The sequence below is a fragment of the Triticum urartu genome, chromosome 3 (genome assembly GCF_003073215.2).
Source record: "Triticum urartu cultivar G1812 chromosome 3, Tu2.1, whole genome shotgun sequence".
In the NCBI taxonomy this organism is placed as follows: domain Eukaryota; kingdom Viridiplantae; phylum Streptophyta; class Magnoliopsida; order Poales; family Poaceae; genus Triticum; species Triticum urartu.
This window is the reverse complement of record NC_053024.1, coordinates 671,832,949-671,905,037: the sequence shown is the minus strand read 5'-3', so window position 1 is coordinate 671,905,037 and position 72,089 is coordinate 671,832,949.

The following is a 72,089-nucleotide window of genomic DNA, read 5'->3' as shown; positions in this document are numbered from 1 at the left end:
TGACATTTGGCTTCTTGCCAGTAAGGAGCTCATAGGATGTCTTGTTGAGAAGCTTGTGAAGATAAACACGGTTGATGATATGGCATGCAGTATCAATGGCTTCAGGCCAGAACTTTCTTGGAGTCTTGTATTCATCGAGCATCGTCTGGGCCATCTCAATAAGTGTTCTGTTCTTGCGTTCCACGACGCCATTCTACTGCGGCGTGTATGGAGCTGAGAATTCATGTGTGATGCCCAAAGTATCAAGATAAGTGTCTAGGCCAGTGTTCTTGAATTCAGTGCCATTGTCACTTCTGATGTGCTTTATCTTGACGCCATAGTTGTTCATGGCTCGATTGGCGAAGCGTCTGAAGACATCCTGCACTTCAGTCTTGTAGAGGATTATATGCACCCAAGTATATCTTGAATAATCATCAACAATGACAAAGCCATAGAGACAAGCAGTAGTAGTAAGAGTTGAGTAATGAGTGGGACCGAAAAGGTCCATGTGGAGCAGTTTGAAGGGTTGAGTCGTTGTCATGATTGTCTTCGAGGGATGCTTGGCCCTCGTCATCTTTCCTGCTTCACAGGCATCGCATAAGTGATCCTTCTTGAACTTGACGCCCTTGATGCCTATGACATGCTTCTTCCTTGCAAGAGTGTGCAGGTTCCTCATGCCAGCATGCCCTAGCCTCCGATGCCAGAGCCAGCATTCAGAAGCTTTTTCTAGAAGACATACGACAAGTTGTGGTCCTGCTGAGAAATCTACCACGTACAAATCATCTTTCCGATACCCTTCAAAGACTAGAGACTTGTCAGATTCCATTAGAACAAGGCAACGATATTTTCCAAATATCACAATCATGTTTAAATCGCAAAGCATTGAGACAGACATTAAGTTGAAACCAAGGGATTCAACAAGCATTACTTTATCCATGTGTTGATCCCTTGAGATTGCAACTCTACCTAGACCCAATACCTTGCTTTTACTAGTGTCAGCAAATGTGATGTGACTTTTGTCAGATGGACGTAAAGTTGAGTCCATGAGAAGACTTCGCTTGCCAGTCATGTGATTAGTACACCCACTATCAATAATCCATTCTGAAGCAGCTGGTGTCGTACCCTACAATGCAGTTAGGGGGATAGGCTTCACGAAGAGAATTGTGAAGCATAAACATTTGACGAGCAAGTGGATTATGAAAGCTTAGATCGAGGTTAGGATTGATAGGGCAAGTAGCAAGCGACTCAGGAACAAAATACATAATAAGACCATTTGGGCATTTGATCTTGCGCCCTACAAGATGTTTAAGGTCCCCAGCAATAGCTTCAGACGAATTTGATTCTCGGCTGGAGACATTTCCCTGCAAAAGAGAGTTAAGCTTTCTTAGCCACCCACATTTTCAAGGGTGGCTTCGAAGCAATGAGTCTAAGTGCAGCATCTGAGAACTTTGGCTTTGGAGCCCTAGCAAAAAGTCTTGCAGGTGGACAATACTACTCATAAGAATAAGCAGAGTAGTTCTTGGTCTTATGAACATGGCGGTTTGATGAAACACGCTCATATTCATAGGCCTGAGTAAGGTTTCCCTGCAAAACATTTGCGTTAGTGCGACTCAGGTGAGTCCTCTGTCTGTATGAAGCCTTTGGACCGTATGAAGCCTGTGGTCTGGGGTTTGTCTTCTTCACTTGTGGTGTCATGACGACATTCACAGGAAGATTCTCCAACAACCTTTTCGGCACCCAGACTTTCTTCATAGGTGGCCCATTCCTGCAGTTAGTACCAATATACCTGGAAAACACTTCACCATTCTGATTCTTAAACATTTTATAGTTTGCATCAAAGGATTCATCAATAACAATGGGATTAGCACAATTGAAGCCTGACAGGGTGGATGGATCCACTGAGGGTTCCTTTGCAGCAACCCATGTGGTTTTGGGGTACTGCTCAGGTTTCCAGTAAGAGCCATCAGCATTCATTTTCCTTTCGAACCCAAGACCCTCTTTCCTAGGGTTTCGGTTCAGGATCTGCCTTTTGAGAACATCACATAGTGTCTGATGCCCTTTGAGACTTTTGTACATCCCTGTTTCAAGCAATGTCTTCAACCTTGCATTTTCATCAGCAATAGCAGTGGTATCCTCAGCAGAGGGGTTAGTTACCACATCAACAGTTGAAGATATTGCAATAGTAGCAGCAGTAGAACACCCAGCAACAGAAGTAGCGTTGTCACGCTCAATGCATTTAAGACATGGTGGTTCAAATCCTTCCTGAGAGGAACTGATCTGTTTGGCGCGAAGTGACTCATTTTCCTTTTGAAGATCTTCATGAGCCACTCTCAATTTCTCAAGATCTTGATTCCTTTGAAGATAATCATAGGAAAGCTTTTCATGAGTTGTTGAGAGCGTTTCATGACGACTTTCAAGTTCCTCATACTTAACATGAAGATTTTTTATGTCTTCAATTAAGGACTGAGATCGAGTCATTTCAGCGTCTAACAGGTCATCGCTTTTGTCTAATAGTTTTTGAATATGTTCCATAGCTTTATGTTGTTCAGTTGCAATTTTAGCAAGTGTTTTGTAGCTGGGTTTGGAACCACAATCAGAGTCATCTTCACTGGATGTTTGATAGTGAGTAGTGCGTGTGTTTACCTTGGCACCGCGTGCCATGAAGCAGTAGGTGGGAGCGGAGTAGTCCTTGTCATTTGCATCGGTGTCGGTGATGAAGTCATTGTCTTCAGTGTTGAAGATGGACTTGGCAACGTAGGCTATAGCCAGACTTGCCATGCCAGAATCGGACTCCTCAGACTCCAATTCAGCCTCCTCAGAAGCGGACTCCTCCTCTGAATTCATTTCCTTGCCAACAAACGTACGAGCCTTGCCAGATGAGCTCTTCTTGTGTGATGAAGACTTTGAGGAAGACTTGGAAGAATACTTTGAGTATTTCTTCTTCTTGTCGTCAGAATCATACTCGTTTCTCTTCTTCTTCTTGTTGTTCTCATTGTCCCACTGCGGACACTCAGAGATGTAGTGGCCAGGTTTCTTGCACTTGTGGCATGTTCTCTTCTTGTAGTCATGAGCAGAAGCTTCATCATTCCTTGAGCTTGATCGTGAAGACTTTCTGAAGCCTTTCTTCTTGGTGAATTTTTGGAACTTCTTCACAAGCATAACAAGCTCCTTTCCAATGTCTTCAGGATCATCAGAACTGCTGTCAGATTCTTCTTCAGATGAGGAGATAGCTTTTGCCTTCAAGGCATGAGTTTGCCCATAGTTGGGACCGTAGATGTCTCTTTTCTCAGAAAGCTAAAACTCATGTGTGTTGAGCCTCTCAAGTATGTCAGACGGATCGAGTGTCTTGAAGTCATGACGTTCTTGAATCATCAGGGCTAGGGTGTCAAACGAGCTGTCAAGTGATCTCAGGAGTGTCTTGACGACTTCATGCTTGGTGATCTCAGTAGCGCCGAGGGCTTGAAGCTCATTTGTGATGTCAGTGAGTCCATCAAACGTGAGCTGGACATTCTCATTGTCATTTCTCTTGAAGCGGTTGAAGAGGTTGCGAAGGACACTGATTCTCTGATCTCTCTGGGTTGAGACGCCTTCGTTGACCTTGGAGAGCCAGTCCCAGACTAGCTTGGATGTTTCCAAAGCACTCACACGGCCATACTGTCCTTTGGTCAGATGACCACAGATGATGTTCTTGGCAGTGGAGTCCAGTTGAACGAACTTCTTGACATCAGCAGCGGTGACACCTTCACCAGCCTTGGGAACTCCATTCTTGACGACATACCATAGGTCGACATCAATGGCTTCAAGATGCATGCGCATCTTATTCTTCCAGTAGGGATATTCAGTTCCATCGAAGACTTGGCACGCAGCGGAGACTTTGATTATCCCTGCAGTCGACATAGCTAAAACTCCAGGTGGTTAAACCGAATCACACAGAACAAGGGAGTACCTTTCTCTGATACCAATTGAAAGTGCTAGTGATCGACTAGAGGGGGGGGGTGAATAGGCAATTTTTATGAAAGTCTTCAAAACATGGAAGTTTCGAAGACAAACGATAGAAATAAACCTATTATCATGCAGCGGAAGGTAGACTACACTAAGCAAGCCATAGTCAAGTATTCAATGAAGTGAAAGCACAACGACTAATAGCAGCTAGGTAGTATAGATCAGGTAGGAAGATAGTGTGAAGCCAATCAGAACAAGCGGTCACTCAGTGAAGACAAAACATAATGCAATCATACAATGACTTCACTAGAGCCAACAGTAAGTAAATGAATGGGAAGGATGAAACCAGTGACTCGTTGAAGACAATGATTTGTTGGACCAGTTCCAGTTGCTGTGACAACTGTACGTCTTGTTAGGGAGGCTGAGATTCAACTCAGAAGACCGCGTCTTCACCTTATTCCCCTTGAGCTAAGGACACCCAGTCCTCGCCCAATCACTCTGGTAAGTCTTCAAGGTAGACTTCCAAACCTTCACAGACTTCGTTCACCGGCGATCCACAATGACTCTTGGATGCTCAGAACGCGACGCCTAACCGGCTGGAGGATTCACAGTCCTCAAGTGTAATAAGTCTTCAGATCACACAGACAGGAAGACTTAAGTGATGCCTAACACTCTTTGGCTCTGGGTGTTTAGGGCTTTATCCTCGCAGGAATTCTCTCTCAAAGGCTTCGAGGTGGGTTTCTCTCAAACGACAAAAGCCGTGCACTAACTCTGAGCAGCCAACCGTTTATGGTTGTAGGGGGTGAGCTATTTATAGCCACTAGGCAACCCGACCTGATTTGTCCAAAATGACCCTGGGTCACTAAGGAACTGACACGTGTTCCAACGGTCAGATTTCAAACACACACGACAACTTTACTTGGGCTACAAGCAAAGCTGACTTATCCAGCTCTGGATAAGATTTGCTCTCATTGTCTTCGCTCGAAGACATAGGATTTTGGTTAAGCATCACTTCAGTCATTCTGACTGGTTCTCTTGGACCCCACTTAATAGTACGGTGGTTCCTATGACTCAACGAAGAAGAAAAAGAACGACGAAACAACTAAGTCTTCACGCTCCATAGTCTTCACATGATGTCTTCTCTTGTCATAGTCTTCAATGTGAATGTCTTCACATCCCACCTTTGACTTCAATGTCTTCATACATTTTTAGGGGTCATCTCTGGTAGGAAAACCGAATCAATGAGGGACTTCTACCTATGTTATCCTGCAATTCTCACAAACACATTAGTCCCTCAACCAGGTTTGTCGTCAATACTCCAAAACCAACTAGGGGTGGCACTAGATGCACTTACAGAACTATGGCATCAAGATCAAGCACATCAGAAGTGACAACGGCACAGAGTTCAAGAACACCGACCTCGACACCTATCTTGATACATTGGGCATCACTCATGAGTTCTCAGCTCCATACACACCTAAGTATAATGGCATCGTGGAGCGCAAGAACATAACCCTCATTGAGTGGCTCGGACGATGCTTGACGAGTACAAGACTCCAAGGAAGTTCTGGCCTGAAGACATTGATACTGCATGCCACGTCATCAACCGTGTTTATCTTCACAAGCTTCTAAAGAAGACATCCTATGAGCTACTGAATGGTAAGAAGCCAAACGTCGGCTACTTCAGAGTGTTTGGTGCTAGGTGCTGGAAGAAGGATGCACATCACACTTCAAAATTTGCACCAAAAGCACATGAAGGTTTTATGCTTGGTTACAGAAAGGACACACACTCCTACAGAGTCTTCAACCTCTTTCACTATGAAGTGGTTGAAACTGTGGATGTGCGGTTCGATGAAACTAACGGCTCGCAAAGAGAGCACCTGCCAAATGTGCTAGATGAAGTCTCACCAAGTGAATCCATCAAGCTTATGGGTACTGGAGAAATCATACCTTCAGAGGCACAGGCTGAAGAAGAACTCATCATTTCTGCACCTAATCAACCTGAAGACACTGCTCAGCCCGAAGTCAATACTGATGATGAAGACAATGATCGGCCAGAGCAAAGTCTTCGTCCAGTATATCCCCGTGTTGCAAATGAAGTACAGATTGAGAAGATAATTGATAGCATCAATGCACCTGGTCCACTCACTTGTTCAAGAGCAACACAGGTAGCAAATTTCTATGGGAACTTTGCATTTGTCTCTATATCTGAACCCAGGAAAGTTACTGAAGCCTTCATGGAACCTGAATGGATTCAAGCGATGCAAGAAGAGCTTCATCACTTTGAGCTGAACAATGTGTGGGAACTGGTCAAGCGTCCTGATCCTCACAAGCACAATATAATTGGCACCAAATGGATCTATCACAACAAACAAGATGAGCATGGTCAAGTTGTCAGAAACAAGGCTTGTCTCGTTGCTCAAGGATACACTCAAGTTGAAGGGATTGACTTCGATGAAACATTTGCTCCTATGGCTAGGCTTGAAGCCATTCGCATACTACTAGCCTATGCCAACCATCACAACATCCTCTTGTACCAAATGGATGTGAAGAGTGCTTTTTCTCAATGGCAAGATTGAAGAAGAAGTGTATGTTGCACAACCACCAGCCTTTGAAGACCCAAAACATCCTGACATGGTATACAAGCTCAATAATTCACTGTATGGCCTAAAACAAGCCCCTCGCGCTTGGTATGACACACTCAAAGACTTCCTGAAGAGCAAAGGCTTCAAACCTGGTTCTCTAGATCCTACTCTCTTCACGAAGACATATGATGGAGAACTGTTTGTATGCCAGATCTATGTGGATGACATTATCTTCGGCTGCACTGACAAGAGATACAGTGATGAGTTTGGACACATGATGCGAGAACAATATCAGATGTCCATGATGGGAGAGCTGAAATTCTTCCTCGGTCTTCAAATCCGTCAACAAAGCAATGGAATCTTCATATCACAAGAGAAATACCTCAAAGATTGCCTGAAGAAGTTTGGAATGCAAGACTACAAAGGATGTACGACGCCAATGCCAACCAAAGGTCACCTGGGTCCTGACGACAATGGTAAAGAGTTCAATCAAAAGGTATACCGCTCCATGATTGGTTGTTTACTCTATTTATGTGCATCCAGGCCAGATATAATGCTTAGCGTTTGCATGTGTGCCCGATTCCAAGCGGCACCAAAGGAGTCTCATCACTTAGCTGTGAAGCGAATTCTTGGATATTTGGCTTACACCCCAACTCTAGGATTATGGTATCCAAAGGGCTCAGAGTTTGATCTAGTTGGATTCTCAGATGCTGATTATGCTGGTGACAAGTTTGATCGCAAGTCCACATCAGGCGCATGTCACTTTCTTGGACGATCTCTTGTCTGCTGGTCTTCGAAGAAGCAGAACTGTGTATCTCTCTCCACTGCTAAATCTAAATACATTGCTGTTGGATCTTGCTGCGCTCAGCTTCTATGGATGAAGCAAACTCTCAAGGACTATGGCATCCATCTGTAGCAAGTGCCACTTTACTGCGACAATGAAAGCGCCATCAAGATTGCCAACAACCCAATCCAGCACTCGAAGCCAAAGCACATTCAGATCCGTCATCACTTTCTCAAAGATCATGTCATGAAGGAAGATATTGATATCATTCACGTCAACACTGAAGAGCAATTGGCAGATGAAAGAACATGCGATTCCCCCATGTTTGGTTTTGGTAATTGATGACAATCTCTATGGACTAATGGTTGCCTTGAGTTATATTTGAAGGTTTTGTCCATAGGCTTTTCTTGGAGTACATGTGTTGGTTTCAAGGAGAGTTTGTGTCGACCAAGGTGCTATTCAAGGAATTATCCAAAGATTGGTCATGTGAGTGTTGAGCTTATTGCAAGCATGTCTTGAAGAAGAAGATTGTGTGATCATTCATGTCTACCTTCAAGACATCATCCAAATGAAGAGAATTGGAAAGATTCAAGGTTGATCAAGATTAAGTCAAGAATGAATCAAGTTGATCAACACACAAAGCATACAAGATGTACTGAGGGATCAAGTGATCCCATGGTCTGGTAAGCATTGTCCATTACGCTTTGTTTGCTAACCCATGGTTTTCGTGAGAGTTCTTTGTGGGGTTAGGTTGCGATGTGCAAGTTCAAGTGGAGCATCATGAAGAGATCAAATGCTTGAAGCTTGCCGTCCATTATGGTAACAATGGATTTATGAAGATGTGCCGAAGAGTGGCTCACCCATGGTGGTGTATGGGGGAGCAATCAACTAGTCTTCATGGAGCCAACACAATCAAGAAAGGTGGTCCAACTTGAGGGAGTCAAGATCATCATCGTCTAGCTCAAGTAAACTATGTGCAAGACAAAGGTTTGCCCTTGATAGGTTTTCTATTTTGCCGGTCTCATAGTGGTAGTTGGGAGACCGGGTTATAGGATCGAATCAAGGGGGGCTCTCGATGAGTAGCTTGATTGTATCGTTCATAGAGAGATCAAACCATTGCATCCTTGAATCATCTTTCTGGTTCTTGTTTGGTTCTCTTTGAGAGTTTTGGAGCTTATGGTCATCTTGATGACAAGCTCGAGTTCATCGAAAACGGAGTTCACTTGCATCTTCTATGATGTTTTCGATGTTGGAGGTTATGCCCGTTCTTCGCTGTTGGAGGTTTCACTCCTCCATTTGTTAGGCATACCTCCCCTGCCTCTTATTTCTATAACATGTCGCTGTTTTGATGCTACTCATCGTCTTGTATCCAACAAGCTTGAGTTTGCTCAATTCGGATCTCTTTTGCAGAAGTTATGGCAGTTCTGGTTTTATGGGATCTGTTTCGGAAAAGTATGGGTGGTTTCTTCATGTTCACATCCCCTTTGCCCCCTCTGAGCTTGTACCCTTCGTTGAAAGCTCCCTTGCGGCCTTCTCCCTGAGTTCTGGTCCCAGCGGTAGTACCGCAAACCCAAGCGGTAGTACCGCTTGGAGCTCTCAGCCGTAGTACCGCCGCGGTTCCGCGCTGGTACCACCTCGACTCGAGACATGGTTTTCTCGTGTCAGGTTCAGCGGCAGTAGTAGCGGTAGTGCCGCTCGTGTGCGGTAGTACTGCGGCTACCACCGCCCCTAGTGCCGCTCAATGGCCCTCCTCTCTGTGCGCGGTCCCATTGGTAGTACCATTGGGCCAAGCGGCAGTACTGCCACTGCCAACGGGAGTACCACTGGCCCCAACAGTAGTGCCGCTCATACGGCTCTGCCTCGCCCTCTGTTTTGCTTCGCTCTTTGTGTTCTGCCGCCCGGGCGGTAGTACCGCTCCCCTGAGCGGTAGTACCGCTCGTGCACGGACCGAGCACATAACGGTTGGATCCAGGAGCTCCTATAAAAGGGGGTCTTCTTCCCATTGAGCCTTATCCTTTAAGCTCATATTCTCCTCCCATTGTTGACCTTCTTCGAGCTTGCTAGCTCTCAATCCCTCCATGGATTCTTGCTAGTTTTTGAGGGAAAAGAGAGAGGAGATCTAGATCCACATTTCCACCAATCACTTTCTCCTCTATGTGAGGGGAACCCCTTGGATCTAGATCTTGGAGTTTTTGGTGTTCTCCTTCTTGTTCTTCCTCTCATTTTCCTCCCTAGCATTAGTTGCTTCGGTGGGATTTGAGAGAGGACTTGGGCACTCCGTGTGCCCTTGCCATTGCATTTGGTGCATCGGTTTGAGTTCTCCACCGTGATACGCGGAAGTTACAAGTTGAGAAGCTTATTACTCTTGGGTGCTTGGTACCCTTGAGCTTGTTCCTCTTGCGTGCTTGGGCACCCTAGACGGTTGGTGGTGTTCGGAGCTCAATCATTGTGGTGTAAAGCTCCAGGTAAGCGTTGGGGTCTCCAATTAGGTTGTGGAGATCGCCCCGAGCAATTTGACAGGTACCGGCGACCGCCCCCAAGGGTTGCCAAAGTGTACGGGTTCGGTGACCGCCCCCAAGGGTTGCCATTTGTACGGGTTCGGTGACCGCCCTCAAGGGTCCCTTAGTGGAATCACGGCATATTTCATTGTGCGAGGGCGTGAGGAGATTACGGTGGCCCTAGTGGCTTCCTGGGGAGCATTGTGCCTCCACACCGCTCCAAATGGAGATTAGCATCCGCAAGGGTGTGAACTTCGGGATACATCATCGTCTCCGCGTGCCTCGGTTATCTCTTACCTGAGCCCTTTACTTATGCACTTTAATTTATGATAGCCATATTGTTTCTTGTCATATATCTTGCTATCACTTTGTTGTTTATCTTCCTTAGCATAAGTTGCTGGTGCACATAGGTGAGCCTAGTTGTTGTAGGTTTTGTGCTTGACAAATTAACCGCTAGGTTTATTCCGCATTTGTTCAAGCCTAAACCGTAATTATTTTAAAATGCCTATTCACCCCCCCTCTAGGCGACATCCACGATCTTTCAGCAGATATCTTCACAAAGCCCTTGGATGAGAAAATGTTTTGCAAGTTGCGGTAGAACCAGTCCCGCGTAAGCATACACGTAATGTCGGTCTGGGCCGCTTCATCCAACAATACCGCCGAATCAAGAAACAACTAGTGACGGCAAGCAATATGTATATACCCACGCCCACAGCTCCCTTGTGGTCTACTCGTGCATATAACATCTACGCATAGACCTGGCTCGGATGCCACTGTTGGGGAACGCAGTAATTTCAAAAAAAAATCCTACGCACACGCAAGATCATGGTGATGCATAGCAACAAGAGGGGAGAGTATTGTCTACGTACCCTCGTAGACTGTAAGTGGAAGCATTATGACAATACGGTTGATGTAGTCATACGTCTTCACGATCGATCGATCCTAGTACCAAAAGTATGGCACCTCCGTGATCTGCACACGTTCGGCTCGGTGACGTCCCACGAACTCACGATCCAGCAGAGTGTCGAGGGAGAGCTTCATCAGCACGACAGCGTGATGATGGTGATGATGATGCTACCGGAACAGGGCTTCGCCTAAGCACCGCTATGATATGACCGAGGTGGATTATGGTGGAGGGGGGCACCGCACACGGCTAATAGACCAATGATCAACTTGTGTGTTCATGGGGTGCCCCCTCCCCCGTATATAAAGGAGTGGAGGAGGGGGAGGTCCGGCCCTCTATGGCGCGCCCTGGAGGAGTCCTACTCCCTCCGGGAGTAGGACCCCCCTTCCCTAGTTGGACTAGGAGAGAAGGAAGGGGGAAAGAGGGAGGAAGGAAAGGGGGGCGCCCCCTTCCTAGTCCAATTCAGACCAGAGGGGGAGGGGGCACGCGGCCTGCCATGGCTGCCTCTCTCTCTCTCTCCACTAAAGCCCATTAGTGCCCACATACTCCTCGGGGGGTTCCGGTAACCCCCCGGTACTCCGGTATATGCCCGAACTCACTCGAAACCTTTCCGATGTCCAAACATAGGCTTCCAATATATCGATCTTTTTGTCTCGACCATTTTGAGACTCCTCGTCATGCCCGTGATCACATTCAGGACTTCGAACAACCTTCGGTTCATCAAAACACATAAACTCATAATACCGATCGTCACCGAACGTTAAGCGTGCGGACCCTACGGGTTCGAGAACTATGTAGATATTACCGAGACACGTCTCCGGTCAATAACCAATAGCGGAACCTGGATGTTCATATTGGCTCCCACATATTCTACGAAGATCTTTATCGGTCAAACCGCATAACGATATACGTTGTTCCCTTTGTCATTGGTATGTTACTTGACCGAGATTCGATCATCGGTATCTCAATACCTAGTTCAATCTCGTTACCGGAAAGTCTCTTTACTCGTTCCATAATGCATCATCCCGCAACTAACTCATTAGTCACATTGCTTGCAAGGCTTATATTGATGTGAATTACCGAGAGGGCCCAAAGATACCTCTCCGACAATCGGAGTGACAAATCCTAATCTCGATCTATGCCAACTCAATAAACACCATCGGAGACACCTGTAGAGCACCTTTATAATCATCCAGTTACATTGTGACGTTTGGTAGCACACAAAGTGTTCCTCTGGTATTCGGGAGTTGCATGATCTCATAGTCATAGGAACATGTATAAGTTATGGAGAAAGCAATAGCAACAAACTAAATGATCATCGTGCTAAGCTAACGGAATGGGTCAATTCAATCACATCATTCTCTAATGATGTGATCCCATTAATCAAATGACAACTCATGTATATGACTAGGAAACTTAACCATCTTTGATTCAACGAGCTAGTCTAGTAGAGGCATAGTAGTGACACTCTGTTTGTCTGTGTATTCACACATGTACTAAGTTTCTGGTTAATACAATTCTAGCATGAATAATAAACATTCATCATGATATATGGAAATATAAATAACAACTTTATTATTGCCTCTAGGGCATATTTCCTTCAATACCTTCTTTGACAGTGCCAAGAATCCTTACTCAAAGCCAAAGATCTCATCTGATCGATTTTGGAGCCATCAGCAGCGCAGCTACTATTCTTGCATTCTGTACAATCAAGGGCGAATCTTTCCCCATATGCGCCTTGATTGTGAAGCTATTGCTGGGCTGCCCTGTCTTGAAGAAGCCCTTGACTGTTTCAGGGAGGTTGGTCTTCTGCCCTTTGTCACTGACAAGGAGCACTGGAATGAAGAACTGCTGCTGCAATTCTATGCCACACTTCATATTCACGGCTACAACAAGGATCCGAAGACATGGGTTCTTGAGTGGATGATAGGAGATGTGCATCATGAAGCCAAAGCTCAAGACATCAGTGAGCTTACTTCCCTGCGCACTCCAGGCGACTTCTATGAGCCTGGTTGTCAGCGTCATTGCAATGAACTGCAGAGTGTATTCCAGAGGCCTGAACTCAATATGAGCGAGATGCTCAGCATGATGAAGCCATTGCCTCAAGATGCTGAATATCCCAAGGAATTCTTCGTCAAGGACCTTGAGTACCTGCCCCACACAGTCTATCACATTCTGAGGTGTACTCTATAGCCAATCAAGGGATATACTATTGGGGAACGTAGTAATTTCAAAAAAATTCCTACGCACACGCAGGATCATGGTGATGCATAGCAACGAGAGGGGAGAGTGTTGTCTACATACCCTTGTAGACCGTTTGCGGAAGCGTTATATCAACGCGGTTGGTGTAGTCATACGTCTTCACGATCCGACCGATCCAAGTACCGAAAGCACGACACCTCCGAGTTCTGCACACGTTCAGCTCGGTGACGTCCTCGCCTTCTTGATCCAGCAAGAGGGGCGAAGTAGTAGATGAGTTCCGGCATCACGACGGCGTGGTGACGGTGTTAGTGAAGAACAATCTCCGTAGGGCTTCGCCTAAGCACTACGAAAACTATGGCGGAGGATAAACTAGAGGGGATGGGGTTGTCGGCACACAGCTTGGTTGTCGGGGGTTTGGTGCGACATATGCCAACGGATGGCTTATCATGGTGGGGGCGAGTAGAACATCGCTGGTGCCTGGAAATGGGATGAGGCGAAGATATGCAAGCCGGCGAATCTTACCCAGCTTCAGGGCTCTCCGGGGAGATAACACCCCTACTGCTGCTCTGCGGGGTCTCCGCATGATCACTATGGCCCAAGTGTTTACACGGTTGCTCCTTGAGCTGTTTTCTGGTGGTAGGAGAGGGCAAGACTAGCTCTCTCCCTTCTATATGATCTGGTCTAGAGCTAATGGGTTCCAACCCTTTGCATGGGTGCCCTGGGGGGTTTATATAGGCCTACCCCCCCAGGGGTACAATGGTAATCCGGCTGGGCGCGAGCCCAGCCATCAGTGTCTCTGGCCTCCGTCTTGTCTGCCGACCGCTGGGGCCCGCCAACTGGCGGGCCCCGCCGACTGGCCGGGTACGGAGCCGACAGGCCGCGTCCACCGCGGGCGGGTCTTGCCGGCTGCTGATTACTGTAGCCGTGCTTCTGATGACGTGGCTTGATCATGGGGTCGTGGCAACAGCCCCGCCACCTGGCGGGCGATCACTGTTGCCTCTCCCCATCACATCTTGATTAATGGCGCGTGGGCCCCGGGGGAGAGCTCGGTCGACTCCCTCGGGCCGACTCCCGACGGGTCCGACTGGTGGTTCTCCTGTCGCCTCCTGAGGTCTTACTGACTGGTGGGGCATGCTGCCTCCAGGCCATACAGACAAGCCGTCATGGGTGCAGGACTCGGCCCTGCGGTGCTGATGTCAGGGCCGGCATGGCAACAGTGCCACGCCGCATGGAGATCTTCCGGGGTACGGCGTGCTGTGTCCATGCCTGCCCTTGGTGAGGGGCGGGGGTGGGCTTCACTGTAGCCACGCCCCTGCCTCGTCCCCTTTGGTGAGGTCATGGGGTTCGTTGGAGTCACAGGCCGACTCCCCAAAGCCGGCTTCTCTTGGAAGTCGTCCCTGGGACTCGGCCGTGAGCGGGCAGCCGACCGCCTTGCCGTCGACTCCCCAGGAGGCGGCTCTTCGTCCTGGGGTCTTGAGGGGCGCAGCCCGCCCCGATGTTTTGAAATGTTCTGGGGCTCGGGTTGGCCTACCCGCGGCCCATTACTCCGACAGTAGTCTCCGAAGCTGGTGAGGCGCCGCGGACGATCGACCGAGAAGCCTCAGCAGTTTCTCTTTCCGGGCGCTCAACGCTTGGTCTTTGATTGACTTCTGCCGGGCCGACTAGAAGGAGTCGGACTTTCTCAACTCGGACTCACTCAATTCCGAATCGCTCAGTATTTCGAACATCGCGGCGGGATTTAAGTGGCGTGCTAGCTAAGCCTCCAGGCCGCCGCCCGTTCTAGGCCTGTCACGCGAGGGCACGTGGCTAGGCTGTCCTGCCAGCCTATGCGCGCGACGGGACAGGCCCATAGGCGGGGCCCGCCACTACCCCGCCTCGGCGCCCGAGCGGATCCGCTGCGGCCCCGGTGGACTGTTGGGATTCTCGTGGAGTTACTACACGCAGTAACTTTATCGTGGATCGCGGGGGTCGTGGGGTCATGGGTGTTGGAAATATGCCCTAGAGGCAATAATAAAAGCATTATTATGATATTTCCTTGTTCATGATAATTGTCTTTATTCATGCTATAATTGTATTATCCGGAAATCGTAATACATGTGTGAATAATAGACACCAACATGTCCCTAGTAAGCCTCTAGTTGACTAGCTCGTTGATCAACAGATAGTCATGGTTTCCTGACTATGGACATTGGATGTCATTGATAACGAGATCACATCATTAGGAGAATGATGTGATGGACAAGACCCAATCCTAAACATAGCTTAAAGATCGTATAGTTCGTTTGCTAGAGTTTTTCCAATGTCAAAGTATCTTTTCCTTAGACCATGAGATCGTGTAACTCCCGGATACCGTAGGAGTGCTTTGGGTATACCAAACGTCACAACGTAACTGGGTGACTATAAAGGTAGACTACGGGTATCTCCGAAAGTGTCTGTTGGGTTGACACGGATCAAGACTGGGATTTGTCACTCCGTATGACGGAGAGGTATCACTGGGCCCACTCGGTAATGCATCATCATAATGAGCTCAAAGTAACCAAGTGTCTGGTCACGGGATCATGCATTACGGTACGAGTAAAGTGACTTGCCAGTAACGAGATTGAACGAGGTATTGGGATACCGACGATCGAATCTCGGGCAAGTAACATATCGATTGACAAAGGGAATTGTATACGGGGTTGCTTGAATCCTCGACATCGTGGTTCATCCGATGAGATCATCGAGGAGCATGTGGGAGCCAACATGGGTATCCAGATCCCGCTGTTGGTTATTGACCAGAGAACGATCTCGGTCATGTCTACATGTCTCCCGAACCCATAGGGTCTACACACTTAAGGTTCGGTGACGCTAGGGTTGTAGGGATATGTATATGCAGTAACCCGAATGTTGTTCGGAGTCCCGGATGAGATCCCGGACGTCACGAGGAGTTCCAGAATTGTCCGGAGGTAAAGATTTATATATGGGAAGTCCTGTTTCGGCCATCGGGACAAGTTTCGGGGTCATCGGTATTGTACCGGGACCACCGGAAGGGTCCCGGGGGTCCACCGGGTGGGGCCACCTGTCTCGGGGGGCCACATGGTCTGTAGGGGGTGCGCCTTGGCCTACATGGGCCAAGGGCACCAGCCCCAAGAGGCCCATGTGCCTAGGGTTTCAAGGGGGAAGAGTCCTAGGAGGGGAAGGCACCTCCTAGGTGCCTTGGGGGGAAGGGAAACCTCCCTTGGCCGCCGCCCCCCCTAGGAGATTGGATCTCCTAGGGCCGCCCCCCCCTAGACCCTCCTATATATAGTGGGGGATGGAGGGCTTTTGATCCACGCCTTTGGTTGCCTCCCTCTCCCTCTCCAACACCTGCTCCTCCTCCATAGCGCTTGGCGAAGCCCTGCCGGAGTACTGCAGCTCCATCATCACCACGCCGTCGTGCTGCTGCTGGAGCCATCTTCCTCAACCTCTCCCTCCCTCTTGCTGGATCAAGAAGAAGGAGACGTTACGCTGACTGTACGTGTGTTGAACGCGGAGGTGCCGTCCGTTCGGTGCTAGGATCTCCGGTGATTTGGATCATGTCGTGTTCGACTACCTCATCCCCGTTCTTTGAACGCTTCCGCTCGTGATCTACAAAGGTATGTAGATGCATCCGATCACTCGTTGCTAGATGAACTCATAGATGGATCTTGGTGAAACCGTAGGAAAATTTTTGTTTTCTGCAACGTTCTCCAACAGTGGCATCATGAGCTAGGTCTATGCGTAGTTCTTCTTGCGCGAGTAGAACACAATTTGTTGTGGGCGTAGATGTTGTCAACTTTCTTGCCGCTACTAGTCTTATCTTGCTTCAACGGTATTGTGGGATGAAGCGGCCCGGACCAACCTTACACGTACGCTTACGTGAGACCGGTTCCACCGACTAACATGCACTAGATGCATAAGGTGGCTGGCGGGTGTCTGTCTCTCCTACTTTAGTTGGAGCGGATTCGATGAAAAGGATCCTTATGAAGGGTAAATAGAAGTTGACAAATCACGTTGTGGCTTTCACGTAGGTAAGAAAACGTTCTTGCTAGTACCCTACTTCAGCCACGTAAAACTTGCAACAACAATTAGAGGACATCTAACTTGTTTTTGCAGCAAGTGCTTTGTGATATGATATGGCCAAAAGTTGTGATGAATGATGAATGATCTATATGTAATGTATGAGATGTTCATGCTATTGTAATAGGAATCACGACTTGCATGTCGATGAGTATGACAACCGGCAGGAGCCATAGGAGTTGTCTATATTTTTTGTATGACCTGCGTGTCATTGAGAAACGCCATGTAAATTACTTTAATTTATTGCTAAACGCGTTAGCCATAGTAGTAGAAGTAATAGTTGGCGAGCAACTTCATGGAGACACAATGATGGAGATCATGATGATGGAGATCATGGTATCATGTCGGTGACAAGATGATCATGGAGCCCCAAGATGGAGATCAAAGGAGCTATGTGATATTGGCCATATCATGTCACTATTATTATTTGATTGCATGTGATGTTTATCATGTTTTTTTTCATCTTGTTTGCTTAGAACGACGATAGTAAATAAGATGATCCCTCATAATAATTTCAAGAAAGTGTTCCCCCTAACTGTGCACCATTGCGACAGTTTGTTGTTTCGAAGCACCAAGTGATGATTGGGTGTGATAGATTCTAACGTTCACATACAACGGGTGTAAGACAGATTTACACATGCAAAACACTTAGGTTGACTTGACGAGCCTAGCATGTACAGACATGGCCTCGGAACATAGAAGACCGAAAGGTCGAGCATGAGTCGTATAGAAGATACGATCAACATGAAGATGTTCACCGACGTTGACTAGTCCGTCTCACGTGATGATCGGACACGGCCTAGTTGACTCGGATCATGTTATACTTAGATGACTAGAAGAGGGATGTCTATCTAAGTGGGAGTTCATTGAATAATTTGATTAGATGAACTTAATTATCATGAACTTAGTCTAAAATATTTACAATATGTCTTGTAGATCAAATGGCCAACGTAGTCCTCAACTTCAACGCGTTCCTAGAGAAAACCAAGCTGAAAGACGATGGCAGCAACTATACGGACTGGGTCCGGAACCTGAGGATCATCCTCATAGCACCGCTTGGTGATCCACCCGTCCCACAGAACCAAGACGTTATGAACGCTTGGCAGACACGTGCTGATGACTACTCCCTCGTTCAGTGCGGCATGCTTTACAGCTTAGAGCCGGGGCTCCAAAAGCGTTTTGAGAGACATGGAGCATATGAGATGTTCGAAGAGCTGAAAATGGTTTTTCAAGCTCATGCCCGGGTCGAGAGATATGAAGTCTCCGACAAATTCTTCAGCTGTAAGATGGAGGAGAATAGTTCTGTCAGTGAGCACATACTCACTATGTCTGGGTTACATAACCGCTTGACTCAGCTGGGAGTTAATCTCCCGGATGACGCGGTCATTGACAGAATCCTTCAGTCGCTTCCACCGAGCTACAAGAGCTTTGTGATGAACTTCAATATGCAGGGGATGGAAAAGACCATTCCTTAAGTATTTGCTATGCTGAAATCAGCAGAGGTAGAAGTCAAGAAGGAACATCAAGTGTTGATGGTCAATAAAACCACTAAGTTCAAGAAGGGCAAGGGTAGAAAGAACTCCAAGAAGGACGGCAAGGAAGTTGCCGCGCCTGGCAAGAAAGCTGCCAGGAAGAAGCCAAAGAATGGACCCAAGCCCGAGACTGACTGCTTTTATTGCAAGGGAAGTGGTCATTGGAAGCGGAACTGCCCCAAATACTTAGCGGACAAGAAGGCCGGCAAAACAAAAGGTATATGTGATATACATGTAATTGATGTGTACCTTACCAGTACTCGTAGTAGCTCTTGGGTATTTGATACCGGTGCAGTTGCTCACATTTGTAACTCAAAGCAGGAGCTGCGGAATAAGCGGAGACTGGCGAAGGACGAGGTGACGATGCGCGTCGGGAATGGTTCCAAGGTCGATGTGATCGCCGTCGGCACGCTGCCTCTACATTTACCTACGGGATTAGTTTTAAACCTCAATAATTGTTATTTAGTACCAGCTTTGAGCATGAACATTGTATCGGGATCTCGTTTAATTCGAGATGGCTACTCATTTAAATCCGAGAATAATGGTTGTTCCATTTATGTGAGAGATATGTTTTATGGTCATGCTCCTATGGTGAATGGTTTATTCTTAATGAATCTCGAGCGTAATGCTACACATATTCATAGTGTGAGTACCAAAAGATGTAAGGTTGATAATGATAGTCCCACATACTTGTGGCACTGCCGCCTTGGTCACATAGGTGTCAAACGCATGAAGAAGCTCCATGCAGATGGACTTTTAGAGTCTCTTGATTATGAATCATTTGACACGTGCGAACCATGCCTCATGGGTAAAATGACCAAGACTCCGTTCTCAGGAACAATGGAGCGAGCAACCAACTTATTGGAGATCATACATACTGATGTGTGCGGTCCAATGAGTGTTGAGGCTCGCGGTGGCTATCGTTATGTTCTCACCCTCACTGATGACTTGAGTAGATATGGTATGTCTACTTAATGAAACACAAGTCTGAAACCTTTGAAAAGTTCAAGGAATTTCAGAGTGAGGTTGAGAATCAATGTGACAGGAAAATCAAGTTTCTACGATCAGATCATGGAGGAGAATACTTGAGTCACGAATTTGGCACACACTTAAGAAAATGTGGAATAGTTTCACAGCTCACGCCGCCTGGAACACCTCAGCGTAATGGTGTGTCCGAACGTCGTAATCGCACTCTATTAGATATGGTGCGATCTATGATGTCTCTTGCCGATTTACCGCTATCCTTTTGGGGGTATGCTTTAGAGACTGCCGCATTCACTTTAAATAGGGCTCCGTCGAAATCCGTTGAGACGACACCGTTTGAATTATGGTTTGGGAAGAAACCTAAGCTGTCGTTTCTAAAGGTTTGGGGATGCGATGCTTATGTCAGGAAACTTCAACCTGAAAAGCTCGAACCCAAGTCGGAAAAATGCGTCTTCATAGGATACCCTAAAGAAACTTGTTGGGTATACCTTCTACCTCAGATCCGAAGGCAAGATCTTTGTTGCCAAGAATAGATTCTTTCTAGAGAAAGAGTTTCTCTCGAAAGAAGTAAGTGGGAGGAAAGTAGAACTTGATGAAGTGTTACCTCTTGAACCGGAAAATGGCACAACTCAAGAAAATGTTCCTGAGGTGCCTGCACCGACTAGAGAGGAAGTTAATGATGATGATCAAGATACTTCTGATCAAGCTCCTACTGAAATTCGAATGTCCACAAGGACACGTTCCGCACCAGAGTGGTACGGCAACCCTGTCTTGGAAATCATGTTGTTAGACAACGGTGAACCTTCGAACTATGAAGAAGCGATGGCGGGCCCGGATTCCGACAAATGGCTAGAAGCCATGAAATCCTAGATAGGATCCATGTATGAAAACGAAGTATGGACTTTGACTGACTTGCCCGTTGAGCGGCGAGCCATAGAAAATAAATGGATCTTTAAGAAGAAGACAGACGCGGATGGTAATGTGACCATCTATAAAGCTCGGCTTGTCGCTAAGGGTTATCGACAAGTTCAAGGGGTTGACTACGATGAGACTTTCTCACCGGTAGCGAAGCTGAAGTCCGTCCGAATCATGTTAGCAATTGCCGCATTTTATGATTATGAAATTTGGCAAATGGACGTCAAAACGGCATTCCTTAATGGTTTCCTTAAGGAAGAATTGTATATGATGCAGCCGGAAGGTTTTGTCGATCCTAAGAATGCTGACAAGGTATGCAAGCTCCAACGCTCGATTTATGGGCTGGTGCAAGCATCTCGGAGTTGGAACATTCGCTTTGATGAGATGATCAAAACGTTTGGGTTTACGCATACTTATGGAGAAGCCTGCGTTTACAAGAAAGTGAGTGGGAGCTCTGTAGAATTTCTCATACTATATGTAGATGACATACTTTTGATGGGAAATGATATAGAACTTTTGGACAGCATCAAGGCCTACTTGAATAAGAGTTTTTCAATGAAGGACCTTGGAGAAGCTGCTTATATATTAGGCATCAAGATCTATAGAGACAGATCAAGACGCCTCATAGGTCTTTCGCAAAGCACATACCTTGATAAGATGTTGAAGAAGTTCAATATGGATCAGTCTAAGAAGGGGTTCTTGCCTGTGTTGCAAGGTGTGAAATTGAGCTCAGCTCAATGTCCGACCACGGTAGAAGATATAGAAGAGATGAGTGTCATCCCCTATGCCTCAGCCATAGGTTCTATTATGTATGCCATGCTGTGTACCAGACCTGATGTAAACCTTGCCGTAAGTTTGGTAGGAAGGTACCAAAGTAATCCCGGCAAGGAACACTGGACAGCGGTCAAGAATATCCTGAAGTACCTGAAAAGGACTAAGGAAATGTTTCTCGTCTATGGAGGTGACGAAGAGCTCGTCGTAAAGGGTTACGTCGACGCTAGCTTTGACACAGATCTGGATGACTCTAAGTCACAAACCGGATACGTGTATATTTTGAATGGTGGGGCAGTAAGCTGGTGCAGTTGCAAGAAGAGCGTCGTGGCGGGATCTACATGTGAAGCGGAGTACATGGCAGCCTCGGAGGCAGCGCATGAAGCAATTTGGGTGAAGGAGTTCATCACCGACCTAGGAGTCATACCCAATGCGTCGGGGCCAATCAAACTCTTCTGTGACAACACTGGAGCTATTGCACTTGCCAAGGAGCCCAGGTTTCACAAGAAGACCAGGCACATCAAGCGTCGCTTCAACTCCATTCGTGAAAATGTTCAAGATGGAGACATAGATATTTGTAAAGTGCACACGGACCTGAATGTAGCAGATCCGTTGACTAAACCTCTCCCTAGAGCAAAACATGATCAACACCAGAATTCCATGGGTGTTCGATTCATCACAATGTAACTAGATTATTGACTCTAGTGCAAGTGGGAGACTGTTGGAAATATGCCCTAGAGGCAATAATAAAAGCATTATTATTATATTTCCTTGTTCATGATAATTGTCTCTATTCATGCTATAATTGTGTTATCCGGAAATCGTAATACATGTGTGAATAATAGACACCAACATGTCCCTAGTAAGCCTCTAGTTGACTAGCTCGTTGATCAACAGATAGTCATGGTTTCCTGACTATGGACATTGGATGTCATTGATAACGAGATCACATCATTAGGAGAATGATGTGATGGACAAGACCCAATCCTAAACATAGCTTAAAGATCGTATAGTTCGTTTGCTAGAGTTTTTCCAATGTCAAAGTATCTTTTCCTTAGACCATGAGATCGTGTAACTCCCGGATACTGTAGGAGTGCTTTGGGTATACCAAACGTCACAATGTAACTGGGTGACTATAAAGGTAGACAACGGGTATCTCCGAAAGTGTCTGTTGGGTTGACACAGATCAAGACTGGGATTTGTCACTCCGTATGACGGAGAGGTATCACTGGGCCCACTCGGTAATGCATCATCATAATGAGCTCAAAGTAACCAAGTGTCTGGTCACGGGATCATGCATTATGGTACGAGTAAAGTGACTTGCCGGTAACGAGATTGAACGAGGTATTGGGATACCGACGATTGAATCTCGGGCAAGTAACATATCGATTGACAAAGGGAATTGTATACGGGGTTGCTTGAATCCTCGACATCGTGGTTCATCCGATGAGATCATCGAGGAGCATGTGGGAGCCAACATGGGTATCCAGATCCCGCTGTTGGTTATTGACCGGAGAACGATCTCGGTCATGTCTACATGTCTCCCGAACCCGTAGGGTCTACACACTTAATGTTCGGTGACGCTAGGGTTGTAGGGATATGTATATGCAGTAACTCGAATGTTGTTCGGAGTCTCGGATGAGATCCCGGACGTCACGAGGAGTTCCGGAATGGTCCGTAGGTAAAGATTTATATATGGGAAGTCCTATTTCGGCCATCGGGACAAGTTTCGGGGTCATCGGTATTGTACCGGGACCACCGGAAGGGTCCTGGGGGTCCACCGGGTGGGGCCACCTGTCCCGGGGGGCCACATGGGCTGTAGGGGGTGTGCCTTGGCCTACATGGGCCAAGGGCACCAGCCCCAAGAGGCCCATGCGCCTAGGGTTTCAAGGGGGAAGAGTCCTAGGAGGGGAAGGCACCTCCTAGGTGCCTTGGGGGGGAGGGAAACCTCCCTTGGCCGCCGCCCCCCCTAGGAGATTGGATCTCCTAGGGCCGGCGCCCCCCCTAGACCCTCCTATATATAGTGGGGGATGGAGGGCTTTTGATCCACGCCTTTGGTTGCCTCCCTCTCCCTCTTCAACACCTCTTCCTCCTCCATAGCGCTTGGCGAAGCCCTGCCAGAGTACTGCAGCTCCATCATCACCACGCCGTCGTGCTGCTGCTGGAGCCATCTTCCTCAACCTCTCCCTCCCTCTTGCTGGATCAAGAAGAAGGAGACGTTACGCCGACCGTACGTGTGTTGAACGCGGAGGTGCCGTCCGTTCGGTGCTAGGATCTCCGGTGATTTGGATCACGTCGTGTTCGACTACCTCATCCCCGTTCTTTGAACGCTTCCGCTCGCGATCTACAAAGGTATGTAGATGCATCCGATCACTCGTTGCTAGATGAACTCATAGATGGATCTTGGTGAAACCATAGGAAATTTTTTGTTTTCTGCAACGTTCTCCAACAATGGGCGCAGTAAATCCCCACGCCCGCCCCTCGGCTTCGCAGCCCACAAGGCTATAAGTAGGGGGAAGAGGGGGGCACGCGCGCCCCTCCTTCCCACTACTCCTCACTCTCTTCCTTCTTGCTGCTCCTCGCTCTCCTCCTTCCTCTTCTCTTCTTCGCTCCGCCGCGCGCCCAAGCTCCGGCGAACGCCGCGGCGACAGCTCACGATGAGTTCTTCCTCCGCCGCCGCGCCTCCCCCAGTGCACTCCGGCACCTGGGACGGCTCCGAAGTTCATGAAGACCACATCGAGTTTCTCCGCCGGACTCGTCGGCTCCCCGGCGAGGATTGCGTGCAGGTGCGTCTCGCGCCGAAGGGGGAGATTTCCCCCGCACCACAGGAGGGCGAGCGGATCATCTTCCGCTCGCACTGCCTTTGCGGGCTGGGGCTGCCGGCGAGCAGTTTCTTCCGGTCCTTCCTGGAGTTCTACGGCCTCCAGCCGCACCACCTCACCCCCAACGCAGTGGTTCTGCTGTCCGCCTTCGTGGCCATTTGCGAAGGCTTCCTCGGAGTCCTCCCCACCCTCGAGCTCTGGGGGGAGTTCTTCTTCTCCAAGCTCGGCACCCAGGCTGCGGGCGTGCCGGCTCAGTGCAGCGCTTTCATCGTCGTGCGAAGGTCGGGGGCTGATAATCCCTTCCCCTCCATCTCGCTGATCAAGTCGGTGAAGATGTGGCAGAGATCCTATTTCTACGTCAAGAACGCCTCCGCGAGGGGAGACTGGGTCAACTTGCCGGCTTTCGAAGCTGGCCCGCTGGCTGGGCGACTGCCCAACTAGTCGTAGCGGGCCAAGTCGCTGACGCCTGCGGGAGCCGGCGCCATCACGCGACTCCGAGTGCTGACGCAGTCGGAGGGTCTGACTTGTCCGGAGCTGCTGGCCGCCTTCGTTTCGCGCCGAGTTCTCCCACTCCAAGGCCACCCTCATATGATATGCCAGATGAGCGGGCACCGCGACCCGAGTCGGATGTGCACCAAGGACATGCCTCATGAAGAGGTGGCCTTCATGGTGAACTACCTCTCGGACAGCAGGCTCCTGGAGGACTGGCGGTTCGGCAAGGAACCATACTCCCGCGCCAACCCCCCGCCCGTGGTGAGTCGCCTTTCATTTCTTTCTTTGGATTGTCTTCTTCTTGCTGAGTTTTGTTTTGACCAGTCGGCCTTGGTTAGAATCCCCTCCTTCACCCACCAGCCGGCACCTCGGGGCCGGCCCACGAGTTCCTCGCTGACCCGGCGGAGAGCGACCTGGACGACCCTGATCTGGGGGCGGCGGCTCTGGAAGATGACGCCGAGGGAGGAGGAGGAACAGCGGGCGACTTCAGGCCTTCAGCCACTTTCGCCGACTGGCCTGACGACGACGCTGAGGGAGAAGTCGCCCCTCGCCATCGGCCAGGGGCCAGCCAGCCTGGCGCGGGCTCTTCTGCCGCGCCGGGCGCTCCAGGCGGCGGGAAGAAGCGCAGGGCCGTGCCGACCTTATTCGGCAGTCGGCCGAAGAAGCCCAAGGGTTCGGCTGCGGCGACCCAGCGGGACGAGGCGGCCGCGAGGGCCATCCGCTTCCGCAAGGAAGTGAAGAAGCCGCCGTTGGTCTCCGCGTAAGTATTCCGTCTTCAAAGTTTCATTCTTTCTTTGTGATTTGTCTGAGTCTCTGCTCGCCCCTCTTGCTTCAGGGCTCCCCTCTCTCTCGAGAGGGTCACCGCCGCCTCCGTCATGGGGTCAGCGGACACGTCCGCCACCACTCGGCGGATTGACCCCGTTGCTGACCTCCGGGAGGCGACAAAGCGGAATGCGCAGGAGAAGCGCAACGAAGAAGAGGCCCTTCACCTAGAGAAGGCGGAGGCCGACAGGGCGGAGGCCTCCGCTAAGAAAAAACTAGCGGAGGCCGAAGCCGCCGCCGCGGCGAAGCAGCAGGCTGAGGAAGCCGCACGCCGCCAGTCAGCGGTGCTCGTCACCCCGCTGAACTCTGCGCCGCCGCCTCCATAGTTCACGGGGCAGACCGGGGAAGCCGGCGAGGAGAACCCCGTCGTGGAGGGGGAGGGCAGGGACCCCTGTACGCCGGATGCAAACGTTCCGTCGCCGCCTCTGCCGCCGTCTGAAGGTGCGCAGGGCGAGCAGCCGGCAGGCCCTCCGGTGCCGCCGACCGAAGACGAGGCCGTGGCGAGGCTACTTCTCCAAGTCGGCTCGCCAACGCGCCGCCGTCTGGAGAAGGCGATGTCGGCGCCCCGCCCCTTGGAAGCCGGCACGGCCAGCTCGGCGATCCCAGACACCGAGGCGACGAGCGCCGCGCCCATTGGGTGGGTGCGAGGAGGCGGCACAGGGCCGCTGAACCAGGCGCTTCTGAACGTCCAGGCGAAGCTTCGTGCCGAGGGCGACGCTCTCCAGAATTGCACCAAGGCGTACCTAGCGTCGCGGGCAGCCGTCCGGGTATGTTTTTCCTTTTGGCCTTTGTTTTTCTTGTTCCTCTCTGTGGGGGCGCGCCAGCGCACCCACTGGGTGTAGTCCCCGAGTTTCGGGTTGGCTGCTCACCAGGCAATCCGGAACTCCAATTGATGAACTTTGGGCATTAACTTTTTGTCTGAAACATTCGTCGCAGGATTACCACAACCTCCGCGTCACTGCCTTCAACCGTAATGTTGAAGAGCTGGGCAAGCGGACCACCGATCTGTCGGAGAGCCGGAGTAAGTCCTTTTCCTTCTTCACGGGGGCGCGCTGGCGCACCCGCGGGCTGTAGTCCCCGAGATTCGGGCCGATTGCTGAGCAGTCGGGCCGGATCTCCCCGGCGACCTCCTTTACTGGTGGCTTGACGCCTTCTTTCTTTCTTCTTCTCAGGGGCCAACACTGCTCTTCAACAGCAGCTGAGCGACGCCAACTCCGCTTTGCGCGCCAAAGAGGAGGAGTGCAGCAAGCTCGCCACGGAGCACGACCTGCTGGCCACTCAATTGGCAGAGCAGAAGGAGCTGCTTGTGAAGTCGCAGAGGGAAGCGGAGGAGACGGAAACCGCCCTCTTGGCCGAGTTCACGAGCGAGCGCTCCTCCTGGTCTGACAAGGAGGCGCTACTGTCCTCCGGCTTCCACTAGATTGAAGACATCGTTGATAGTGAGCCTCTTTATTTTCTTTCTTCGAGCTGCTGATTTAAGTCGTGCCGACTCCTGGTTTTTGACTAGCTTCTTTGTTTCTTCGCGTCTTTGCAGACTTCTTTCCTGGGCAGTCGCAGGCCGCCATCCAAGCCATCGAGGCTGACCGTGAAGGTCGGAGGGCGGAGGGCACAGAGATCGCCGCCGATGCCCCCCAAACTCTTGACGAGCACATCCTGAGCATCAAGGCTCGCCTCTGGCCGACTCACTGGATGCTGCGCCGGCTTCAGCGTGTTGGTGCCCAAGCGATTACCGCCCTGTTGCCGGATATGCAGGCTCCGCGCACCCCCAACCTGACGGCCGACTAGCTGGAGGTCGCGGCTGGTCGTCTTGAGGCCTGGAAGGGCTCTTCAGCCCGAACTAGAGCACGCCGGGCCTTGGAGTTCGTCAAGGCATGGTATCCGGGGCTGGACCTAGACCGGCTGGCCACGCTTCGGTCGGAGGCCCAGCCGGAGCTGGCGGCCGTGGAAGACGCCCTCGTCAAGCGTGCTGCGGCAATCGCCGAGTACACCGACACCAGCATCTTCATCCCCGAGCGGTCTGAAGACGGCGAGGAGGTACTGCCGGAGTGGTTTGGGATGAACCCAGACTATGGCGAGGACTCGGCGGAGGTGATTGGCTCCAGCGTCGAGGAAGAGGGCGAGGCGGAGGACGGAGGCGAGGCGGGGGCACCAGAAGACAGAGCAGACGTCCAGCCTCAGCTCGACCGTGCCTCCAGCAACGAGCCGCATGCGACTGACCCGACTGCCGCCGGAGGCGATCAAGCCGAGACTAGCCAGCCGGCCGCCCCGACGCCTGGCGCTGGCGCCTCCTCCGACCCTCCGAGTCCGTCTGCTGCTTCCTAAGCTGCCGTTGTATCTTTGTTTTGTCTGCTTCAGTAGTCTTTGAAGAACTTGTTAATTCGCACAATTCCACCCGCGGGGTGTATTTTGAACCTCTACTCGAAAATTCGGCCAAGGGCCTATGTTATGTAAATATATTTATCTGAGTTCTATCTTTTCTTGCTCATTGCTCTTTTGGCTTTTTTCCTTTGCCGCTTTCTCTTAGTTGCCTGCCTTGCCAATCGAACAGCCGCTCTGCGGACTGTCGCTGGATCAAGTGCTAGGCTACTTTGGGAAAGCAAGTACTTAGCCGTTTTCGAGATTTTTGAGCAAGTTAGATAGAAGATGGCAATCCGACTATCCGAGAGTCGGTTTGCGAGAAAGGCTGGAAGCTGTCTTGAGCTATGTTTTATGCTTTGAGTCCTTAGCCATTTTTCATGCGAATGCCCATTCTACCTTACTGCTGCCCACCGTACAGTCGCTCTGTGAGCTGCGGCTTCTGACAGGAGACGGTTTAGGCGTTTACACACTACTTGTCCGACTGCAGGAAGCATTTCATAGTGCAAGGCGGCAAGTCCCCGGGCCGACTTGTCGAGCCCGGTGCCAAACGACATAAGAAGGAGTAACATACTCGCAGTCATAATTTTTATCATACAGACAAAAGAGGGCAGTCCCCGAGCTCGCCTCGGGGGCCCCGAAGTCTTGGTACTTTAATACAAAGGGCAGCGTGGTACATACTGCATCAACTGTAAAATCTTCGGAGGAGACTTGCATTCCATGGCCGCTCTGTCTCCTTGCTGGAGTCGTCCCTCTTGCGCGCTCGGGGCTTCTGAGCGTCGATTAGGTAGTAGGAATCGTTGCCCAGTACTTTGCTGATGATGAAAGGGCCTTCCCAAGGCGCCGACAGCTTGTGCTGCCGGCTGTTTGCTGGATCAGCCGGAGCACAAGGTCGCCCTCTTGGAAAGATCTTGGCCTGACCTTCCTGTTGTGGTATCGGCGTAGGCTCTGCTGGTAGATGCTGGACCGGCTGAGTGCTAACAGCCAGCCCTCTTCCAGCAGATCGATGCCGTCTTGTCGTGCTTCTTCTGCTTCCTCCTCGGTGTACATGGTGACTCGTGGGGAGTCGAACTCTATGTCCGTTGGGATGATGGCTTCGGCACCGTAGATGAGGAAGAAGGGCGTGAAGCCGGTTGACTTGTTTGGAGTCGTGCGCAGACTCCAGAGGACGGCTGGCAGCTCGTCGAGCCAGCAGCCAGCCGAGCGCTCCAGAGGCTTGATCAACTGAGGCTTGATGCCGGACAGGATGAGGCCGTTTGCTCGCTCCACTTGGCTGTTTGACTGCGGATGGGCGACGGACGCTAGGTCCAGTCGGATGCCCTGTGTTGCGCAGAAACGGGCCAAGGCGCCTTTGGCGAAATTTGTGCCGTTGTCGGTGATGATGCTGTGTGGTATGCCGTACCGAATTGTGATATCGGAGATGAAAGTTACGGCAGTCGGACCGTTCAGCTTCTTGATTGGCTTTGCTTCTATCCACTTGGTGAACTTGTCCACTGCGACAAGTAAGTGGGTTAAACCACCTTTTGCTATTTTGAATGGTCCCACCATGTCTAGACCCCAAACTGTGAAAGGCCATGCAATGGGGCTGGTCTTGCGTGCAGAAGCTGGCTGGTGCGGCTTGGAGCTGAACTTCTGACACCCTTTGCATTTTTGGACCAGCTCCTTGGCCTCTTCCAAGGCAGTTGGCCAGAAGAAACCGTGTCGAAAGGCTTTGGCGACGAGTGCTCTTGAAGCCGCATGGTGGCCGCACTCGCCTTGATGGATGTCTTTGAGAATCACTTGGCCTTGCTCTGGCTCTACGCAGCACTGGTAGACACCAGTGACGCTGCGCCTGACCAGCTCTCTGTTGACTATGGTGTAGGCTGCCGCCCGGTGTTGTATTTTCCGAGCTGAAGTTTCATTAGTCGGCAGCTCTTTCTTCCCCAGGAATTTGAGGATGGGCTGGGGCCATGAGGGTGCTGCTACTTCTTCGACTGCCAGAACTGCGACTTGGACAAGGGCGGTTGGGCTGGGAGGCGGCGGGGTGGAGTCAATAGCCGCTTGCGGGGTTGATGAAGTCCCCAGGCCGACTGGCGCGGTCCTTGGGCCGAGTTCTGGAGTCTTCAAGTCCGCCACCGTAGTCCCCGGGCCGGGTTTGGCTGTGGCGGCTTTGGGGTCTTCCGCCAAAATCCTCATTCCGACTGCCGGAGCTCTGGAGCCGGATCCCACGTCTTCGGGAGGGGCCGGCACAAAAATGGAGTCTGATTCTGGTGAAGGCTTGACAGACGGCTTGAGGAGGCGTTGAAGGGCAACACCAGATGGTATTGCTTGGCGGGTAGAGCCGATTCGTGCCAATGCATCTGCTTGGTCGTTGTCATTTCTTGGCACATGGAGGAACTCGCACCCTTCGAAATACCTGCTGAGTTGCTGCACGAGGAAACGGTAGCTCGCCATGTTTGCATCTTTCGCGTCCCAGTCGCCAGATGACTGCTGGACCACTAAGTCCGAGTCGCCATAACACAAGATCCGGCCGATGCCAAGCTCTTTGGCAAGCCGGAGCCCGTGGATGAGCGCCTCGTACTCGGCGATGTTATTGGAGGCGGCAAAGTGGATTTGCAGCACATACTTGAGCTTGTCGCCTTTGGGAGAGGTGAGGACGACGCCGGCTCCCAAGCCAGTGCGCATCTTGGAGCCATCGAAATGCATCCGCCAATGGGTGGAATCAGGTGCTGGAGGTAGGTACTGGGTCTCGGCCCAGTCGACGAGGAAGTCAGCCAGTGCTTGTGAAAGTGCAACTATCCCTAGGTGGTTTTGGTAATTCATAACAACATATAGCTCATTGAGCTAATGCTATTCCAAGATGATTATTTCAGGAAAGCTCAATGATTGGCATGGCATGGATGTTGAAAGTGGATCCCTCAAAATGCTAAGGACAAAGGATTGGCTCAAGCTCAAAAGCTCAAGACTCTTCCATTTTACATTTTAGTGATCCAAGATCACATTGAGTCCATAGGAAAAGCCAATACTATCAAGGAGGGATGAGGTGTTGCTTAATGAGCTTTTTGCTTCGTGTGCTTAATGATGTGCTCCAAAATCCTCAGCTACTTTCCCATATCCACATATGACCTAAACCCTAAGCCAAACTCGGACCTACCAATTCTTTCTATCCGGCGCCACCGTGTTTCACTTGTCATAGCCACTGCCAAACCCTAGCAAATCGGTTCTACCGATTGGAATCTCGGTCTCACCGAGATGGGATTGCAATTTCTCTATTTCCTTTTCTTAACTTTTTGGTCTCACCGAAAGAGCGGATCGGTCCCACCGAGATTGCAATGTAAACTCGCTGTTTCCCTTTTGTAACATTTCGGTCTCACCGAAAGAGCAAATCGGTCCCACCGAGTTTACCTGACCAACTCTCTGTTTAGCTTATTACCAAATCGGTCTCACCGAGTTTGTGTAATCGGTCTCACCGAGATTACGTTATGCCCTAACCCTAACCATATCGGTCCTACCGAGTTGCATGTCAGTCCAACCGAAAATATCTATCGGTCACTAGGTTTACTATTTCGGTCCGACCGAGTTTGTTGATTCGGTCCCACCGAGATTGGTAAATTGTGTGTAACGGTTGGATTTTGTGTGGAGGCTATATATATACCCCTCCACCTCCTCTTCACTCATGGAGAGAGCCATCAGAACACATCTACACTTCCAACTCATATGTTCTGAGAGAGAACCACCTACTCATGTGTTGAGACCAAGACATTCCATTCCTACCATATGAATCTCGATCTCTAGCCTTCCCCAAGTTGCTTTCCACTCAAATCTTCTTTCTACCAAATCCAAATCATGTGAGAGAGAGTTGAGTGTTGGGGAGACTATCATTTGAAGCCCAAGAGCAAGGAGTTCATCATCAACACACCATTTGTTACTTCTTGGAGAGTGGTGTCTCCTAGATTGGCTAGGTGTCACTTGGGTGCCTCCGACAAGATTGTGGAGTTGAACCAAGGAGTTTGTAAGGCAAGGAGATCGCCTACTTCGTGAAGATCTACCACTAGTGAGGCAAGTCCTTCGTGGGCGATGGCCATGGTGGGATAGACAAGGTTGCTTCTTCGTGGACCCTTCGTGGGTGGAGCACTCCGTGGACTCGCGCAACCGTTACCCTTCGTGGGTTGAAGTCTCCATCAAGATGGATCTACAATAGCACCACCTATCGGAACCACGACAAAAACATCTGTGTCTCCTATTGCGTTTGAATCCTCCAAAACCTTCCCTTTACATTCTTGCAAGTTGCATGCTTTACTTTCCGCTTCTCATATACTCTTTGCATGCTTGCTTGAATTGTGTTAAGATTGCTTGACTTGTCCAAAGTTGCTAAAATCTGCCAAGAACTAAAATTGGGAAAAGGTTAAGTTTTTATTTGGTCAAGTAGTCTAATCACCCCCCTCTAGACATACTTTCGATCCTACAAGTGGTATTAGAGCTTTGGTCTCCATTTGCTTTGATTTCCATAGCTTTTGGTAGTCATAGCCTTGGTTTCACAACCTAGGACAGTATGGCGTCTAGCGAGGGAAATTACCACCGTAGAGGTCCTTACTTTGATGGTACTAATTTTGCTAGTTGGAAGCATAAAATGAAAATGCATATTCTTGGACATAACCCCGCCGTATGGGCTATTGTGTGTATTGGCTTGCAAGGTGAATTCTTTGATGGGAGAGAACCGAACCATGAAGCTACCGCGGAAGAGTTGAAGATGCTGCAATACAATGCTCAAGCTTGTGATATCCTCTTCAACGGATTGTGCCCCGAAGAATTCAACAAAATCAGCCGTCTTGAGAATGCAAAGGAAATTTGGGATACTTTGATTGATATGCACGAAGGTACTGAATCCGTCAAGGAATCCAAATTGGATGTGCTTCAAAGTCAACTTGACAAGTTCAAAATGAAGGATGGTGAAGGTGTCACTAAAATGTACTCTAGGCTTGCTCTTATCACAAATGACATTGCTGGCTTAGGAAGTGAAGATATGACCGACTAATTCATCATCAAGAAGATCCTAAGAGCTTTGGATGGAAAATATGATATCGTATGTACATTGATCCAAATGATGCCCAATTACAAAGATCTCAAGCCAACGGAAGTCATTGGAAGAATTGTTGCTCATGAGATGTCACTCAAGGATAAGGAGGAACTCCATATCAAATCAAGTGGTTCTTACAAAACCTCATGTGAAGCCCCCACATCATCAAGTGAGAAACAAACCTTCAATGAAGAATTGAGCTTAATGGTGAAGAACTTCAACAAGTTCTACAAGAGTAGAATCAAAGATAGAAGCTCCAAGTCAAGGTCCTACAATGACAAAAGATATTCTAGTCGAGAGCAAAACTGCTACAATTGTGGAAGACCCGGACACTATTCCAATGAGTGTACGGCTCCCTACAAAAGAAGAGAAGATTCTCCAAAAAGAAGAAGCAAAAGAGAAGAATCACCATCAAGAGAGAGAAGGAGTAGAGATGATCGTTATGAACGAAGATACTCACGGAGAAACAAGGATTCGGAAAGAAAGGAAAAGTCATCAAGGAGCTACACAAAACGAAGACATGAAGCTCATGTTGGTGAATGGGTATCCGACTCCGACTCCGACAACCACTCCGAGAGAAGTTATCACTCCGATTCCGAATATACTCATGATGAAGGTGTTGCCGGTCTAGCACTTGTGTCAACCAACTCCTACGACATATTTGACTCACCAAACGAAGGAATTGGAAGATGCTTCATGGCCAAAGGTCCTAAGGTAACACACCCCGAGTATGTTGATTTTAATAGTGATGAAAATGACTTGTTAGGTGATGATGATTTACTTGTTGACAACTCTAGTGATGAATACTATGATGAAACGTCAATTAATCATGCTAATCAAGATAAAACGAATGACAATGATAAGGAGAAAATTGAGGCTCTAACTAAAGAACTAAACACTCTTAAGTTAGCTCATGAAACTATCTTCGAAGATCATCGAGAAATTTTAAGAGCTCATGAGAAGTTACGCTTTGAAAAGCTCAATCTTGAGCAAGAGCATGAGTTTTTAAAGGCAATCAATGATGATCTCCGCAAGAAAAGTTCTTCTTACATTGCCAAGCGTTTACTCTTATCCACTTACATGCCTCGAGTCAAGTCTAGTAACAAGAACAAGAAAGATTCTTCCTCTAGTAGTAACAATGATCATGTTGAATCCAATATTGTTGCTTCTAGTAGTTCTCTTGATTCCACTAATGATTCTCTTAGCCAAGTTACACTTGAGCAAGAAAATAGCTTATTGAAGGGAATCATAGAGAAAGGAGTGTACAAAAGCCTTGCCGGGAGTAAGCAATTCGAGGAGATTGTGCGCAAGCAAGGAAGGCACCGGAAGAATCAAGGTGTTGGTTTTGAACGAAAGTTCAATACCAATGGAGTTGAGTGGGAAGAAGATCAATACCCCAAGACGAAGTTTGTTCCTCAACAAGAGAAGTATGCTACTTCTTTCAAGGGGACACAAGCTCAAGATGATCTTCCACCACAAGACTACAAGCAAAAAGGCAAGGACAAGCTTCAAGAGGAAATTGATGCATTTGAAGAAGCTCCTAAGACCTTAGTCAAGTGGATTCCCAAGACTACTTCAAGTTCCACTTCATCAAGTACGACTACAACTCCAAGGATTCCCATCAAGATGGTGTGGATCCAAAAGAAGAAGAACTAGAGAGTTCTTGAGGGTGACTCCGCCAACATACTTCACTCTTATCATTTTGGCAAGAACAAGTGCAATCAACTTCCACATCTTGCACTAGTTCAAGGAGTCACAAACCCTCTTGTTGGTAAGACAAGGGACAAGGTAACCTAAAAGTTTTCATGGACATCATCTTGTGTGTGCATCACTCTATGTCTATGGATATCCCTGTTTGTTCCTTGTGGGACTAACCCATGTAGGTATTGAAAGTGCAATTCACTCAAATGGATAGCTCCAAGTGATCTACATCAACATTGAGCATCCACATCTTCAACATCTACATGAAGTCATCATCGACAAAACCCAAGGTTAGTTCATCCCTCTTAGGGTGGATATCACATCTAGGGGGAGTTTTACTCTAAGACTTGAGCTAAAGCAACTCTAAAGATGTGAACACAACAATGCTTTATGTAAAAGTGGTAACCCCACTTGAGCTTAAATGATGAGTATGACCTATGATCAAGTGTTCTCACTTGACTCCTAAGTAAATATACTCATATATAGATGACCTAGTCATCGCCAATTGCTTGATAGATGCTAGAATTGGTTGTGCATGCTTTGTCACATATTTCAATTGCCATTTTATTGTGTGAGCACGTTGGTTGCATATTTTACTCATTCAAGGACATCCACTTGTTGTTTTGATTGTTTGGTTTTATTTCCTTTTGCCAAGTGGATGGACAAGAATGCCTAAGAACCTCCTCTAGCTATCTATGCTTTTCTCGTCTCAAACTCTATTCATGCTACATCACAAAATTTGATCAAGCCAGATTCGAACCACTCTGTGTGAGGAGCACTCGGAGTCCCCGATTTGTCATAGACTTAAACTTCCAAAACCTCTTTATGATTCTCGGTCTGACCGATATCCTACTTTCGGTCCTACCGAGATCATTAAGTTGATCTGAATTTTCGATCTTGGTGCAACCGATTTGAACCATTCGGTCACACCGAGTTGCAATAACAGTATACAGTTTTGCATCTCGGTGCCACCGAGTTGTTCCACTCGGTCACACCGACAGGGTCGGGCTATATATAGTCACGGGCAAAAATTTGGAAATTTCTCCGAACCCCTTCGCCCGCGCGATAGCTCTCTCTGCCAACGTGGTCTCCGGATCGTCTCCTCGCCGCCAGCCGCCTCCAGTCGCTGGTCTCCATCGCCGTCAACGGAATTCTACCCCGCCGTTGTCGCCGTAGCGAGTCTCCGCCGAACTAGGGTATGGACTCGATCTTTGTGCTATCCCCAATCTGATTCCTAGCACATTGTGATCATATTGATTCTAGCCACGTTTGAAACACTCCTATCCAGTCAATGCGTTCGTAGAATAGGTTTGATTCGAAAATTTTAGGGTTAGGTTTCCGCCGAAACCATCTCGGACCCACCGAGTTGAAAAACTCGGTCCCACCGATTTGGCTCATGCCATTGCACAAGTGAGACTCGGTCTGACTGAGAATTACTAATCGGTGTGACAAATTTTGGAACTTTGTGAAACCCTAGCAGTCTCGGTACCACCGAACTGTGACTCGGTCTGACCGAGTTCTCTAGTTTATGTTCCAAAACTGCTTCGGTATCACCGAGTTTAAAAATCGGTAGATCTGAAATGATTTCAGTGGGAAACTAAAACTAAGATTTTGAATCATTCTTTTGCAAAAATCTCTGCATTTTGTGATGCTCATCCACTCTACCTCATCTATAAACTGTTCACAGGGTTAGCAGTCAGCTTGTTCATCATGTCAGATCAGAGTGACAGTCAGAATGTGTCAGAACAGCAAGTGCACATGAGTGAGGGCACTAGTCCCTCCAGTTCTTCTGATGAAGGTAGCAGGAGCACCCCTAGAAATCTGCCAAAAGCTGCCACCAGACAAAGGAAGAAGAGAACCTCAGACTCAGAGGATGAGGACTATGTGGCAGAAGAGGAAGCTACTTCCAAGAAAGTAGTGCTCAAGAAGGAGTATGGCTCAGCTCAAGGCACAAAGCCAGGATTGAAAATCAAAAGGCCAGCAGGTAGACAACCTATGCCAAAGGCCAGAGCTTCAACTCAGATTCCTGAAAAGCCTGCACCCATAGAGCCAGTTGCTGCTGAAGGGAAGAAGAGGAAGGAAAGGGTCAAAAAGACCACTGCTAGAGTGCTTGGGAGATCCTCAATCAGAAGAGACTCAGAAGAGGAAGAGGAAGAAGAGGTTGCCGCACCAGCACCTAAGGCACCTAAGCTTATGGGTGATGCTATCAGGACAGGGGCTGCTGCATCCAAGCCCAAAGAAGCACCCAAAGCTGCCTCCAAGCCCAAGCCAGCACCAAAGAGGAATACAAGGAGCATACCAGCTGCTAAGAAGAACAAGGCCCCAGTGCCTGACATTGCTGAAGAAGAAGAAGGTCAAGTGCTCAGGAAGCTTAAGCCCAAGATCCCAGACCACAATGATGCTCATCCTGTGGCTGAGGACATGAAAATCAGAAGAGATTCAGGGCTAAGGAAGTGGAGAGAAGCAGATCCGTATGCTTTAAGGAAAAGAACTGATGTTGATTACAGGTTCCACACTAAGGAACAGCAGGACTTCTATGAGACAGTTTTGTTGGACAAGAAGCCCATTGTTTGTGACATGAGATGGGTCAATTGGGAGTTCATCAAGGACAATGAAGAGCACTATCCTGGAGTGCAAGACAGCTTCAAAGCTTGTGGAGTAGCTGACTTTGTTGGGAAGAAGCTCACAAAGTGGAACGAGGAGCTCATCATGCAGTTCTACTCCACAGCACACTTCTATCCAGATGGAAGGATTGTGTGGATGTTAGAAGGGACAAGGTATCAATCAACAGTTGCTGAGTGGGCACAGCTCATCAATGCCCCAGAGGAGCATGAGGATGACCTAGATATATATGCCAAGAAGAAGATGGACCACAACTCTATGTACAATATGTACAAGGAAATTCCAAACGAGGCACTTGATACTTTCAAGTTTGGGTCTGTGCATTATCTTCTGTCAGGGCTGCCAACCATTAACTGGATCCTTAGGCACACTCTGTTGCCCAAGTCAGGTGATCACAAGATGATCAGAGGCCATGCAATCAATTTGCTTCATGTATTTGATGTGCCACGGAAGTTCAAGGTGATGAGCCTCATGGTAGAGACCATTAAGAGGACAGCAGCTGATCAGAAGAGGAGCTGTGGATATGCCCCACAAATTCAGGAGTTAATCAACTCAAAGATGGGCACAGGCACATACCTACTGGAAAAGGAACACCTGCCCATCCATCCAGATTTTGAAGATAATCAAGTTGTCATGAATGAGAATGAACCATCATCAGTTCAAGCACAAGCAAAGAAGGAGAAGGCAAGGAAGGAGAAATCTGCCAAGATGCCAACTCAAGAGGAGGCATCTAAGTATTTCTTGAAAACCAAATAAGAGCAGCTTGGTTACTTGATTGCATCCACCCTCAGGATTAAGAAAGGACCGGCCACCCTCACTCAGAATCAGTAGAGCTTAGAAAGAATCATGGAACAAAAGTTCTATGACCTAGATGTGAAGGTGACAGAAATTCAGTCTGCAGTGGAGCAACTTCAGGATGATATGCAGGAAAGGAAGGGCAAGACTACAACTGATGCATTTGCTAGAGTGCCACGAGCTCCGAGGTCGACTGCAGTGCCAGTTCCTGACACCAGAGCAACCACCTCAGCTCCAGCTACAGCACCAGCCCAACCAGCTCCAGCATCTACTTCAGCTTCAACTCCAACCACGTCTACAGAGGCTTCGTCCTTGGAGTGATCCGGACTCCACCACCACCAGAAGATCAAGCCTGAGAGTCGATCTAGCACTATGCATTTTCTAGGAACTTTTTGGTAACTTGTTGCCAAAGGGGGAGAAAAATGTATAGATCATAGGCTTTGAGAGAGAGTGTGTTGCTTTTATTCTCTCTTGCTTTATTTGGTGGTTTTTCAAACTTTGTTTGCTTTTGGTTGAGTACTTTGATATGCTTGTGAGACATTGATGATCATGTGTTTGATCATAAGCTACACTTATGCATGCTTGATATTATCCTATCTATCTTATGTGATCATTCACTTTCTTTGGTGATGAGTGCATGTATTTCAATTCTTATCATTTTGAGCGCTCCACCAAGATGTATGTGACATGGAAGAGTAACCCATGATTCTAACTCCTTGTGCGTTTGCAGTCCAAAGCAAATTTTAAAATATGCACAAATTTAGGGGGAGCTCTTACTTATCACACACCTCTCAAAGCGACGATATATTTCATTCTTATTATCATTTGTCGAAGCTTTGATCTATATGTTGTCATCAATTACCAAAAAGGGGGAGATTGAAAGTGCAACTATCCCTAGGTGGTTTTGGTAATTCATAACAACATATAGCTCATTGAGCTAATGCTATTCCAAGATGATTATTTCAGGAAAGCTCAATGATTGGCATGGCATGGATGTTGAAAGTGGATCCCTCAAAATGCTAAGGACAAAGGATTGGCTCAAGCTCAAAAGCTCAAGACTCTTCATTTTATATTTTAGTGATCCAAGATCACATTGAGTCTTTAGGAAAAGCCAATACTATCAAGGAGGGATGAGGTGTTGTTTAATGAGCCTCTTGCTTCATGTGCTTAGTGATATGCTCCAAAACCCTCAACTACTTTCCCATATCCACATTTGACCTAAACCCAAAGCCAAACTCGGCCCTACCGATTCTTTCAATCCGGCGCCACTGAGTTTTACTTGTCATAGCCATTGCCAAACCCTAGCAAATCGGTTCTACCGATAGGGATCTTGGTCTCACCGAGATGGGATTGCAAACTCTCTGTTTCCCTTTCGTAACTTTTCGGTCTCACCGAAAGAGCGGATCGGTCCCACCGAGATTGCAATGTAAACTCTCTGTTTCCCCTTTGTAACATTTCGGTCTCACCGAAAGAGCAAATCGGTCCCACCGAGTTTACCTGACCAACTCTCTGGTTAGCTTATTACCAAAATCGGTCTCACCGAGTTTGTGTAATCGGTCTCACCGAGATTACGTTATGCCCTAACCCTAACCATATCGGTCCTACCGAGTTGCATGTCAGTCCCACCGAAAATCTCTAACGGTCACTAGGTTTACTATTTCGGTCTGACCGAGTTTGTTGATTCGGTCCCACCGAGATTGGTAAATTGTGTGTAACGGTTAGATTTTGTGTGGAGGCTATATATACCCCTCCACCTCCTCTTCACTAGTGGGAGAGAGCCATAAGAACACATCTACACTTCCAACTCATATGTTCTGAGAGAGAACCACCTACTCATGTGTTGAGACCAAGATATTCCATTCCTACCATATGAATCTTGATCTCTAGCCTTCCCCAAGTTGCTTTCCACTCAAATCTTCTTTCCACCAAATCCAAATCCTGTGAGAGAGAGTTGAGTGTTGGGGAGACTATCATTTGAAGCACAAGAGCAAGGAGTTCATCATCAACACACCATTTGTTACTTCTTGGAGAGTGGTGTCTCCTAGATTGGCTAGGTGTCACTTGGGAGCCTCCGACAAGATTATGGAGTTGAACCAAGGAGTTTGTAAGGGCAAGGAGATCGCCAACTTCGTGAAGATCTACCGCTAGTGAGGCAAGTCCTTCGTGGGCGATGGCCATGGTGGGATAGACAAGGTTGCTTCTTTGTGGACCCTTCGTGGGTGGAGCCCTCCGTGGACTCGCGCAACCGTTACCCTTCGTGGGTTGAAGTCTCCATCAACGTGGATGTAGGATAGCACCACCTATCCGAACCACGGGAAAAACATCCGTGTCTCCAATTGCGTTTGAATTCTCCAAACCCTTCCTTTTACATTCTTGCAAGTTGCATGCTTTACTTTCCACTGCCAATATACTCTTTGCATGCTTGCTTGAATTGTATGATGATTGCTTGACTTGTCCTAAAGTAGCTAAAATCTGCCAAGAACTAAAATTGGGAAAAGGTTAAGTTTTTATTTGGTCAAGTAGTCTAATCACCCCCCTCTAGACATACTTTCGATCCTACAGCTTGTGACTTGATAGCGGTGCGGGGCTGGTAGTGGATGGTGTAGGGAGCCAGCTCTATGGCCCACTTGGCCACTCGGCCAGAAGCATCTCGACTACGAATGATCTCGGCAAGTGGGGCCGTGCAGACCACTATGATTGGATGCTCTTGAAAGTAAGGCTTCAATTTCTTGGCAGCAAAGTGTACGCCATAGCACATCTTCTAGTAGTGGGGGTAGTTCTGCTTGGAGGTCGACAGTACCTCGCTCAGGTAATATACCGGTCTCTGGACAGGCAGCGCCTTGCCTTCCTCCTTGCGCTCCACTACAATGACTGTGCTGACTACTCGGCTGGTGGCGGCGATGTACAGGAGCATAGGTTCCTTGGGAGTCAGAGCCGCCAGGACAGGTGGAGTAGTCAGCGTCTTTTTCAATTGGTGAAAAGCTTCGTCCGCCTTATGGTTCCACTCAAAAAAAGTGGTCTTCTTCATGAGTTGGTATAAGGGGAGAGCTTTCTCGCCCAGCCGACTGATGAATCGGCTGATGGACGCTAAGCAGCCGGTGAACTTCTGCACATCCAGCAGTCGGCTGGGTACCTCCATTCTCTCAATGGCCTTGATTTTTACTGGGTTGCATTCTATGCCGCGTTTAGAGACCAGGAAACCTAGGAGCTGGCCGGCTGGTACTCCGAAGACGCACTTCTCGGGGTTGAGCTTGATCTGTAACTGGAGCAGGTTCTCAAAAGTCTCCTTGAGGTCTTCTAGCAGTGTTCCACGCTTTTCCGTCTTCACCACCACGTCATCCACGTAAACGTGGGCGTTCCTGCCGAGCTGCTTGAGGAGGCACTTTTGCATGCAACGCTGAAAGGTGGCGCCGGCGTTCCTTAAGCCGAACGTCATGGTGAGGTAGCAGAAGGCTCCAAACGGCGTGATGAAAGCAGTTTTCAGTCTGTCAGCCGGGTTTAGCTTGATCTGGTGATATCCTGAGTATGCATCCAAAAAACTCAACAGCTCGCATCCGGCTGTGGAGTCTATCACCTGATCGATTCTTGGTAAAGCAAATGGGTCCTTGGGGCAGGCCTTGTTGAGGCTCGTGTAGTCAATACACATTCGCCACTGCTTGTTCTTCTTTAGTACCAGGACCGGATTCGCTAGCCATTCTGGAAAGAACACTTCCATAATGAAGCCGGCTGCTAGGAGTCGGGCTATCTCTTCTCCGACAACTCTTCTCTTCTCTTCTGATAAGCGGCGCAAGGGCTGTCTGACCGGCTTTGCATCAGATCGGACATGTAACTTGTGCTCAGCGAATTCCGTCGGTACACCTGGCATGTCTTTGGGGGACCATGCGAAGATGTCCCGATTCTCACGGAGGAAATCGACGAGCTCGCCTTCCCATTTGCTGTCGAGGTTTGCACCTACGACGGCGTACCTCTCTGGGTGTTCTGGGTCCAAGGGTATCTTCTTTGTTTCTTTGGCCGGCTTGAACGAACCCTCAGCCTCCGACTCTTTTGGATTGGGCGATACCTCAGGCTACTTGCCGGCCATCGCCACAACTCGCTCAAGGAGCCGCTTCTCAGCCGCGATTACCAGGGACTCGGCCAGCCGACTGCTCTCAGCTGCGCAAGCAGACGACTTCCGGTAGTCGCCGGCCACAGTCAGAATTCCCCTGGAACAGGGCATCTTCATCTTGAGGTAGGCGTAGTGGGGGACCGCCATGAACTTGGCCAAGGCTGGTCGGCTAAGCAGCGCATGGTATGGGCTCTCAAGATCCACCACCTCAAACCAAACATGCTCTCTTTGGAAGTGATCTTTGTCCCCAAAGAGGACGTCCATCAGGATCTTGCCGATTGGCGAGCAGGAAAGCCCAGGAACAATGCCGTGGAAAACAGTTCGGCTGTTCTGAAGCTATCTTTGCTTGATTCCTAACTTCTCCATGGTGTCCTTGTATAGGATATTGATGTTGCTGCCCCCGTCTATCAGAACCCGCGAGAAACGCGCGGCTCGTCTGTCCGTAGCAAAGGTGGCGTCCAGGACCAAAGCATAGGAGCCCGGACTTGGCATCACTTCTGCGTGGTCAGCCCTGCTCCAGCTGATGGGCTTCTCGGACCAGTGCATGAACTCTGGCGTCTCCGACGCTACTGCATTCACCTCTTGTCGTTGCAGCCGCCTGCTGCGTCGATCATCAGCCACGCTGGTGAACACCACATAGGCTCCATGCTCTTTAGGGTATTCGTCTTGTACTGCGTCGACTGGCCTGACAGCCGGCTGCTGGGGCGGAGGCGGAGGCGGCTGCCCAGCAGGCGGGGGAGGCAGGAGGCCGTCTCCCTTGGCGATCCTGGTGAGCCAGTGGCACTTCCGGGTGGTGTGATTCGACGGTTTTGCGCCTCTGTGGAACTTGCAAGGTCCATCCAAGGTCTGCTCATAGGAGAAGGCAGGCAACCAGTTTGGCTTGCCGCCTTTCTGTCGCTTAGGCGGGGGCTGCTCATCTGGCTGCTGGGCTTCAACGGTCGCGACCTGCCGGCTGCTGGAAGCCGGCTGCGGGGCCTTGCGCTTGTTCTCGCCCTGCTGTTGTCGCCGGCCGGCATCTGCCGCCGGAGTTCTTGGAGCTTGAGGAGCCACTTTGCCAGTTGTGCTGATTTGAATCTCTGCCTTCATGGAGGAGTCGGTTGTGGCGTACTTGTCCGCTATGATAAGCAGCTCGTCGAGGGTTTCTGGCTCGTCGCAAAGGAGCTTGTGCTCTAGGAGGTTGCCTTCTCTGCACCCCGCCGTGAAGTACTCGATGGCCTGCACCTCGTGTACACCCTCGCAGGAGTTCCGGAGCTCGGCCTAGCGCGTGAGGTAATTGCGAGTCGACTCGTCGGGGCCTTGCACACACAAGGATAGCTGACGAGGCTTGGGAGGACGCTTGTACGTGCTGGTGAAGTTGCGGACGAACGCTTTGGTGAAGTCGACCCAGCTATTGATGCTGCGGGGCTTCAGGCTGTTCAGCCATGTCCGGGCCATGCCCTGGAGCATGAGCAGAACGTACTTTATGGCGACACGCTTGTTGCCATTTGCTATGCTGACAGCCGTGGAGTAGTCGACTAGCCAGTCTTCCGGCTTCACGGAGCCGGTATACTTGGGCATGTCTCTTGGGAGTGTGAACCCTCTGGGAAAGGGTTCGTCCCGAATGCGGGGCCCGAAACAAGGCGGACCCAACTCATCTTCTTCTTCCAGCGCTAAGGATCGGTGGAGTTGCTCGATCCGGTGGCGGGCGTCGTTCTCAACAACTCCCTCTCGGCGTCCAAGGCGGTTACCGAGAGTCGGATGGTCAACAGGCGGTGGGGAGACCTGCCTCTCCTTGCGGGGAGTGGGAGGCGGACAGTCGTCTCGTTGTTCCACTGCTCTTGGGCGTCCGTCTCGGTCGCGCTCTATGGTAATGCGAGTCTGACTGTGGCTGACAGTCGGCTCCTTATCTCTTCTTCCTCGGGTGCCGCCAGTCGGCGTCCGAGACGTCGCGCCTTGATCTCGGTGAAGGTCGTCGACGAGCCGTTGAGGTGCCTCCGCACGGCAGTCGGCCTCGTTCTGCTCGCCGCCGGACTCACTCCATCATGAGGCTCGTCCGCCGCTGCATGGGCTGCATGAGGCGGCGTTCTTCGCCCTCGAAATTGTCCAGCTCGTCCGCCGCTGCATGGGCGGCTCGGATGTTCTCTGCTGGTGTAGCGTACACAGCGCGGCTTGCCCCAAACAGGTTGGCGATGGCTACACCGCGCTGTCGGACCGCGCCAAGGCGGCTGGGCCCCGCCGGGGCCGGCGAGCCACCGACGGCCCGATCCATCTCCCGCTGGTAGGCTTATGACAAGCGCCTCATGCGGGCCAGCTTCTTCGCGCCTTCGACGAGCTGAAGGCGACGCGCCTCCAACGTCGTTGCGTCAGCGTCTTCCGGAATGGGCGCAGTTAAGTCTTGCAGCGCCGCGCCGAGTGAGTCGGGCGCTCCTCTGCCGGGGAGCTCGTCATGACTGATGACTAGCACCTCCGTGACGGTGCTTCCGTTGCTCTCTGCGTGGGGGAGAGGTTCGTCGTAGACCACCACGTTGGTGGGGAACGCGTCGAGCGACGCGGTGTCGGAGTCAACCAGCATCGGGTCGGTGGAGCCTACGGACTCCAAGTCTATGGCAGGCTCGCCGGAGACGTGGAGTTGATCAAGGAGGCCGGCGAGGAGATTCTCGGGGCCACCCGTGCCTGCGTTGGATGCAGGTTCGTCGGAGAGGCGGACCTCGCCGACAAGTTCGGCCAAGGAGCTGACCGCGCAGGCGATCTCAACGCCGCTTAGCATGTCAGCGCAAACTCCGTCTGGCGTGCCTGGCTGGCTGCGCTCGCCAGGGAGGAAAAGGGTTCCCATCCAGAACAGATCTCCGGACGGCGGTGCACCAGGCCCCACGGTGGGCGCCAAATGCGGGGGTTTGGTGCGACATATGCCAACGGATGGCTTATCACGGTGGGGGCGAGTAGAACATCGCCGGTGCCTAGAAACGGGACGAGGCGAAGATATGCACGCCGGCGAATCTTACCCAGCTTCAGGGCTCTCCGGGGAGATAACACCCCTACTGCTGCTCTGCGGGGTCTCCGCATGATCACTATGGCCCAAGTGTTTACACGGTTGCTCCTTGAGCTGTTTTCTGGTGGTACGAGAGGGCAAGACTAGCTCTTTCCCTTCTATATGATCTGGTCTAGAGCTAATGGGTTCCAACCCTTTGCATGGGTGCCCTGGGGGGTTTATATAGGCCTACCCTGATGGGGAACGTAGTAATTTCGAAAAATTTCCTACGCACACGCAAGATCATGGTGATGCATAGCAACGAGAGGGGAGAGTGTTGTCTACGTACCCTCGTAGACCGAAGCGGAAGCGTTGATGCAACGAAGAGGAAGTAGTCGTACGTCTTCCCGGTCCGACCGATCCAAGCACCGTTACTCCGGCACTTCCGAGTTCTTGGCACACGTACAGCTCGATGACGCTCCCCGGGCTCCGATCCAGCAAAGCTTCGGGAATGAGTTCCATCAGCACGACGGCGTGGTGACGATCTTGATGTTCTACCGTCGCAGGGCTTCGCCTAAGCGCTCCTACAATATGACCGAGGTGGAATATGGTGGAGGGGGGCACCGCACACGGCTAAGGAACGATCACGATGATCAACTTGTGTGTCTATGGGGTGCCCCCTGCCCCCGTATATAAAGCAGTGGAGGAGGGGAGGGCCGGCCCTCTCTATGGCGCGCCCTAGGGGAGTCCTACTCCCACCGGGAGTAGGATTCCCCCTTTCCTAGTCCAACTAGGAGTCCTTCCATGTATTAGGAGTAGGAGACAAGGAAGGGGAAGGGAGAAGGGAAGGAAGGAGGGGGCGCAGCCCCTCCCCCTAGTCCAATTCGGACTAGGCCTTGGGGGGCGCGCGGCCTGCCCTGGGCAGCCCCTCTCTCTTTCCCGTATGGCCCAATAAGGCCCAATACTTCTCCCGGCGAATTCCCATAACTCTCCGGTACTCCGAAAAATACCCGAATCACTCGGAACCTTTCCGAAGTCCGAATATAGTCATCCAATATATCGATCTTTACGTCTCAACCATTTCGAGACTCCTCGTCATGTCCCCGATCTCATCCGGGACTCCGAACTCCTTCGGTACATCAAAACTCATAAACTCATAATATAACTGTCATCGAAACCTTAAGCGTGCGGACCCTACGGTCCGAGAACAATGTAGACATGACCGAGACACGTCTCCGGTCAATAACCAATAGCGGGACCTGGATGCCCATATTGGCTCCTACATATTCTACGAAGATCTTTATCGGTCAGACCGCATAACAACATACGTCGTTCCCTTTGTCATCGGTATGTTACTTGCCCGAGATTCGATCGTCGGTATCCAATACCTAGTTCAATCTCGTTACCGGCCAGTCTCTTTACTCGTTCCATAATACATCATCTCGCAACTAACTCATTAGTTGCAATGCTTGCAAGGCTTATGTGATGTGCATTACCGGGAGGGCCCAGGGATACCTCTCCGACAATCGGAGTGACAAATCCTAATCTCGAAATACGCCAACCCAACATGTACCTTTGGAGACACCTGTAGAGCACCTTTATAATCACCCAGTTACGTTGTGACGTTTGGTAGCACACAAAGTGTTCCTCCGGCAAACGGGAGTTGCATAATCTCATAGTCATAGGAACATGTATAAGTCATGAAGAAAGCAATAGCAACATACTAAACGATCGGGTGCTAAGCTAATGGAATGGGTCATGTCAATCAGATCATTCACCTAATGTGTGATCCCATTAATCAAATAACAACTCTTTGTCTATGGTTAGGAAACATAACCATCTTTGATTAACGAGCTAGTCAAGTAGAGGCATACTAGTGACACTCTGTTTGTCTATGTATTCACACATGTATTATGTTTCCGGTTAATACAATTCTAGCATGAATAATAAACATTTATCATGAAATAAGGAAATAAATAATAACTTTATTATTGCCTCTAGGGCATATTTCCTTCAGTCTCCCACTTGCACTAGAGTCAATAATCTAGTTCACATCACCATGTGATTTAACAGCAATAGTTCACATCACCATGTGATTAACACCCATAGTTCATATCGTCATGTGACCAATACTCAAAGGGTTTACTAGAGTCAGTAATCTAGTTCACATATCTATGTGATTAACACCCAAAGAGTACTAAGGTGTGATCATGTTTTGCTTGTGAGATAATTTTAGTCAACGGGTCTGTCACATTCAGATCCGTAAGTATTTTGCAAGTTCTATGTCTACAATGCTCTACATGGAGCTACTTTAGCTAATTGCTCCCACTTTCAATATGTATCTAGATTGAGACTTAGAGTCATCTAGATTAGTGTCAAAACTTGCATCGACGTAACCTTTTATGACGAACCTTTTGTCACCTCCATAATCGAGAAACATGTCCTTATTCCACTAAGGATAATTTTAACCGTTGTCCAGTGATCTACTCCTAGATCACTATTGTATTCCCTTGCCAAAATCAGTGTAGGGTATACAATAGATCTGGTACACAGCATGGCATACTTTATAGAACCTATGGCCAAGGCATAGGGAATGACTTTCATTCTCTTTCTATCTTCTGCCGTGGTCGGGTTTTGAGTCTTACTCAACTTCACACCTTGTAACACAAGCAAGAACTCTTTCTTTGACTGTTCCATTTTGAACTACTTCAAAATCTTGTCAAGGTATGTACTTATTGAAAAATCTTATCAAGCGTCTTGATCTATCTCTATAGATCTTGATGCTTAATATGTAAGCAGCTTCACCGAGGTCTTTCTTTGAAAAACTCCTTTAAAACACTCCTTTATGCTTTGCAGAATAATTCTACATTATTTCCGATCAACAATATGTCATTCACATATACTTATCAGAAATGTTGTAGTGCTCCCACTCACTTTCTTGTAAATATATTCTTCACCGCAAGTCTGTATAAAACTATATGCTTCGATCAACCTATCAAAGCGTATATTCCAACTCCGAGATGCTTGCACCAGTCCATTGATGGATCGCTGGAGCTTGCATATTTTGTTAACACCTTTAGGATTGACAAAACCTTCTAGTTGCATTGTATACAACTCTTCTTTAATAAATCCATTAAGGAATGCAGTTTTGTTTATCCATTTGCCAGATTTCATAAAATGCGGCAATTGCTAACATGATTTGGACAGACTCAAGCATAGATACGAGTGAGAAACTCTCATCGTAGTCAACACCTTGAACTTTGTCAAAAACCTTTTTCGACAAGTCTAGCCTTATGGATAGTAACACTACTATCAACGTCCGTCTTCCTCTTGAAGATCCATTTATTTGCCGATCATCGGGCAAGTCAATCAAAGTCCATACTTTGTTTTCATACATGGATCTCATCTCAGATTTCATGGCCTCAAGCCATTTCGCGGAATCTGGGCTCACCATCGCTTCCTCGTAGTTCGTAGGTTCGTCATGGTCAAGTAACATGACCTCCAGAATAGGATTACCGTACCACTTTGGTGCGGATCTCATTCTGGTTAACCTATGAGATTCGGTAGTAACTTGATCTGAAGTTACATGATCATCATCATTTAGCTTCCTTACTAATTGGTGTAGTAGTCACAAGAACAGATTTCTGTGATGAACTACTTTCCAATAAGGGAGAAGGTACAATTACCTTATCAAGTTTTCTACTTTCCTCCCACTCACTTCTTTCGAGAGAAACTCCTTCTCTGGAAAGGATCCATTTTCAGCAACGAATATATTGCCTTCGGATCTGTGATAGAAGGTGTACCCAACAGTTTCCTTTGGGTATCCTATGAAGACACATTTCTCCGATTTGGTTTTGAGCTTATCAGGATGAAACTTTTTCACATAAGCATCGCAACCCCAAACTTTAAGAAACGACAATTTTGGTTTCTTGTCAAACCACAGTTCAGATTGTGTCATCTCAACAGACTTAGATGGTGCCCTTTTAAACGTGAATGCAGCTGTCTTTAATGCATAATCCCAAAACGATAGTGGTAGATTGTTAAGAAACATCATAGATCGCACCATATCTAATAAAGTACGGTTATGACGTCCGGACACACCATTATGCTGTGGTGTTCCAGGTGGCACGAATTTGTGAAACTATTCCACATTGTTTTAATTGAAGACCAAACTCGTAACTCAAATATTTGTCTCCGCGATCAGATCGTAGAAACCTTATTTTCTTGTCATGATGATTTTCCACTTCACTCTGAAATTCTTTGAACTTTTCAAATGTTTCAGACTTATGTTTCATCAAGTAGATATACCCATATCTGCTCAAATCATCTGTGAAGGTCAGAAAATAACGATACCCGCCGCGAGCCTTAACACTCATCGGATCGCATACATCAGTATGTATTATTTACAATAAGTCAGTTGCTCGCTCCATTGTTCCGAAGAACGGAGTCTTAGTCATCTTGCCCATGAGGCATGGTTCGCAAGCATCAAGTGATTCATAATCAAGTGATTCCAAAAGCCCATCAACATGGAGTTTCTTCATGCACTTTACACCAATATGACCTAAACGGCAGTGCCACAAATAAGTTGCACTATCATTATTAAGTTTGCATCTTTTGGTTTCAATATTATGAATATGTGTATCACTATGATCGAGATCCAACGAACCATTTTTATTGGGTGTGTAACCATATAAGGTTTTATTCATGTAAACAGAACAACAATTTATTCTCTTACTTAAATGAATAACCGTATTGCAATAAACATGATCAAATCATATTCATGCTCAACACCAAATAACACTTATTTAGGTTCCACACTAATCCCGAAAGTATAGGGAGTGTGCGATGATGATCATATCAATCTTGGAACCACTTCCAACTCTCATCGTCACTTCACCCTTAACTAGTCTCTGTTCATTCTGCAACTCCCGTTTCGAGTTACTAATCTTAGCAACTGAACTAGTATCAAATACTGAGGGGTTGCTATAAACACTAGTAAAGTACACATCAATAACATGTATATCAAATATACTTATGTTCACTTTGCCATCCTTCTTATCCGCCAATCACTTGGGGTAGTTCCGCTTCCAGTGACCAGTCCCTTTGCAGTAGAAGCACTTAGTCTCAGGCTTAGGACCAGACTTGGGTTTCTTCCCTTGAGCAGCAACTTGCTTGCCGTTCTTCTTGAAGTTCCCCTTCTTCCGTTTGCCCTTTTCTTGAAACTAGTGATCTGGTCAACCATCAACACTTGATGCTCTTTCTTGATTTCTACCTTCATCGATTTCATCATCATGAAAAGCTCGGGATTCGTTTTCGTCATCCTTTGCATACTATAGTTCATCACGAAGTTCTACTAACTTGGTGATGGTGACTAGAGAATTCTGTCAATCACTATCTTATCTGGAAGATTAACTCCCACTTGATTCAAGCGATTGTAGTACCCAGACAATCTGAGCACATGCTCACTAGTTGAGCGATTCTCCTCCATCTTTTAGCTATAGAACTTGTTGGAGACTTCATATCTCTCAACTCGGGTATTTGCTTGAAATATTAACTTCAACTCCTGGAACATCTCATATGGTCCATGACGTTCAGAACGTCTTTGAAGTCCCGATTCTAAGCCGTTAAGCATGGTGCACTAAACTATCAAGTAGTCATCATATTGAGCTAGCCAAACGTTCATAACGTCTGCATCTGCTCCTGCAATAGGCCTGTCACCTAGCGGTGCATCAAGGACATAATTTTTCTGTGCAGCAATGAGGATAAACCTCATATCACGGATCCAATCCGCATCATTGCTACTAACATCTTTTAACATAGTTTTTCTCTAGGAACATATGAAAACAAACATATGGAAGCAAAAACGCGAGCTATTGATCTACAACATAGATATGCTAATACTACCAGGACTAAGTTCATGATAAATTTAAGTTCAATTAATCATATTACTTAAGAACTCCCACTTAGATAGACATCCCTCTAATCATCTAAGTGATCACGTGATCCAAATCAACTAAACCATGTCCGATCATCACGTGAGATGGAGTAGTTTTCAATGGTGAACATCACTATGTTGATCATATCTACTATATGATTCACGCTCGACCTTTCGGTCTCCAGTGTTCCGAGGCCATATCTGCATATGCTAGGCTCGTCAAGTTTAACCTGAGTATTCCGCGTGTGCAAAACTGTCTTGCACCCGTTGTAGATGGACGTAGAGCTTATCACACCCGATCATCACGTGGTGTCTGGGCACGACGAACTTTGGCAACGGTGCATACTCAGGAAGAACACTTTTATCTTGAAATTTAGTGAGAGATCATCTTATAAAGCTACCGTCGAAATAAGCAAAATAAGATGTATACAAGATAAACATCAGATGCAATCAAAATATGTGACATGATATGGCCATGATCATCTTGTGCCTTTGATCTCCATCTCCAAAGTACCGTCATGATCTCTATCGTCACCGGCATGACACCATGATCTCCATCATCTTGATCTATATCAATGTGTCGTCACGTGGACGTCTCGCCAACTATTGCTTTTGCAACTATTGCTCTCACATAGCGATAAAGTAAAGCAATTGTTTGGCGCTTGCATCTTATGCAATAGAGAGACGACCATAAGGCGTTTGCCAGTTGCCGATAACTTCCACAAAACATGATCATCTCATACAACAACTTATATCTCATCACGTCTTGACCATATCACATCACAACATGCCCTGCAAAAACAAGTTAGACGTCCTCTACTTTGTTTGTTGCAAGTTTTACGTGGCTGCTACGGGCTTAAGCAAGAACCAATCTTACCTACGCATCAAAACCACAACGATAGTTTGTCAAGTTGGTGCTGTTTTAACCTTCGCAAGGACCGGGCATAGCCACACTCGGTTCAACTAAAGTTGGAGAAACTGACACTCGCTAGTCACCTGTGTGCATAGCATGGCGGTAAAACCAGTCTCGCGTAAGCGTACGCGTAATGTCGGTCCGGGCCGCTTCATCCAACAATACCGCCGAACCAAAGTATGACATGCTGGTAAGCAGTATGACTTATATCGCCCACAACTCACTTGTGTTCTACTCATGCATATAACATCAAACCATAAAACATAGGCTCTGATACCACTGATGGGGAACGTAGTAATTTCAAAAAATTTCCTACGCACACGCAAGATCATGGTGATGCATAGCAACGAGAGGGGAGAGTGTTGTCTACGTACCCTCGTAGACCGAAGCGGAAGCGTTGATGCAACGTAGAGGAAGTAGTCGTACGTCTTCCCGGTCCGACCGATCCAAGCACCGTTACTCCGGCACTTCCGAGTTCTTGGCACACGTACAGCTTGATGACGCTCCCCGGGCTCCGATCCAGCAAAGCTTCGGGGATGAGTTCCGTCAGCACGACGGTGTGGTGACGATCTTGATGTTCTACCGTCGCAGGGCTTCGCCTAAGCGCTGCTACAATATGACCGAGGTGGAATATGGTGGAGGGGGGCACTGCACACGGCTAAGGAACGATCACGATGATCAACTTGTGTGTCTATGGGTGCCCCCTGCCCCCGTATATAAAGGAGTGGAGGAGGGGAGGGCCGGCCCTCTCTATGGCGCGCCCTAGGGGAGTCCTACTCCCACCGGGAATAGGATTCCCCATTTCCTAGTCCAACTAGGAGTCCTTCCATGTATTAGGAGTAGGAGACAAGGAAGGGGAAGGGAGAAGGGAAGGAAGGAGGGGGCGCAGCCCCTCCCCCTAGTCCATTTCGGACTAGGCCTTGGGGGGCGCGCGGCCTGCCCTGGGCAGCCCCTCTCTCTTTCCCGTATGGCCCAATAAGGCCCAATACTTCTCCCAGCGAATTCCCGTAACTCTCCGGTACTCCGAAAAATACCCGAATCACTTGGAACCTTTCCGAAGTCTGAATATAGTCGTCCAATATATCGATATTTACGTCTCGACCATTTCGAGACTCCTCGTCATGTCCCCGATCTCATCCGGGACTCCGAACTCCTTCGGTACATCAAAACTCATAAACTCATAATATAACTGTCATCGAAACCTTAAGCGTGCGGACCCTACGGTTCGAGAACAATGTAGACATGACCGAGACACGTCTCCGGTCAATAACCAATAGCGGGACCTGGATGCCCATATTGGCTCCTACATATCCTACGAAGATCTTTATCGGTCAGACCGCATAACAACATACGTCGTTCCCTTTGTCATCGGTATGTTACTTGCCCGAGATTCGATCGTCGGTATCCAATACCTAGTTCAATCTCGTTACCGGCAAGTCTCTTTACTCGTTCTGTAATACATCATCTCGCAACTAACTCATTAGTTGCAATGCTTGCAAGGCTTATGTGATGTGCATTACCGAGAGGGCCCAGAGATACCTCTCCGACAATCGGAGTGACAAATCCTAATCTCGAAATACGCCAACCCAACATGTACCTTTGGAGACACCTGTAGAGCACCTTTATAATCACCCAGTTATGTTGTGACGTTTGGTAGCACACAAAGTGTTCCTCTGGCAAACGGGAGTTGCATAATCTCGTAGTCATAGGAACATGTATAAGTCATGAAGAAAGCAATAGCAACATACTAAACGATCGGGTGCTAAGCTAATGGAATGGGTCATGTCAATCAGATCATTCCATCTAATGATGTGATCCCGTTAATCAAATAACAACTCTTTGTCCATGGTTAGGAAACATAACCATCTTTGGTTAATGAGCTAGTCAAGTAGAGGCATACTAGTGACACTCTGTTTGTCTATGTATTCACACATGTATTATGTTTCCGGTTAATACAATTCTAGCATGAATAATAAACATTTATCATGAAATAAGGAAATAAATAATAACTTTATTATTGCCTCTAGGGCATATTTCCTTCATACCCCGCAGGGGTACAATGGTAATCCGGCTGGGCGTGGGCCCAGCCGTCAGTGTCTCTGGCCTCCGTCTTCTCTGCCGACCGCTGGGGCCCGCCGACTGGCCGGGTACGGAGCCAACAGGCCGCGTCCGCCGCGGGCGGGTCTTGCCGGCTGCTGATTACTTTAGCCGTGCTTCTGATGACGCGGGCTTGATCATGGGGTCGTGGCAACAGCCCCGCCGCCTGGCGGGCGATCACTGTTGCCTCTCCCCATCACATCTTGATTAATGGCGCGTGGGCCCCGGGGGAGAGCTCGGTCGACTCCCCCGGGCCGACTCCCGACGGGTCCGACTGGTGGTTCTCCTGTCGCCTCCTGAGGTCTCACTGACTGGTGGGGCCTGCTACCTCCAGGCCGTACAGACAAGCCGTCGTGGGTGCAGGACTCGTCCCTGCGGTGCTGATGTCAGGGCCGGCATGGCAACAGTGCCACGCCGCACGAGATCTTCCGGGGTACGGCGTGCTGTGGCCATGCCTGCCCTTGGTGAGGGGCGGGGGTGGGCTTCACTGTAGCCACGCCCCTGCCTCGTCCCCTTTGATGAGGTCATGGGGTTCGTTGGAGTCGCAGGCCGACTCCCCAAAGCCGGCTTCTCTTGGAAGTCGTCCCTGGGACTCGGCCGTGAGCGGGCAGTCGGCCGCCTTGCCGTCGACTCCCCAGGAGGCGGCTCTTCGTCCTGGGGTCTTGAGGGGCGCCCCCCGCCCTGATGTTTTGAAAGGTTCTGGGGCTCGGGTTGGCCTACCTGCGGCCCATTACTCCGACATTGGTGTTTCTTGATGTGTCTTTGGTGCTAGCCCTGCCCCTCCATTTATATGTTGAGCCCTGGGGTCAAAACTTGGAGCAAAAGCCTCCTCAAAGTCGGTTTTGCTCGAAAGGCAAGAGTCCCACTCGGACTCCAGGACGAAACGCCACAATCCTTGGCATCTGGCCCAGACGCCATGGGCCTCGGCGTCTGGCCCAGGGCCAGATGCCAGGGTCTCCGGCGTTTGGCCCCCTGGCCTCTGCAAAAGTCCTTTTACACCGACTTATAGCCCCATGGGCCTGACCCCTTGGCCAAACCATATTATTCAATATATGAATCTTTACCTCCGGACCATTTCGGAGCTCCTCATCATGTCCGTGATCTCATCCGGGACTCCGAACAACATTCGGTCACCAACATACATAACTCATAGTACTATATCGTCAACGAACGTTAAGCATGCGGACCCTACGGGTTCGAGAACTATGTAGACATGACCGAGACACCTCTCTGGTCAATAACCAATAGCAGGACCTAGATGCCCATATTGGCTCCTACATATCCTACGAAGATCTTTATCGGTCAGACCGCATAACAACATACGTTGTTCCCTTTGTCATTGGTATGTTACTTGCCCGAGATTCGATCGTCGGTATCTCAATACCTAGTTCAATCCCGTTACCGGCAAGTCTATTTACTCGTTCCGTAATACATCATCCCACAACTAACTCATTAGTTGCAATGCTTGCAAGGTTTATAGTGATGTGCATTACCGAGTGGGCCCAGAGATACCTCTCCAACAATCAGAGTGACAAATCCTAATCTCGAAATACGCCAACCCAACAAGTACCTTTGGAGACACCTGTAGAGCACCTTTATAATCACCCAGTTACGTTGTGAAGTTTGGTGGCACACAAAGTGTTCCTCCGGTAAACGGGAGTTGCATAATCTCATAGTCATAGGAACATGTATAAGTCATGAAGAAAGCAATAGCAACAAACTAAACGATCAAGTGCTAAGCTAACGGAATGGGTCAAGTCAATCACATCATTCTCCTAATGATGTGATCCTGTTAATCAAATGACAACTCATGTCTATGGTTAGGAAACTTAACCATCTTTGATCAACGAGCTAGTCAAGTAGAGGCATACTAGTGACACTCTGTTTGTCTATGTATTCACACATGTATTATGTTTCCGGTTAATACAATTCTAGCATGAATAATAAACATTTATCATGATATAAGGAAATAAATAATAACTTTATTATTGCCTCTAGGGTATATTTCCTTCAGTCTCCCACTTGCACTAGGGTCAATAATCTAGTTCACATCGCCATGTGATTTAACATCAATAGTTCACATCACCATGTGATTAACACCCATAGTTCACATCGTCATGTGACCAACACCCAAAGGGTTTACTTGAGTAAATAATCTAGTTCACATTGATATGTGATTAACACCCAAAGAGTACTAAGGTGTGATCATGCTTTGCTTGTGAGAGAAATTTAGTAAACGGGTCTGCCACATTCAGATCCGTAAGTATTTTGCAAATTTCTATGTCAACAATGCTCTACACGGAGCTACTCTAGCTTATTGCTCCCACTTTCAATATGTATCCAGATTGAGACTTTGAGACATCTGGATCAGTGTCAAAACTTGCATCGACGTAACCCTTTACGATGAACCTTTTCTCACCTCCATAATCAAGAAACATATCCTTATTCCACTAAGGATAATTTTGACCAATGTCCAGTGATCTACTCCTAGATCACTATTGTACTCCCTTGCCAAACTCAGGGCAGGGTATACAATAGGTCTGGTACATAGATGGCATATTTTATAGAACCTATGGCCAAGGCATAGGGAATGACTTTCATTCTCTTTCTATCTTCTGCCGTGGTCGGGCTTTGAGTCTTACTCAGTTTCACACCTTGTAACATAGGCAAGAACTCTTTCTTTGACTGTTCCATTTTGAACTACTTCAAAATCTCGTCAAGGTATGTACTCATTGAAAAACTTATCAACCGTCTTGATCTATCTCTATAGATCTTGATGCTCAATAGGTAAGCAGCTTCACTGAGATCTTTCTTTGAAAAACTCCTTTCAAACACTCCTTTATACTTTGCAGAATAATTCTACATTATCTCCAATCAACAATATGTCATTCACATATACTTATCAGAAATGTTGTAGTGCTCCCACTCACTTTCTTGTAAATACAGGCTTCACCGCAAGTTTGTATAAAACTATATGCTTTGATCAACTTATCAAAGCGTATATTCCAACTCAAGACGCTTGCACCAGTCCATAGATGGATCGCTGGAGCTTGCATATTTTGTTAGCACCTTTAGGATTGACAAAACTTTCTTGTTGCATCATATACAACTCTTCTTTAATAAATCCATTAAGGAATGTAATTTTGTTTATCCATTTGCCAGATTTCATAAAATGTGGCAATTGCTAACATGATTTGGACAGACTTAAGCATAGATACGAGTGAGAAACTCTCATCGTAGTCAACACCATGAACTTGTCGAAAACCTTTTTGCGACAATTCTAGCTTTGTAGATAGTAACACTACTATAAGCATTCGTCTTCCTCTTGAAGATCCATTTAATACCAATGGCTCGCCAATCATTGGACAAGTCAATCAAAGTCCATACTTTGTTCTCATACATGGATCTCATCTCAGATTTCATGACCTCAAGCCATTTCGTGGAATCTGGGCTCATCATCCCTTCCTCATAGTTCGTAGGTTCGTCATGGTCAAGTAACATGACCTCCAGAACAGGATTACCGTACCACTATGGTGTGGATCTCACTCTGGTTTACCTACGAGGTTCGGTAGTAACTTGATCTGAAGTTACATGATCATCATCATTAGCTTCCTCACTAATTGGTGTAGTAGTCACAGGAACAGATTTCTGTGATGAACTACTTTCCAATAAGGGAGCAGGTACAGTTACCTTATCAAGTTCTACTTTCCTCCCACTCACTTCGTTCGAGAGAAACTCCTTCTCTAGAAAGGATCCATTCTCAGCAATGAATATCTTGCCTTCGGATTTGTGATAGAAGGTGTACCCAACATTTTTCTTTTGGGTATCCTATGAAGACACACTTCTCTGATTTGGGTTTGAGCTTATCAGGTTGAAATTTTTTCACATAAGCATTGAAACCTCAAACTTTAAGAAACGACAGCTTAGGTTTCTTGCCAAGCCATAGTTCATATGGTGTCGTTTCAACAGATTTAGATGGTGCCCTATTTAACGTGAATGCAGCTGTCTCTAATGCATAACCCCAAATCAATAGTGGTAAATCGGTAAGAGACATCATAGCTTGCACTATATCAAATAAAGTACAATTATGACGTTCGGATGCACCATTACACTGTGGTGTTCCAGGTGGTATGAGTAGTGAAACTATTTCACATTGTTTTAACTGAAGGCCAAACTCGTAACTCAAATATTTTACTTCTGCGATCATATCGTAGAAACTTTTATTTTTTGTTATGATGATTCTCCACTTCACTCTGAAATTCTTTGAACTTTTCAAATGTTTCAGACTTGTGTTTCATCAAGTAGATATACTCATATCTGCTCAAATCATCTGTGAAGATCAGAAAATAATGATACCTGCCGTGAGCCTCAATATTCATCGGACCACATACATCAGTATGTATGATTTACAACAAATCTGTTGCTCGCTCCATTGTTCCTGAGAACGGAGTCTTAGTCATCTTGCCCATGAGGCATGGTTCGCAAGCATCAACTGATTCATAATCAAGTGATTCCAAAAGCCCATCAGCATGGATTTTCTTCATGCGCTTTACACCAATATGACCTAAACGGCAGTGCCATAAATGAGTTGCACTATCATTATTAACTTTGCATCTTTTGGCTTCAATATTATGAAAATGTGTATCACCACAATCAAGATCCAACAAACCATTTTCGTTGGGTGTATGACCATAGAAGGTTTTATTCATGTAAACAGAACAACAATTATTCTCTAACTTACATGAATAACCATATTGCAATAAACATGATCCAATCATATTCATGCTCAACGCAAACACTAAATAACATTTATTTTAGGTTTAACACTAATCCCGAAAGTATAGGGAGTGTGCAATGATGATCATATCAATCTTGGAACCATTTCCAATACACATCGTCACTTCACCCTTAACTAGTCTCTGTTCATTTTGCAACTCCCGTTTCGAGTTACTATTCTTAGCAACTGAACTAGTATCAAATACTGAGGGGTTGCTATAAACACTAGTAAAGTACACATCAATAACATGTATATCAAATATACCTATATTCACTTTGCCATCCTTCTTATCCGCCAATTGCTTGGGTAGTTCCGCTTCCAGTGACCAGTTCCTTTGCAGTAGAAGCACTTAGTTTCAGGCTTAGGTTTAGACTTGGGGTTTTTCACTTGAGCAGGCTTGGGATTTCTTCCTTTGTCCCTTTACTTGAAACTAGTGGTTTTGTTGACCATCAACACTTGATGTTTTTTTTGATTTCTACCTTCGTCGATTTCAGCATCACGAAGAGCTTGGGAATCGTTTCCGCTATCCCTGGCATATTATAGTTCATCATGAAGTTCTACTAACTTGGTGATGGTGACTAGAGAATTCTGTCAATCACTATTTTATCTGAAAGATTAACTCCCACTTGATTCAAGCGATTGTAGTACCCAGACAATCTGAGCACATGCTCACTGCTTGAGCTATTCTCCTCCATCTTTTAGCTATAGAACTTGTTGGAGACTTCATATCTCTCAACTCGGGTATTTGCTTGAAATATTAACTTCAACTCCTGGAACATCTCATATGGTCCATGATGTTCAAAATGTCTTTGAAGTCCTGATTCTAAGCCGTTTAAGCATGGTGCACTAAACTATCAAGTAGTCCTCATATTGAGCTAGCCAAACGTTCATAACATCTGCATCTGCTCCTGCAATAGGTTTGTCACCTAGCTGTAACATCCCAAATTTTCAATTTGGAATATTATACACTAGATCATCATTGCATATCATATTTTATTGCATTTTGGTTGATCCTAGAAATTCTACGCAACTCAAGGACCCTCGGAGAGAGTTGGGGATTTTGTTATTTTCATATTTGAGTTCTCTCAAATTTTGAAAATAGGATCATTTGATTTTATTTATTTTATCTTCAGTTATTTCCATTACAAAAATATGAGAGAGGGAATAAAATGACTTTCCCAAAATAAAGAAATATTGAGGATTTAATTATAAAATCAAATAAGATTTTATTTGGGATTTATTTGCTATTTTATTTGAATTTAGGAAAAATGAGCGTTTTTCAAAATTGCATTTAGGCCCCAAATAAATGTTCATCCTGTGCGGCTTGATTTTAGAAGCCGGGGAAAATTTATTTCGGGATTTTTGGAGTCCGTTTAATATTCCTTTTGTTTTTTTAGCGTAACTATTTTAAAAAAACGCGAACCGACCTATCGGGCCGTGTCTGACCCGGACACCAGGCCCGGCCGGCCTTATAAGCCTGGGGAGCCCAGCTGAGCCACCCCCAAACCCTAGCGTGCCCCGCCGCCCCTGCCGCCGCCGCTCGCGCCGCCGCCCTTCGCCGCCCGCCGGAGCCGCCGCCCGCAGCCTCGCCTCGCTGGAGGTTGATCCCGCCCCGCCGTCGATTTTTCTCGAAAAACCATTCGGTTTTTCGTTCGGTTTTCCGTCGGTTTTTTGTTCGGTTTTTTTAGATTCGTTTTTTTTAATATATCGGTTTTTTCCAGTTTATTTAAATAGCGAGCGTTCGCTCGTTCGTTCGTTATAACGAACGCGTTCATCGCTTAGATCCAGATAACGAACGTTCGTTCGTTAATCTGTTCATCGTTTTTCTTTTTCTCGGATTAAATCCGCGATTTTTCCGATCGCGATTTCTGATCCGATTTTTGTTCTAGTATAACTTTTCGCTCGTTTATTGGAATCAGGCGATTCAAGCGCCTGGAGTTTCGTCTCGAAACCCTCTTTCCGATTAACCAACTCAAACAAGTTTTTGCCTATGTAAAAATTGCCCTAGATCCAGAATAGTAAACGAAGCCTGTTTCTTTTGTCGTTTGTCTTTCGTTGCTTCGTTCGATTTGCTTCTTTTTGCCAACCGAAGTTCTGAAGTTGAACTATCTGGTTAGATCTCTTATTCGAGTTTTACCTGTGCATTAGTTGAGTACTTATTGTATGCTTGTTTCTTTGCGATAGAGTACCCGGAGTGCGCCGCTTGCTACATCAAATCTCTAGGTTTCGCGGATCATCAGCAAGGAAAGTAACACTTTGATCATACCTCCCACTACCCAGTTTTTATTGCATTAGATCAATCATCACACATTGCATGATTAGGATCTAATTAAATTGTGGGTTTGGGAAGTAGTTGAGGTAGTACCTATTACCTATTTATTATCAAACCTTTGGGAGTTACTTCTACGTTTGCTTATTATGCCAAGCTATTCTAGTAGACGTGGATTGGGTGAGTGAAATCCACGACAGATGTGAGATTGTTAAATTAATGGTTTATCTAAGGTGGCAACTTAAATACACATCTGGGTGGATTGAGGCACCTGGGTATTCCAGCGATTGCCTGATTTTCTTTTGGACCGCCACCCAGGCTCAAAGGGATCATGAGATTATTCATGCTAGAAACTTCCATGTGCAGCCACAAGCTACTATGGGCTCTAGCATAGTTGACTAAGTTGTGCGAACTCTTACAGTGGTAGACTAGCAGATGTAGGGGAAAGTAGGTGTAACGGTCTACCCGATGGTAAGGTGCTAGCGCTTCTGAAAGACTATGTCTCGGTCATCCGTTTCTCAAACATCATGTAGTGCGAGAATCCCAACGAAGGAGATCGAGTCTCGTGGGGAAAAGTGCGCAAACCTCTGCAGAGTGTATAAACTAATCATGGTTAGTCGTGTCCCCGGTTATGGACATCTTGAGTATCTAGTACTTGGATTATCATGTGAATCTCATCATGTTACCCTAATTAATTTTGTTGGGTTTATTGATGTTTCTTAATTGGGATTGAGAATGCTGTCAACCATTCTCAATGTTTAACAACCACCATGATAGTTAAATAAAATTTATTCCTTTGCAGTAGGGAAAAATTGGCTTTACGCAAAACTGTAACCATAAAGCTTTCCACCATCCAAATATGCATGTAGTATTGTCTTATTCTTTCATTGCTTTCTATGTGTTACATTGCCAGCATATTCCATGTGCTGACCCGTTTCGGGCTGCAACGTTCATGTTGCAGACTTTTTAGACGACGAGTAAGGTGCTTTTAGGTCGTGGTTCTATACTCAGTGATGCCGTTGGAGTTGATGGACTCACTTATCTTCCAAGCCTTCCGCTGTTATCGTTATTAGATGGTCTTAAGCCATATTTATTGTAATAAGTTTTATTTTGAGACACTCGATGTAATAAGTGTGTGATTGCTACTCTGTTATAGTTACTTCAAGTACTGTGTGGTGTCAGCATTACTGATCCAGGGATGACATCAGAGCATAGAGATTGGACCGTTTGAGGTCTGGTCGCTACAAGATGGTATCAGAGCATACGCTGACTGTAGGACACGACCATTAAGCTAAACCCCTAGATCACTACTCTCTTCTCATTCTGACCTCTCATCTTTTCTACTCTTTTAGGATGGCGGATGCAAGGAACAAGTTCACACAACCGGATGAAGATACACCCTTTGGACGTCACTTGAAGGAAGTCACTAGATACCTAAACATCGGACTACCAAGCTTCACCGGGACCTACAACGCCACTTTACCTGAAGAAGAGCGCTGGATGATTCAAGTTCAAGTTCCAGGAAGGACGTTCATGCCAGTCACTCAGCCCATAGAGTTTTCCTTTGATGCACCAACTTGGAATCTAGGAAAGAGCATGACAGCTCACATCGCCGTGGGATGCATTGGAGAAGTTTACCGCAATGATTTCAAGGAAACTATCTACCAGATTTGTGGGCGCTGAGATGAGCACTGGGAGATGATCAGCACCAGGAAGGAAAGGTCAATTGAAGCTTTTATCCAGGAGTTAAACCAGCACATTTTACGTCAGGAGAACCAGATGTGCGCCGACATGATAGATCCGAAAAAGGCGAGGACAAGAATCCAGGAACTGGAGGAAGAACTCAAGGCTACACGTGAAGATTATGAAGAGGAAATCGAAGTACTAGTGGATAAGAATGCCGACCTAACAATGAAGATCAGAATATTTATGGGAGGCCCTACACCAGTAGAAGAAGACGAAGAACCCAAGGAGATTCGCCCGGAAGACTACATCATCATCGACGACACCGACTCAGATCCAGATGATAGCGATGATGACTATGTTGATGAAGCTAGAGCAGATATCATGGAGTCTGCAACCGAAGAATATTTCTAGTAGACCACCCCATCAGTAGTAGTAGTCCACCATGTAAATAGAGTAGTCCGAGCACTTTTACGATAGTTAGATCGATTGTATGCCCTTGTTTGATTGATTGAAGTGAATTGTTTGTTTTGCCTCATGTGCATATGGGTAGTGTTTTCTCTCTAGACCCCTCTCTATTCTTAAATCTCATCTTTTCTAAACCCTCAGATGCCTCCGAGACGTGACCCCGGATTTACCTTTCCACCGGAGCTCACCTAGTTGATCCAGCAGAAGAACACATTGATGCAGTTGCTAGTCCAGAATCAGAATCAGGGGAACAACAACAACAACCCACCACCTGTTGATCACTTAGCCCGTTTTCTTAGGCTGAATCCGTTGGTGTTTTCCAGTAGCACCGAGCCGATAGTAGCAAACGATTGGCTCCGCAAGACAGCAAGGGAGTTGACCACGGCAGGATGCATAGATGCGGAAAAGGTGAAGTTTGCCGCACATCAGCTTGAAGGACCCGCAACATCATGGTGGGAGAATTTCACCGCCACTTTCCCTATCGACACTGTCACATGGGACCATTTTCAGCATGCTTTCCGTACTGCCCATGTTTCAGCAGGAGCTATGGCCATGAAGAAGCGTGAGTTTCGCAACTTGCGACAAGGAGGACGGACAGTTGGACAGTATGTGGAGGACTTTAGTAAGTTAGCACGTTATGCCCTAGATGACATTGCTACGGATGCAGCTAAGCAGGAGAAGTTTCTGGAAGGACTGAATGATGAGTTGAGCATGCAGTTGATGGTAGCAACCTTCAACAACTAACAGGAGTTGGTAGATCGTGCTCTTATGATTGAAGGGAAGCAGAAGCAGATTGAGAATCGCAAAAGGAAGTATGGACAAGGGAAGTACAATTCAGGAGCTCAGCAGAAGCCACGTTTTACCCCTAGACCGGGAGGACATTTTCAGTATACCCATGGGGGAGGTAGCTCCCACAACCATAATGTCCCCAAGAATGGTAATGGGAATGGAGGTAGCAACGGCCAAAACCGTACCAACCCATCAACCCCAGCCAAGAGAGACCTGAGCCAAGTCACTTGCTTTAAGTGCCAGAAGACCGGACATTATGCCAATGAATGTCCTGAATCCCAGAATGGAAATGGCAATGGAAGCTCTGGGAAGAAGCCGAACCCTTTCAATAGGGGACAGGTGAACCACGTTAATGTAGAGGAGGTTGAAGAGCAGCCGGATGCAGAAATCGGTAAGTTTTTGGTTAAGTCATTTACTGCACTCGTTCTTTTTGATACTGGTGCATCGCATTCATACATATCAAGGGGATTTGTGGATAAGTATAACCTGCCCACCAAAGTTCTTAGAACACCTATGTTAGTAAGCTCACCAGGAGCGGAGTATATGGCTAGTAAGGGATGTTTTCAAGTGCCATTGAGTATAGGTAGGCATGTGTTCCCTCGGATTTGATCATTTTGGAATCACAAGGTTTGGATGTAATCCTGGGTATGGATTGGCTGTCGATGTATGGAGGAAACATCGATTGCGCCAGTAAGTCAATTTTGCTTACCACCCCAGAAGGGAGAAGGATCAAGTATGTATCCCGGCATGTGCCGAAGAGGACTCAAGTAAATTGTTTAACAGGAGTTGTGCAGGAGGAAGTACCAGTAGTGAAGGATTTCCCTGATGTATTTCCAGAAGAGTTGCCAGGCATGCCACCGGATAGAGATATTGAGTTTTTGATTGAGCTTTTGCCAGGCACAGGGCCAATATCTAAGAGACCATATAGGATGCCCGCAAAGGATTTGGTAGAGATTAAGAAGCAGATTAAGGAGTTACTGGATAAAGGTTATATTCGCCCAAGTTCTTCACCTTGGGGATCGCCAGTACTTCTAGTGGAGAAGAAGGACGGATCATTAAGGATGGTTGTTGATTATCGAGGATTGAATGAAGTAACCATCAAGAACAAGTACCCACTACCGATGATCAATGATCTGTTTGATCGATTGCAAGGAGCTAAGGTATTTTCCAAGATCGATCTGCGATCAGGATACCATCAGTTGAAGATTCGAGAACAGGATATACCTAAGACGGATTTTACCACCAGTTATGGGATGTACGAGTATACCGTTATGTAATTTGGTCTGACTAACGCACCTGCATACTTTATGAACCTGATGAACAAAGTGTTTACGGAGTTTTTGGATAAGTTCGTCATGGTGTTCATTGATGATATCCTGGTATACTCGAAGAATGAAGGGGAGCATAAGGAGCATTTGTGTTTGGTACTTGGTAAGTCAGAGAACATCAGTTATATGCCAAATTTAGCAAATGTGAGTTTTGGTTGAAGGAAGTTGGATTCCTTGGACACGTTATATCTGGAGAAGGTATAGCAGTAGATCCCACCAAGGTTGACACCGTGACAAATTGGGAAGCGCCAACAATAGTTGGAGAGATCCGGATTTTTCTTGGACTCGCAGGATACTACCGGAGATTCATTGAAAATTTCTCAAAGATTGCAAAGCCTATGACGGAGTTGTTGAAGAAGGATACCAAGTTCATATGGACCGAGGAATGTGAGGCCAGTTTCCAGGAGTTGAAGAAAGGTTTGGTTACGTCACCAATGTTGATTCTGCCAGATCAGACCAAGGATTATGAGGTGTATTGCGACGCTTCACGTCGCGGACTTAGAGCAGTGCTTATGCAGGAAGGAAGAGTTGTTTCATATGCCTCACGATAGCTCAAGACTCATGAATTAAATTATGCCACGCATGATTTGGAGTTAGCAGCCGTAGTGCATGCATTGAAAACCTGGAGATACTTTCTCATTGGAAATCATTGTGAGGTGTACACAGATCACAAGAGTTTGAAGTATATTTTCACACAGAAGGAGTTGAATCTCAGACAAAGGAGATGGTTGGAGCTCATCAGGGATTATGATATGAGATTGCATTATCACCCCAGAAAGTCTAATGTAGTAGCCGATGCGCTGAGTCGTAAGAGCCATGTCAACACACTAATGCTGAGAGATTTACCAAGGGAGTTAGCCGAGAATCTTCGTGAGCTATGTTTGGAGATAGTCCCGAGAGGCTATGTAGCAGCATTGGAGATTCAGTCTACTTTGATGGATAAGATCAGAGAAGCTCAAAGGACTGACAAGGATATTGCTTCTATCAAGGAGAAAATGAGCAAAGGAAAAGCTAAGGGATTTCGTGAGGATGAGCACGATACCTTATGGTTTGAAGACCGTGTTTATGTGCCCAATGACTTGGAGATCAGGAAGTTAATTCTGCAAGAGGCCCATGATTCACCATATTCGATTCACCCAGGAAATACCAAGATGTATTTGGATTTGAAGGATATTTTCTGGTGGACCGGAATGAAGAAGGATATTGCGGAATATGTAGCAGTTTGTGATGTATGTCAGAGAGTAAAGGCAGAGCATCAGAAGCCAGCAGGATTGCTACAGACATTGCCAATACCCAAATGGAAGTGGGATAAGTTAGGCATGGATTTTATTACAGGATTGCCCAGAACACATTCAGGCTATGACTCGATATGGGTTGTAGTCGATCGTTTGACAAAGGTAGCTCATTTCATTCCAGTGAAGACTACCTATACCAGTGCAAAGTTAGCAAAGATATACATGACCAGGATCGTACGTCTGCATGGAGTTCCAAGGAGCATTGTATCAGATAGAGGAACCCAATTTACCTCAAAGTTCTGGAATCAGTTGCATGAAACTTTGGGTACCAGGCTGGAGTTTAGTACAACTTTCCATCCGCAGACAGATGGACAAACCGAGAGAGTCAATCAGATTTTGGAGGATATGCTAACAGCTTGTGCGCTAGATTATGGATCTAGTTGGGACGGGAATTTGCCATATGCAGAGTTCTCTTATAACAACAGTTATCAATCCAGTTTGAAGATGGCCCCTTTTGAAGCCTTGTACGGAAGAAGGTGCAGGACCCCATTGTCGTGGGATGAGGTTGGAGACCGCCAGCTGTTTGGACCGGATCTGATTAAGGAGACTGAACAAAAAGTAAAATTGATTCGCGATAGGCTCAAGGTAGCCCAGTCCAGGCAGAAGAGCTACGCAGATTCAAAACGCAAGGAGACAGTTTACGAAGTCGGAGACCGAGTTTATCTTCGAGTATCTCCTCTTCGAGGAGTTGACCGCTTTGGAGTTAAGGGGAAGTTAGCGCCACGTTTTGTAGGACCATACAAGGTTTTGGAGCGTATGGGAGAAGTAGCCTACAAGTTGGAATTGCCCGAAGGATTGTCAGGAGTTCATGACGTGTTCCACGTTTCCCAGTTGAAGAAGTGCCACGCGGAGATGGCCAATATACCGCTGAGAGAAATAGTGCCGCTGGAAGCGATTCAGTTGGACAGTGATTTGACCTATGAGGAGAAACCAGTCAAGATCCTTGAGTATGCCAGCCGAGTCACTCGCAGCAAGGTTATCAAGTTTTGCAAAGTTCAGTGGAGCCACCACACGGAGGATGAAGCCACCTGGGAACGAGAGGAAGATTTGCTGAAGGAGCACCCTCACCTATTTTCTAGCCAACCCGAATCTCGAGGGCGAGATTCATCTTAAGGGGGGTAGGTTTGTAACATTCCAAATTTTCAATTTGGAATGTTATACACTAGATCATCATTGCATATCATATTTTATTGCATTTTGGTTGATCCTAGAAATTCTACGCAACTCAAGGACCCTCGGAGAGAGTTGGGGATTTCGTTATTTTCATATTTGAGTTCTCTCAGATTTTGAAAATAGGATAATTTGATTTTATTTATTTTATCTTCAATTATTTCTATTACAAATATATGAGAGAGGGAATAAAATGACTTTCCCAAAATAAAGAAATATTGAGGATTTAATTATAAAATCAAATAAGATTTTATTTGGGATTTATTTGCTATTTTATTTGAATTTAGAAAAAATGAACGTTTTTCAAAATTGCATTTAGGCCCCAAATAAATGTTCATCCTGTGCGGCTTGATTTTAGAAGCCGGGGAAAATTTATTTCGGGATATTTGGAGTCCGTTTAGTATTCCTTTTGTTTTTTCTGAGCGTAACTATTTAAAAAACGCGAACCGACCTATCGGGCCGTGTCCGACCCGGACACCTAGCCCGGCCGGCCTTATAAGCCGGGGGAGCCCAGCCGAGCCAACCCCAAACCCTAGCGCGCCCCGCCGCCGCTCGCGCCGCCGCCCCGCGCCGCCGCCGCCCTCGCCGCCCGCCGGAGCCGCCGCCCGCCGCCTCGCCTCGCCGGAGGTTGACCCCGCCCCGCCGCCGGTTTTTTCTCGAAAAACCGTTCGGTTTTTCCGTTGGTTTTTCGTCGTTTTTCGTTCGGTTTTTTTAGATTCGTTTTTTTAATAGATCGTTTTTCCGGTTTATTTAATTAGCGAGCGTTCGCTCGTTCGTTCGTTTTAACGAACGCGTTCATCGTTTAGATCCAGATAACGAACGTTCGTTCGTTAATCTGTTCGTCGTTTTTCTTTTTCTCAGGATTAAATCCGCGATTTTTCTGATCGCGATTCCTGATCCGATTTTCGTTCTAGTATAACTTTTCGCTCGTTTATCGGAATCAGGCGATTCAAGCGCCTGGAGTTTCGTCTCGAAACCCTCTTTCCGTTTAACCAACTCAAACAAGTTTTTGCCTCTGTAAAATTTGACCTTAGATCCAGAATAGTAAACGAAGCCTGTTTCTTTTGCCGTTTGTCTTTCGTTGCTTCGTTCGATTTGATTCTTTTTGCCAACCGGAGTTCTTAAGTTGAACTTTCTGGTTAGATCTCTTATTGAGTTTTACCTGTGCATTAGTTGAGTACTTATTGTATGCTTGTTTGTTTGCGATAGAGTACCCGGAGTGCACCGCTTGCTACTTCGAATCGCTAGGTTTTCCGGATCATCAGCAAGGCAAGTAACACTTTGATCATACCTCCTACTACCCAGTTTTATTGCATTAGATCAATCCTCACACATTGCATGATTAGGATCTAATTAAATTGTGGGTTTGGGAAGTAGTTAAGGTAGTACCTATTACCTGTTTATTATCAAACCTTTGGGAGTTACTTCTACGTTTGCTTATTATGCCATGCTATGCTAGTAGACGTGGATTGGGTGAGTGAAATCCATGACAGATGTGAGATTGTTAAATTAATGGTTTATCTAAGGTGGCAACTTAAAACACACATCTGGGTGGATTGAGGCACCTGGGTATTCCAGCGATTGCCTGTTTTTCTTTTGGACCGCCACCCAGGCTCAAAGGGATCATGAGATTATTCATGCTAGAAACTTCCGTGTGCAGCCACAAGCTACTATGGGCTCTAGCATAGTTGATTAAGTTGTGCGAACTCTTATAGTGGTAGACTAGCAGATGTAGGGGAAAGTAGGTGTAACGGTCTACCCGATCGTAAGGTGCTAGCGCTTCTGAAAGACTATGTCTCGGTCATCCGTTTCTCAAACACCATGTAGTGCGAGAATCCCAACGGAGGAGATCGAGTCTTGTGGGGAAAAGTGCGCAAACCTCTGCAGAGTGTATAAACTAATCATGGTTAGCCGTGTCCCCGGTTATGGACATCTTGAGTATCTAGTACTTGGATTATCATGTGAATCTCATCATGTTACTCTAATTAATTTTGTTGGGTTTTAATGATGTTTACTTAATTGGGATTGAGAATGCTGTCAACCATTCTCAATGTTTAACAACCACCATGATAGTTAATTAAAATTTATTCCTTTGCAGTAGGGAAAAATTGGCTTTACGCAAAACTGTAACCATAGAGCTTTCCACCAGCCAAATATGCATGTAGTATAGTCTTATTCTTTCATTGCTCTCTATGTGTTACATTGCCAGCATATTCCATGTGCTGACCCGTTTTCGGGCTGCAACGTTCATGTTGCAGACTTTTCAGACGACGAGTAAGGTGCCTTTAGGTCGTGGTTCTATACTCAGTGATGCCGTTGGAGTTGATGGACTCACTTATCTTCCAAGCCTTCCGCTGTTATCGTTATTAGATGGCCTTAAGCCATATTTATTGTAATAAGTTTTATTTTGAGACACTCGATGTAATAAGTGTGTGATTGCTACTCTGTTATAAATCCTTCAAGTACTGTGTGGTGTCAGCATTACTGATCCAGGGATGACACCGGAGCACAGAGATTGGACCGTTTGAGGTCTGGTCGCTACACTAGCGGTGCATCAAGGATATAATTCTTCTGTGCAGCAATGAGGATAAACCTCAGATCACGGATCCAATCTGCATCATTACTACTAACATCTTTCAACTTAGTTTACTCTAGGAACATATCAAAAATAAAACAGGGGAGCTAAACGAGAGCTATTGATCTACAACATAGATATGCTATTACTACCAGGACTAAGATCATGATAAATTTAAGTTCAATTAATCACATTACTTAAGAACTCCCACTTAGATAGACATCCCTCTAATCCTCTAAGTGATCACGTGATCCAAATCAACTAAACCATGTCCGATCATCACGTGAGATGGAGTAGTTTCAATGGTGAACATCACTATGTTGATCATATCTACTATATGATTCACGCTCGACCTTTCGGTCTCCGTGTTCCGAGGCCATATCTGTTATATGCTAGGCTCATCAAGTTTAACCTGAGTATTCTGCGTGTGCAACTGTTTTGCACCCGTTGTATTTGAACGTAGAGCCTATCACACCCGATCATCACGTGGTGTCTCAGCACGAAGAACTTTCGCAACGGTGCATACTCAGGGAGAACACTTATACCTTGATAATTTAGTGAGAGATCATCTTATAATGCTACCGTCAATCAAAGCAAGATAAGATGCATAAAAGATAAACATCACATGCAATCAATATAAGTGATATGATATGGCCATCATCTTCTTGTGCTTGTGATCTCCATCTCCGAAGCACCGTCATGATTACCATCGTCACCGGCGCGACACCTTGATCTCCATCGTAGCATCGTTGTCGTCTCACCAATCTTATGCTTCTACGACTATCGCTACCGCTTAGTGATAAAGTAAAGCATTACGGGGCGATTGCATTGCATACAATAAAGCGACAACCATATGGCTCCTGCCAGTTGCCGATAACTCGGTTACAAAACATGATCATCTCATACAATAAAATTTAGCATCATGTCTTGACCATATCACATCACAACATGCCTGCAAAAACAAGTTAGATGTCCTCTACTTTGTTGTTGCAAGTTTTACGTGGTCGCTACTGGGCTTAGCAAGAACCGTTCTTACCTACGCATCAAAACCACAATGATAGTTTGTCAAATTGGTGTTGTTTTAACCTTCGAAAGGACCGGGCGTAGCCACACTCGGTTCAAATAAAGTTGGAGAAACTGACACCCGCCAGCCACCTGTGTGCAAAGCATGTCGGTAGAACCAGTCTCGCGTAAGCGTACGAGTAATGTCGGTCCGGGCCGCTTCATCCAACAATACCGCCGAACCAAAGTATGACATGCTGGTAAGTAGTATGACTTATATCTCCCACAACTCACTTGTGTTCTACTTGTGCATATGACATCTACACATAAAACCTGGCTCGGATGCCACTGTTGGGGAATGTAGTAATTTTAAAAAAATTCCTATGCACACGCAGGATCATGGTGATGCATAGCAACAAGAGGGGAGAGTGTTGTCTACATACCCTTGTAGACCGTTTGCGGAAGCGTTATATCAACGCGGTTGATGTAGTCGTACGTCTTCACGATCCGACCGATCCAAGTACCGAAAGCACGACACCTCCGAGTTCTGCACACGTTCGGTTCGGTGACGTCCTCGCCTTCTCGATCTAGCAAGAGGGGCGAAGTAGTAGATGAGTTCCAGCAGCACGACGGCGTGGTGACGGTGTTGGTGAAGAACAATCTCCGCAGGGCTTCGCCTAAGCACTACGAAAACTATGACGGAGGATAAACTAGAGGGGACGGGGTTGCCAGCACACGGCTTGGTGTTTCTTGGTGTGTCTTTGGTGCTAGCCCTGCCCCTCTATTTATATGTTGGGCCCTGGGGTCGAAACTTGGAGCAAAAGCCTCCTCAAAGTCGGTTTTGCCCGAAAGGCAAGAGTCCCACCTGGACTCCAGGACCAAACGCCACAATCCTTGG